This window comes from Coenobita brevimanus, chromosome 19, assembly GCF_032717465.1.
Source record: "Coenobita brevimanus isolate Jiangsu-jjx chromosome 19, ASM3271746v2, whole genome shotgun sequence".
NCBI classification, from domain to species: domain Eukaryota; kingdom Metazoa; phylum Arthropoda; class Malacostraca; order Decapoda; family Coenobitidae; genus Coenobita; species Coenobita brevimanus.
In genome coordinates this window covers 3,383,441-3,455,529 of record NC_136972.1, presented here as the reverse complement: position 1 = coordinate 3,455,529, position 72,089 = coordinate 3,383,441, and the positions used below count along the sequence as shown (strand labels likewise).

The following is a 72,089-nucleotide window of genomic DNA, read 5'->3' as shown; positions in this document are numbered from 1 at the left end:
TGGTATACCCCTGCCACATCACAGAGGCGTACCCAGAAAGTTCACAAGGGGGTGGGGGGGCGGGAGAAAGATGTCTATAGATTCTTGAAAAGATGGTGGGAGGTGAGCGAAGCGAGCCTCTGCAGCTGGGGGGTCCAGGGGGGGGGGGCGCTGTGAGTCCCCTAGGGAAATTTTTGAAAATTGCCTCCTTTTAGGGGCTTTCTGAGGCCTAGGAAGGTATTTATTGGGATATTTAGATGATTACTCATTACAGTGAAAATGGCGAAAAATATAGCAAGAAAATTATTTTGTCTGAAATAGAAGATTTGTAATGATCCTTATGGAATAAAAGAACAATAATGCATCTGGAAGTCTCATCATCTCTCCCTCTCTCTCTCTCTCTTTCTCTTCTCTGTCTGTCTGTCTGTCTGTCTGTCTCTCTCTCTCTCTCTCTCTCTCTCTCTCTCTCTCTCTCTCTTTATTTATTTATTTTTATTTATTTTATTTATTTTTATTTATTTTTATTTACACATTTATTTGTTTTTAAATGTTTACAATTTTTTTTTTTTGCCCAATACGATTTCAAGACCGTCAAAAGGGAGCACCAGCCTCCTCCCCTCCCCCCCCTTCGCTACGCCTCTGCCAGATCATTATGGATCCACCCCCCTACCCGCACCTCAGACCAAATGCAAGACAATATCCCGTTGGCACCGCGTCACCATTTACTCACTCACCATCACGTGCAACCACACTTCCTTCCTCAACAGACATCCCTCTCGCATCTTACGCTCTCTTCACACTGTTCATCCATTCTATTCCTCTCAGCCTTATACCCCTCACATCCGATCCAGTTATCTTTTCCACCAATCGCTCATTATCCATTCTCTCCATATGCCCAAACCATCGCAACACCCTCTGCTCAACCCGTCCAGCCATCTCCCGCACAAATCCAGTTCTCCTTCACACTTCAACATTTATGACTCGGTCCATATGCGTCACTCCACACGTACTCCTCAGACACCTCATCTCCATTACATTCAAACTTTTCTTCTCTGCTACACCCATATTCCATGTTTCAGCCACATATAACGCAGTCGGTACCATTACACCCTCATACAGCCTTCTCTCTACATCCATTCTAAGCGAACGACATCTAAACACTTTTTTCATTCCTCCCAGTACCTTTCCTAATTCATTCACTCTAAACTTCACCTCAACATCTATTCTTCCATCCACAGCAACATGTGACCCTAAATACCTAAAACACTCTACCTCCTCATGCAGCTTACCATTCAAAACTATATTCATCCTCCTACCATCTACCAACCTCGTACACTTCATCAGTTTACTCTTATTCTCATCTATTCTCAATTTCCTCGTTTTACACACCCTTCCAAAATCCTCTCTCTCTCTCTCTCTCTCTCTCTCTCTCTCTCTCTCTCTCTCTCTCTCTCTCTCTCTCTCTCGATCTATTTGTCCAGCTATCTATCTATCCATCTATATATATGTATACAGATAGATAGATATAGAGTAGATATAGATATAGAATAGATATAGGTGTATATCTATCTATCTATCATCCAATCCTACATTGCCCCATGAGGAGCGTAGGAGCCCGGGGCTAGGCAGTTGGTCCCGACATTTAAGATGAGAGCGACCAGCCTCACTCATCCCTGAGTGGCATTACATGAGCAATCAACCCTAACCATCCCTTGGATATAAATCTTCATCAGCTCAATCCAACTGGAGCGCAATAATTACCCATTAAACCACCAGGTGCCAAAATTTGGTTATATGGTTACCACCCAGCGTAGTAAATGGTTTCATGGTGTACAGGAAACCATTTGGCTTGTCATTCAGTGTAGAGTCACCCACAGGCAGAAGGAAGAGGAAAGAATGAAGGAATGAAAGACAGAAGAGGGAGTGTAAAGTTACCCATAGGCAGAAGGACAAGGAAAGAATGAACGAAAGGAAGACAGAAGGAAAGAGGGATGCAGGAGAGGAAAGAGTAGACACCCGAGAGCAGCTCTATATCGAGTGAGTGGATGGTGAGCGCCCCTACCTACCACATATATATATATATATATATATATATATATATATATATATATATAGATATATATATATATATATATATATATATATATTTTTTGCCAGCCGCCTCAATCCCGTTTGGGGTGGCCACAAACAAATCGCCTCCAAGTCGCCCTGTCCCCCGCAATTTCACTGCCCTGCTCCCAACTCACACACCCCTCTCTCATATACCCCTCCACCCCATCCCTCCATCTCATCCTCGGCCTCCCCCTCCCTCTTCCCCCCTCCACCTCACTCACATACACTCTCTTCGTCAGTCTTTCACCCTCCATCCTCTCCACATGGCCAAACCACCTCAGTGTGTTCCTCATAAGGCTTCCTATCACATCCACATCCACACCACAACGCTCCTTTATATCCTCATTCGTCAGCCTGTCTCTCCACATGACTCCACAGGCTCCTCTTAAATAACTCATTTCCACTGCTCTCACTCTTGACTTGTGTCCTTCCAACAATGACCTAGCTTCACTTCCGTACGTTAGAGCTGGTATCACAATACTGTCATGCAGTAACATTTTCACTTCCATGCTCACTTCCCTGTTTCTTATGACTGCTTTCAAAGAACCAGCAACCTTTCTTCCCTGCTGTACCCTTTCAAGCACTTCACCCTCCAAACCTCCATCCTTACTCATCACACTAGCCAAGTACTTAAACGTACTCACATTTTCCAATTCCTCACCATCCAACCTCGCTGTACATTCACTGACTTCACCTCTCTCAAAGACCATCACTTTACTCTTCCCTACATTCACCTTTAGATTCCGTTTCTTACACACTCTCTCAAACTCATCCACCAAGCCTTGCAGCTCCCCTTCGTCTTCACTCAACAACACAGTATCATCTGCAAACAACAGTACAGGGAGTTTCCAAACACTACCCTCTCTCACCAGGGCCACTCCAACATCCACTACCCTACCTTGTACCTCTTTTATTACCCCATCCATGTACAGATTGAACAACCATGGAGACATGACACATCCCTGTTTCAAACCAACTTTCAAAGAGAAAAATTCACTTAGTTCACCATCCACACGCACTGCAGCCTTCGCAGCATCGTACATACTCTTCACAGCATTCAACAACTTCCCATCTACTCCATATATTCTTAACACTTTCCACAATCCTTGTCTATCCACCCTGTCATATGCTTTCTCCAAATCCATGAAAGCAGCATACAACTTCTTTCTCTTCTCTAGAAACTTTTCCACTAAAGATCTAAGAATGAATATCTGATCTACACAACCTCTTCCCTTCTTAAAGCCTCCCTGTTCTTCTCCAACTAATTTCTCTGTTCTTTCTCTAACTCCGTCTATAAGTATCCTACCATACACTTTTCCTATTATACTAAGAAGGCAAATGCCCCTATGATTACCACACACTTCTTTTTCCCCTTTTCCTTTGTACAAGGGAATAATTATACCTGACTTCCAATCCTCCGGGACTCTACCTTCCTCCCAGGCCAATCTGCACATCTTCCACATCCATTCTACTACTATCTCTCCCCCATGCTTCAGCATTTCACCACACACTCCATCAATTCCTGGGGCTTTCCCCAATTTAACTTTCTTCATTCCTTCCACAACTTCTATCCTACTGATTTCTTCCTGTCTTCTCACCTCTCTCCCAGCCATTCCCCAGCCACATATACTCGCATTACTTCCATCCTCTACGTTCAACAATTCCTTAAAGTGTTCTCTCCATCTGCTCACTTTTTCTCCCTTCTCCACTAGTAATCTACCATTTTTATCTTTCACTCTCCTGCTAACTTCACTTCCACCCTGTCTTACTCTTTTCACCTCTCTCCAGAACATTTTCTTACAGTCCCTCCACTTTACACTCAAATTCCTTCCAAATTCCTCATCCACTCTCTTCTTACTCTCTCTTACTAATCTTTTCACCTCTCTCTTTCTTTCCACATATAACTCTCTCTTCCGCCTCTCAACTTCTTCCACGCCCCTATTTCTCATCCATTCATTGTATGCTTTCTTCTTTTGTGCCACAGCCTGTCTCACCTCTTCAGTCCACCACTCTGTTCCTTGCACTCTCCTCCGTCTTCTCTTCCTTCCACACACCACATCCCATGCTGCACATATTTCTTCTGTAAATATCTTAAACACACCTTCCACGTCTCCCATCTGCTCCAATTCATATTTGCCCAATCTTTCCTCCACTTTTCTCTTATACTCTGCCTTTTTCTCATCTTCTTGTAACCTTTCCACTATCCCTTGCAACTACTCCTTCCTCTCGTCTTTCCCTTCTTCTATTCCTCCATCTTACTTGCATTCTAATTCTGGCCACCACCAAGTAGTGGTCAGAAAGTCCACTCCCCCAACCTCTCTCTCTCTCTCTCTCTCTCTCTCTCTCTCTCTCTCTCTCTATATATATATATATATATATATATATATTTATATATTTATATATATATACATATATATATATATATATATATATATATATATATATATATATATATATATATATATATATATTTGTGTGTGTGTGTGTGTGTGTGTGTGTGTGTGTGTATCATCAACCATTGCAAGTTCACTGCTGAACAGAGGCCTCCCGCATCCTTTTCCACGAATTCCTTGACTGCAAATCTCTGCCATGTTTTGCCTGCAAACTACTCCGTCTCATCTGTCCACCTCCTGTCTGGCCTTCTTCTGCTACGCTTACAGCTTCTTGAAGCCCAGTCAGGCAAGCATCTCCTTCATCGGTTAACCCTTATTCTTGCTACATGACCTGCCCACCTCCATTTCTGCTCTTTTATAACATCTATTGTATATTTGACTTCTGTGTGCTCTCTCACCCAAGTTGATCTTTTCCTGTCGCTTAAAGATATTCCCAACAATAACCTTTCCCTTGCTCTTTGAGAACAGATTAGTTGATTTTCCATCGATTTTGTCGGTTTCCAGGTCACATCCGAACTTCATGTCTGGGATTATACATTCGTTATATACCGTACTTTTCTTTTCATACATATTGGCAAGCTACTTTTCATAATGTCTCAATGTTTGCCGAAAGCTTTCCATTCAACTGTAATGTGTCATTTTATTTAGCTATCTTGGTCTTTCGTTACTTTTAGTACTGTATTTACCCCAAGTTATTATACTCCTCGACTTCATCAGGAATTTCTTTGCTTATTCTGATGACGCTCTTTGGTGTATTTGGATTAAATATTACTTTAGTTTACACTGGTACATCTTTAGCCCTACTTTGAGACTTTCACTATTCAAGCCATATACCATTTCTTGCAATGTCTCTGCTGTTTCTGAGATCATGACAATGTCATCTGCAAACCTCAAATGGTTTAGCTTTTCTCCATCTATATCTACTTTGTTCTCTCGGTCTAACTTTCTGAAAATACTTTCTGGGAATGCTGTAAATATTTTTGGTGAAATTGTATCTCCCTGACGCAAGCCCATCCCAGTTTTAGTTTTTCCCTAGCTTTTATGCAATTCAACAGTAGCAATTCCCTCTTTATAAAAGGTTTCAAACAGTTTTACAAAGTCCTCGTTCACTTCTAGTTCCCGGAAAAAAAATATGATTGCTATGTGCTCCACAGAGTTGATAGCCTTTTCATAATCAACAAAACATGAGCGCCATGGTTTATTAAATTCTGTATTTTTTCTCAATTAGCTGATTCATACTGTGTAGATGATCAGTAGTCGAATACCCACTTCGGCATCCTGCCTGTTCCCGAGGTATGTTTTCTTCCAAATTTATTGTTATTCTTTTCGTGGGGACTTTAATGAAGAGTTTATAAATGACTAGTAATAAGCCAGTCGGTTGATAGTTACTGAGATCATTTGAGTCTGCTTTTCTGTAATGCAAATTAACTATTGCATTATACCATGTTTAGGATTTTTCTTCTTCTTTATATACTGAGTAAATAAGTGGCCGAGCTTGTTTGTACTTCTACTCCTGGCTCCGACAGCAAATCTGGTACAATTCCATTTTCTCCTAGGACCTTCTCTCTTTCCATACTTCTAAGAGAAATGTCTACTTGTGGTGTTACCTCAGGTACTTCGCTTGTGTTAGCTGCAAAATTAGCGATTGATACTATTGTTTTTGACGGTTACAGTTCTTTGTAAAATTCTTCGACTCTCTTCACCATCCTACCTCTGCATGTAATTGCTTCACCGTTTTTGTCGTTCAGTGATATACAGTAATTTGTTGCTTTCATAGTGTCTTTTTACTTCGGCCGTGTTTCAGACTTCTCCATTTTGATGGTTTCGTTGGTCAGATATATGTTTCTGTTTCTTTCTTCTTCTCTCTGTCTCTTGTTGATAACCTTATTTAATTCCACTCTTTCTATTTCATCTCTCTTTGCTTTTACTTTAATTTCATTTCTTCTCTTCATGGGCTCGTGGGTCTTTTCTGATGACTTGTTGGCTTTGTTTGTATTTGCTTTCCCTACTAATTCCAATGATTCTAGTAACATTTTTGTTCGTCTATTTTACTGTATATATATGTAAATATATATATATATATATATATATATATATATATATATATATATATATATATATATATATATATATATATATATATATATATATATATATACATGTATATATATTTATACACAAGGTGCTTCCCAAAAGTTCCAGTAATTTGAATATTGTAGGAAAATTAGTTACCTTACCTCCTAGTTCTCACTGTCGCCTTTGAAGTGGTCCCCTCAGGCATATATACAATGGTCCCAGTGTTTATTCAGTGAGTCCATGCATCCCTGGAAGGCTTCAGGCATGATGGTCTTGAGCACCTCCTGTGATTCTGTCTGGATCTCCTCAGTCGAATCAAACTGATGCCCTTTCAGTCGTAATTTCAGCTTGAGAAACAGGAAAAAGTCGCAGGGGGCAAGGTCAGGTGAACAGGGTGGGTCGGGGATGACGACCATGTTAGTGGAAGCCAGGAACTGCTGGACAACAATTGATGTGTGAGCGAGGGCGTTGTCATGATGCAGGACCCAGTCCTTATTCTTCCACTGTTCTGGACGTTTGCGATGGATGTTCTTCCTCAGACTCTGCAAAACTTCAAAATAAAACTTTCCGCAGACAGATTGGCCAGGTGGGACGAATTCCTTGTGAACAATCCCTTGGATATCGAAGAAAACTATCAACATCGACTTCACATTCTTGCGAACTTGATGCGCTTTTTTTGGCCTTGGTGAATTGGGAGACTTCCATTGCGATGACTGCTGCTTTGTCTCCAGGTCATAACCACAAACATGATTCATCACCAGTTATGACCTTGGAGATGATGCTGGCGTCATCCCTGACTTGATTCTTGAGCTCCCTACAAACTGCAACGCGGTGTGCCTTCTGCTCGTCACTCAGCAGTCTTGGCACAAATATGGCAGCGATGCGTCTAAAGCCCAACATATCAGACAAAATGCATTGCACATTTCCATACGACAGGCCAGCGATATCACAAACATCATGGACAGTTCGTCTACGATCTGCAAGGATAGCCTGACAAATATATCCGACAATTTATGGTGTTGCTGCCGTTAACGGTCGTCCAGAACAGTCATCTTCGACGGACGTTCATCCTTCCTTGAACTGCATATACCAGAAAAATTTTCTGCTTTGGGACATGGCATTGTCACCAAAGGCTTGCTGAAGCAACTGGTGAGTTTCAGCAGCCGTCTTGTCGATCTTGAAGCAGAACTTGATGCAGATTCTTTGTTCCATGAGGTCCGCCACTGCAAAACTCTCAAACCACCTACACACCATATTACAATAGTAAAAATAGCTCAACAACACGTTCACTCACAGACACGTCCAGGGCCACACTGATGCACAAGGGGTGGTGCTGACTACCACTAGCGGCAAAAGGCAAAACTGCAAACGGTTGGCTCCCCTGTTCAAATTACTGGAATTTTAGGGTAGCACCTCATGTATATATATATATATATATATATATATATATATATATATATATATATATATATATATATATATATATATATATATATATATACATCATCATCAGCCATTACAAGTCCACTGCTGAACAAAGGCCTCCCCCAACCTTCTCCATGAATTCCTTGATTGAGCCAATCTTTGCCACGTTTTCCCTGCAAATTTCTCTATCTCATCTGTCCACCTCCTGTCTGGCCATTTTCTGCTTGGCTTACAATCTCTTGGTGTCCAGTCAGTCAGCCTCTTGCTCCATCGGTTATCCCTTATTCTTGCTACATGGCCGGCCCCCATCCGTTTCTGTTCTTTTGTAACTTCTATGATATCTTTGTCTTTAGTCTGCTCTTTCACCCAAGGTGATCTTTTCGTGTCTCTTAAAGATATTCCCAACACTGACCTTTCCCTTGCTATCTAAGAACAGATTAGATTATTTTCCATTGATTTTGTCAGTTTCCAGGTCTCACACCCACACTTCATAGCTGGAATTATACACTCGTTATATACTTATTGTTTCATACAAACTGGCAAGCTACTTTTCAAAATGTTTCGATGTTTACCAAAAGCTTTCCATCCAACTGTAATGCGTCTTTTTATTTCTCCATCATGATTTGTTAATTTTAGTATTTGCCCCAAGTAATTGTACTCCTCGACTTCTTCAAGAATTTCTTCTCTTATTCTGATCACGCTCTTTGGTGTATGTGGATTAAACATTAGTTTTACTCCGGTTCACCTTTACCCCTACTTTCAGAGTTTCTCTGTTCAGGTTATTTAAATTTCTTGCAATGTCTCTGCTGTTTCCGAGATTAGGACAATGTCATCTGCAAATCTTAAATGGTACAGCTTTTCTCCATCTATGTTCACTCCTTTGTTTTCCCAGTCTATTTTTCTGAAAATGCTTTCTAGGCATGCTGTAAATAATTTTGGTGAAATTGTATCTCCCTGTAACACGCCATTCTCAGTCTTAATTTCTTCCAAGTCTTTATGTATTTTAACTGCAGCAGTTCTCATTTTGTATATGTTTTCGAGCAGTTATACAATGTTTTCATTCACTCCTTGTTTCTGCAGTGAATTTCTAATTGCAATGTGCTCCACTGAGTCGAATGCCTTTTCGTAATCAACAAAACCTAAGCACAGTGGTTTATTATATTCAGCAGTTTTCTCAATTAGCTGATTCATTGTGTGCAGATGATCAGTAGTGGAATATCCGTTTCGGAATCCTGCCTGTTCAGGAGGTTGGTTTTCCTCCAAATTTGTTGTTATTCTGTTCGTAAGTACTTTAATGAAGAGTTTGTAAATGACTGATAATATGCTAATGGATCGATAGTTACTAAGATCTTTTGAGTTGTCATTTTTGTAAAGTAAAACTATTATTGCATTACATCATGTTTTGGGAATTTTCTTCTTTTCCACAAATTGAGTAAATAAGTGAGCAAGCCTGGTTTGTACTTCTTCTGCATCCAACAGTAAATCTGCTATTATTCCATCTTCTTCCGGAGCTTTCCCTCTTTTCATATTATTAAGAGAAATATTTACTTCGTCTGGTGGTACATCAGGTATTTCACCTGTGTCAACTGAAATGTTAGCTATTGGTACTACGGTCTTTGATGCATACAGTTCTTTGTAAAATTCTTCAACTCTCCTCACCGTCTTATCTCTGCATTTAATGATTTCACCGTTTTTGTCTTTCAGTGATGTCATTTGTTGCTTTCCTAGTGCCATTTTACTTCGTAAGTGTTTCAGACTTTCTCCTTTTTTGATGGTTTCCTTGATCTGATCCATGTTTCTCTTTCTTGTTTCGCCTTTTTGTCTCTTGTTGATAAGCTTATTAAATTCCGCTCGTTCTATTTCATTTTTCTTTGTTTTTACTTTCCTTTCCTTTCTTTTTTTTCATAAGTTCGAGTGTCTTTTCTGAATACTTCTTGGCTTTGGTTGTATTATGTTTTCCTACTACCTCCGCTGATTCTCTTAGTACTTTTGATAGTCTGTCATTCAGCTCATCAATGTCACATTCAGCATTACGAGTACTTAGAGCCTCAAATCTGTTCCTTATTCCCAACTGAAAGGCTGCTTTGTTTTCGTTTACTTGTAATGGGTATATCTTTTTATTTTTAATCATCTTTCTTTCACCTCTGAAACTGCATCTGGTGGTGCAACCCACCATTCTATGGTCACTTCCGATATTTACTTTGTTGATAACTGTGACATTTGTGATCGTGTTATTCTTATCTACTATAATGAAGTTGATTTCATTCTTTGTTTCTCCATTTGGGCTTCTCCAGGTCCACTTTCTCCCTGTTCTTTTGTAATAAAATGTGTTCATTATTCTCATGTTATACATTTCAGCAAAACCTACCACCATGTCTCCTTTCATTCTTTCCCCACTCCAAATCTTCCCATACAAGCTTCTCCTTTTTTTAATTTCCTAACTTTTCCATTGAAATCTGCCAGGAGTATAGTATTTGTGGTCTTTTCTTCTTTCATAAACTGGGAGATGTTGTCATAGAATGATTCTATTTCTTGATCTGAGCTTTGAGAAGTTTTTTTTTTATTTTTTAATGCGAGGAAGAAGGAACCAAAGGCCATGAGCCCGCAGTAACAGTTCCCTCCAAGAGAAAAACAAAATACAATAGAGAGCCAAATTCAAGATCCGATCATTTTGAGATGCCTGGACACACTGCATTTGAAAGACTGGAGATCATAGGCAGCAGGAAATACAGACAGAGGGAGACAGTTCCAGAGCTGACCTGTTGCATTAATGAAAGACTGGGAGTAACGGCTAACTCTTGCATTAGAGAGTTGGACAGAAAAGGGATGAGAGTTTGCTGCCAGACGGGTGCTACGCGCCAGTCGTAAAGGTGGAGGAATGCAAGCAGACAGTTCAGAGGAGCAGTGACCATTAAAGTAGCGATAGAAAAGAGATAAAGATGCAACAGTGCGGCGAAGAGACAGAGGTTGAAGGGAGTCAGTAAGAGGAGGAGAGTTAATGAGACGAAAAGCCTTTGACTCCACCCTATTGAGAAGAGCTGTATGTGGGGAGCCTCCCCACACATGAGAGTTGTACTCCACACAGGGGCAGATAAAACCCCTGTATAGAGTCAACAATTGTGCAGGGGTAAAGAAAGAGCGGAGTCGGCTTAGCACACCCAATCTCTTGGAAGTAGATTTTATAAGAGATATAATATGATCTTTCCAAGATAAGTCCCGAGTAAATGAAACTCCAAGCACGTTCAAGGATGATGCAGGATTAAGCTGAATATTATTAAACATTAGTGGGTATACCTGTGGAAGATTTTGTCGGGTTGATAGGTGTAAGAACTGAGTCTTAGATGTATTAAAAACAACCATATTATTTTTACCCCAGTCAGAGATACGAGCCAAGTCAGAGATTAGGTGTGCCATAGCCTCATCCCTAGTTTGTTGAAGTAACTGTTGAGATGGGCGTTGCGGGAACCGAATGGAAAGGTGAAGGGTGCAGTCATCAGCATATGAGTGGATAGGGTTAGATGTACAGCTTAGAAGATCATTGATGAGTAAAAGGAAGAGAGTTGGTGATAGGACAGAGCCCTGAGGAACACCACTGTTGATAAATCTAGGAGAAGAACGATGGCCGTCTACAACAGCGGCTATAGAACGACCAGAAAGGAAGCTAGCGATGAAGGCACAGATAGAAGGATAGAAACCGTAGGAGGGCAGTTTGGAAATTAAAGATTTATGCCAGACTCGATCGAAAGCCTTTGAGATGTCAAGTGCAATGGCAAAGCTTTCGCCAAAGTCCCGAAAGGAGGATGACCAGGAGTCTGAAAGGTAGGTGATAAGATCGCCAGTGGAGCGTCCCTGACGGAACACATACTGACGATCAGAAAGAAGTTTATGATAGGAAAGATGCATTAAAATTTTTCTATTGAGAATTGACTCGAAAACTTTTGAAATACAGGACGTTAAAGCAATTGGACGATAGTTGGAGGGTTGGGAGTGGTCACCCTTCTTTGGGACTGGCTGAATGAGAGCAAACTTCCAGCATATATTTGTATTACTTTCAGGGTATATTTTTTGCATGTGGCATTTTATGACCGGATGCCCTTCCTGATGTCTCTACCAATGACCCTTGGGTGCATTCGATCCTCCGACCCTTTGGTCAGAGCGGAGCGCTCTAACCCACTGAGCCACTTGCTTTATACAATATATATATATATATATATATATATATATATATATATATATATATATATATATATATATATATATATATATATATAATATTATAAAGTTAAGAAAGATGTTTCCATGTTATAAGTATGTTCTGTCACCAAGGTTGCCAGGTCGTGCCATAAATGGCATTTTTTGCCAGAAATCTCGTGTTTTCCGAAAAACTGCCATTTTTTATGGCACATAATAACTGATGTAACAAAAATGCCATAATTTGTAGCCGGTTTGCCATTTTGTGCCAGAAATTGCCAGTGATATCCAAATTTATCTTGGGAGAATAAGAAATTAAAATTAAGAATAAAAAATTCTCCACTGCCATTATTTACGTTTTTAGATTATATAGGTATGTACTCGCCACTGAGACAGAGCTGCGACTATTGGTGGAGCGTGTGACACGTCCGGCTGTACTGTAGATGTGAGGCTCAGCATACGTGAACAATGCCTGTTGCAAAGATTTTCTCGTTCCACAAGAGATGCTGAGAAATTTCAATAATAGTATGTATGAGAGTCAACATGAGGAATGGGATAGCAGTGAAGCTGAAGAAGCATTCCAAATATTGACTGAATGTTTTCAGAAACAGGTGTCTAGGTGTGTGTCTGAGCTGCAGTAAAACATGTGAAATGTATGGTTAATTTTCAGTTCTATTATCATTGTTGTAAATTTAAAAAAGACTGCCTTTCTTTTTCTTGAATAAAGTATATCAAATATATGGTTCATTTTCAGTTTCATATGTTAATTTTGTAATTGCCATAAAGACTGCCATTTTTCAAAACTAGTTTGCCAGAAAATGCCATAAATCACACTCATAGATGCCACATGAGCACTGCAACACCTGGCAACCCTGTCTGTCACGATTCTACCTTTTTTCGTGTGTTTAAGCTGTGTGAGCTCACTTGTTTGTTAATTTTGCTGATCATTTTTCATGATTTCCTTTCGTTCCGCTGTCCCCTGTTCATTTTGTTTCTATGTTCTATATTTTTAAATTTTATGTGTGTATATATTACTCTGCGTATCACGGTATGTGTGATCGTTGCATTATGATTGCCTCTTGTTGTGTCAGCCTCGCTGCGTTATGCCATGTTGTGTAAGTTTGCCCCAGTGCACAAACTCTGCCCTCCCCTATATAGGCAGCCGCCTTTATTCTCACACACACGCACACAGTCATACACTCGCCGTACTCTATCTAGTGGTTTCCCCCACTCTATCCCCCGCAGTACGTCCCCAGAGAAGCTTTCTCTATAAGGTACTTTCTGACATCCTGATATACCCCTCTCGTTATAACATTTGCAGTGTGTGTTGCATACGCATGTTCTCTGGCTCTTTTCCCGTGGTTATGTCGTGCATTATAGCCACTGTTGAAGTGTATTTCTACCTATGATAGGCCCCCTTTTTAACTGATTACCCGGTGTATTTCCCAATTGATTGTATTTACCCCTATTAACCCCAGTGTTATGCAGTGCCTTCCCTGAGTTTACCCCAAGTGTAGATGGATTTTCCCCCATTTTTGCCTCCTTAAGTTGAGGGGCCCTTACCCATGATTACCCGGTACAGTTCCTCATTTCCCATGAATTCCCCAGAGGTGTGTCATTCCCAGAGCGCTTTCCCCAAGTTTCTCCCCAGTGTATTACATACTTTTCCCCATTTTTTCTCTAGAGTATGATTCGGTGTTTTGTTCTAAGTATCATTTTTGTGAAAGGAATCATTATAGTTTATTGCTGGAGTGAAATGAAAGTTTAATCAGTTATCACCCTCCATGCTGTAAGCTTTGTGAACCTATTTAGCGTATGAGTGGAAAATAATTTCATTACATGTATTAGTTTTCTTTCTTATCTTTCCATTTATCCCACCTTTTCAGTCATAAAACGCACACTGTTATCTCTTGGCCTCCCTTTTCAGTCTCTGTCCTGACATTGTTAACACCATTAAGAGAGTAGACTGTATCACCAGTCCAGCAGGGCAGTACTCCCATGGAAAGCTGATGACAGGGAGAGCTGGAGCTCCCTTACATCAGCCCTTGGGACTAGCTTCTTACCATTTTCCTTTGCTGAACTTTTTCAGAGTTTCAGTAACACAGAGAGTAGGCCAGCATACTCCAGGGTTTAAAATAAATGTGCAGTGATGAAATAATGTGCAGTCATCAATCTGATTTGTGCAGTGATCAAGCAGATTTTGTGTAGTGATGAAATTATGTGCAGTCAAAAATACTTGTTTGGGTAAATGGAAATCGTTTGGCAATATGGCCTGCTCAAAATTTTTATAGTAGTCTCGCAAGAAATTTGCGAAGAGATAGCACCAAGTTAAATATATTCTTTAGCTCTTTTATTTACTTGGCCAATTTTTGTTTATTATACAAATTCCTACATGTATTAGGCTCCATTTATTTTCATAATCAAGTTTTGGAGATGTATAAGAATAATGATTTGTTTTTAAAGGATCTTAGTTAAGTATATTTTACATATTTACATTTAATCTTATTACTAAATATATTTGGTACACGAAATCAAAATTATAATTCCCGAAAATGCCCCAGAGGGGTTCGGGGAAGGGTATTGTTTTCACTCGGTTTGTCTGTTTGTTTGTTTGTCTGTCTGTTTGTTAACAACTTTACACGAAAACTACTGGTGCGATTTTGAAAATGAAAAAACGTTCAGGATGATGGGCATGACATTTTGATCACCTCATTAATTTTTTGGCCAAATTGGGCCAGGGCCCAGGCTGTAGGCCCAAAATTGTAAAAAAAAAAAAAAAAAAAAAAAAAAAAAGTACAAAAAATCGCTTTTTCGCCGTAACTCCTTTCAAATTCGTCCTATCGACGTGAAACCAAAACCTGCAGGTGCATCTTTCAAATCAGCATCCTATAACATGCCTCATTACATCAGGGGGTCAGTGTAAGGTGGGTTGAGCCTAAAATTTCAATTGGGCACAAAATCGTCAATATTCACCCGATTTACTCGAAATTTGATATGTGACACCTTTGACTAGATATCCTGTTGTGTTTTTACGTCAGCATTAAAATGACTGCAGGGGACGGGTTTGCTGCATCTTGGCACCGCTTGTTGTTTTTCCTTATTTTATGCTCTACTAAAACTAATGTCAATATATCTTAATATAAATCTAGTAGTGTGTAAGTGTGGAATTCTAAGCGTCTTCATGGCCTACGTGCTAATTTTCATTTGTTCAACAGGCATCGCTTTCAGTAATATGCTGGTGATAGGTCTGGCAGCAAGTACTGGCTTGCCTCTCTCCTCTGCAGCCTCATTTAGAGGGCTGGAAGAGTAGGAGCAACATCTATGTTCTACTTGACCAAATAAACACCTGTTAATTTGCGTCGGGGTTTGGAATCACATGTATTGCGACTGAGAGTTATACACACACACACACACACACACACACACACACACACACACACACACACACACACACACACACACACACACACACACACACACACACACACACACACACAAACACACACACACACACACACACACACACACACACACACACACACACACACACACACACACACATATACAGTTGGAATCTCGCGCAAAATTATCTGGCGAGTTGTCGAGACTCATACCGTCCTTCGTCACAATGCTGATAATAATAATAATAATAATAATAATAATAATAATAATAAATAATAATGATAATAATAATAAATAATAAATAATAATAATAATGATAATAATAATAATAATAATAATAATAATAAATAATAATAATAATAATAATAAATGGTAAAATTATTATTATTATTATTATTATTATTATTATTATTATTATTATCAATAAAAAAATTGATCAACAACAATAATCACAACTGGGAAGCACTAAGAAAACGCATACCTCCGCCAATGCCATTGCCATGAAAAAGGATCTGGATCCGAATCCGTGGATATAGGATCTGGATTCGGATCTGGATCCGCCCAAAATTTAATTCATTCTTTCTTGGTCCATGGTCCACCTTTCCACAAAAATTAATTGAAATTCATTGCGAACACTTGGAGATATTGTGCAGGATGTTCCAGATCCGGATCCCGATCCGCCCCAAAATATAATAAATTTTTCCTTGGCCCATGGCCCCTCCTTCCACAAAATTTCATCAAAATCCGTTCATAACTTGTTGAGCAATCCCTGATCCGTGGATAAAGGATCCGAATCCGGATTCGTGGATGTTGGATGCGGATCCGCCACAAAACTCCATCGATTTTTTCTTTGTCCATAGACCACCGTTTCACAAAACTTCACTAAAATCTGTTCATAACTTTTGGAGAAATCCTGCTAACAGACAGACAAAAAATATAACAAACAAACAAACCAACGTGGGCAAAAACAAAACCTCCTTGGTGGAAGAAACAACAACAACAACAACTAGAGGCCCACCAAGGTGGGAATCACACCAGCCTCGACCCGACACATATCTAGCGCGGCTCGAAATATGACCTTGGCCTTGACCTTCTTTCACCAATTTCGAACTCGTACGAGATTTTCATCTCTACTGCTCACCTGAGAAATTTCGTTACGATATTTTGAGTGCTTGCGAAGTTGTCGTGGTAACAGACACACAGACCTTGACCTACTTTCGGCAATTTCGAACTCGTGATCAATTCTTTTTCCTACTACAGACCTGTAAGATTTTGTGATGATATCTTGAGCGATTGCGAAGTTATCGTGCTAACAGACACAGACAGACAAACTGAAAACAATACCAGCTTTGCTATAGCATCTGGTAACAACGACAACAACAACAACAATAATAATAATAATAATAATAATTAGCAAGCCCTCAGAGAGAGCATATTTCCGCCAATGCCATTGCCATCAAAAAAGATCCGGATCCGAATCCGAGGGTATACGATCCGGGTCTGGATTCTGATCTGCCCCAGATTTAATCAGTTCTCTCTTGGTCCATGGCCCACCATTCCATAAATGTTCATTGAAATTCATTGAGAACTTTTGGAGGAATTTTGCGGGATACTCCTGATCTGGATCCACCCGTAGATATAATAATTTCTTCCATGCCCTTGGCCCACCCTTCCACAAAATTTCATCAAAATCTGTTCATAAAGTTTCGAGTATTCGTGGATCCGGATCTGTGGATATAGGATCCGAATTCGGATCCAGATCTGACTCAAAATTTAATAATTTTTTTCTTGGTCCATGGCCCACAATTTCACAAAATTTCATTGAAATTCATTAAGAGCTTTTGAAGATATTGTGCGGGATACTCGGGATCCGGATACGGATCCGGCCCAAAGTTGAATCGTTTCTTCCTTGGACCATGCTCAATCCTTCCACAAATTTTTATCAAAATCCATTAATAACTTTTTGAGTAATCCTGCTGTCTTTCTTTCCATCACTCTTTCATCTTCCCTTTGCCTATGGGTGACTCTACACTGAGTGACAAGCCAACTGGTTTCCTGCACACCAGGAAACCATTTACTACGCTGGGTGGTAACCATATAACCAAATTATGGCGTCTAGTGGTTTAGTGGTTAATGAAGGCGCTCCAATCTGATTGAGCCTGTGTAGGTTTTTATCCAAGGGATGGCTGGGGTTTATTGCTCACGTAATGCCACTCAGGGATGAGTGAGGCTGGTCACTCTCATGTCAAATATCAGACCCAACTTGCCTAACCCCGGGCCCCTACGCTCCTCATGGGGCGGCTTAGGATTGGATGATGGATGGATGGATAATAATAATAATAATAATAATAATAATAATAATAATAATAATTATTATTATTATTATTATTATTATTATTATAAATAATAATAATAATAATAATAATAATAACAATAATCCATCCATCCATCCATCATCCAATCCTACGTTGCCCCATGAGGAGCGTAGGAGCCCAGGGCTAGGCAAGCTGGTCCTGACATTTAAGATGAGAAAGAAAATAATAATAATAATAATAATAATAATGAGAGTATGGCTTAAGATCAGACCTGTTTACTGTTCAGGTGTTATCAAAGGAGATAGTGTAAGTGTACGAAATGTCAGTTTTCCTTAAGACTGTCGCCTGCACAACTCGGTGTTACATTCTCTTCCGAGGTAGTGTGCTGGGTGAAGAGAACGATGGAAATAAACAAGCTTTAACCAGTTGTCTGATCGACCTGAAAATCATACTGAACTCTGGAGTGGTCGTAAACCTTCCATAGCGATTAATTGTGTACAGTACATTAGAGTCGTGTCCATACTCTCTTACATGCTATCTATCTATCTACCTATCTATTGCCAGACGCCTCAATCCCGTTTGGGGTGGCCACAAACAAATCGCCTCCAAGTCGCCCTGTCCCCCGCCATTTCACTGCCCTGCTCCCAACTCACACCCCCCTCTCTCATATACCTCTCCACGCCATCCCTCCATCTCATCCTTGGCCTCCCCCTCCCTCTTCCCCCCCTCCACCTCACTCACATACACCCTCTTCGTCTGTCTTTCACCCTCCATCCTCTCCACATGGCCAAACCACCTCAGTGTATTCCTCATAACGCTTCCTATCACATCCACATCAACACCACAACGCTCCTTTATATCCTCATTCGTCAGCCTGTCTCCCCATGTGACTCCACAGGCTCCTCTTAAATAACTCATTTCCACTGCTCAATAAGTATCCTGCTATACACTTTTCCTATTATACTAAGAAGACAAATGCCCCTATGATTACCACACACTTCTTTTTCCCCTTTTCTTTTGTACAAGGGAATAATTATACCTGACTTCCAATCCTCCGGGACTCTACCTTCCTCCCAGGCCAATCTGCACATCTTCCACATCCATTCTACTACTATCTCTCCCCCATGCTTCAGCATTTCATCACACACTCCATCAATTCCTGGGGCTTTCTCCGATTTAACTTTCTTCATTGCTTCCACAACTTCTATCCTACTGATTTCTTCCTGTCTTCTCACCTCTCTCCTTCTCCCAGCCATTCCCCAGCCACTTATACTCGCATTACTTCCATCCTCTACGTTCAACAATTCCTTAAAGTGTTCTCTCCATCTGCTCACTTTTTCTCCCTTCTCCACTAGTAATCTACCATTTTTATCTTTCACTCCCGTGCTAACTTAACTTACACCCTATCTTACTCTCTTCACCTCTTTCCAGAACATTTTCTTACAGTCCCTCCACTTTACACTCAAAGTCCTTCCAAATTCCTCATCCACTCTCTTCTTACTCTCTCTTACTAATCTTTTCACCTCTCTTTCTTTCTATATATAACTCTCTCTTCCGCCTCTCAGCTTCTTCCACGCCCCTATTTCTCATCCATTCATTGTATGCTTTCTTCTTTTGTGCCACAGCCTGTTTCACCTCTTCAGTCCACCACGCTGTTCCTTGCACCCCCCTCCGTCTTCTCTTCCTTCCACACACCACATCACATGCTGCACATATTTCTTCTGTAAATATCCTACACACACCTTCCACGTCTCCCATCTGCTCCAATTCATATTTGCCCAATCGTTCCTCCACTTCTCTCTTATACTCTGCCTTTTTCTCATCCTCTTGTAACCTTTCTACTCTCCTTGCAACTACTCCTTCCTCTCGTCTTTCCCTTCTTCTATTCCTCCATCTTACTTGAATTTTAATTCTGGCCACCACCAAGTAGTGGTCAGAAAGTCCACTCCCCCAACCTCTATAAACTCTTGCGTCCATTACACATCTTTGCATCCTTTCATCCACACACAAATAATCAATCATTGCCTTCCTTTCATTCAGTTCACCACCCACACTTCTCATCACTCGCCATGTAAACCTGTGGATCATTTTATGCCTGAAGAGGGTATTGGCTATCACCAACCCCCTCCCAGCACAAATGTCCACTAATGCACTCCCATTCTCATCTATCTCAGGAGGCACACCCCATTCACCAACTATTCCATCCACCTTCACATTCCCATGCTACACCTACAAAATATGTCGCCATTTTAAATATATAACCAACATAAAAGAAAATGATATAATAAAGCTAAGGAAGAGAACCTTTATACGCCACCTAGAAATAGAGCCTCCACTTGGCTAGCTAGAATTGCTGTCACTGCTCCACTGGTTCCATTGCGTATTGCAGTGAGAGAGAGAGAGAGAGAGAGAGAGAGAGAGACAGACAGACAGACAGACAGACAGACAGACAGACAGACAGACAGACAAACAGACAGAGACAGAGACAGAGAGACAGACAGACAGACAGAGACAGAGACAGACAGATAGACAGACAGACAGACAGACAGACAGAACTTACCATGCACTGGGATGGGCGATGGAGAGGAGAAGGGAGGCGAAGGTAGGCAGTGTGCTGTAAATAGAAGATTCTTCGGAAGAGGCCCCAGGTCCATAGGGTAAAGCAGAGACGTAGTGATGGTGGCATTGTTCTGATGATGAGCTGTGCTGCTGTCCTGATAATGATCTTCAGTTGCTGTGCCGAGTAGCTGGGGTGCCATGGTGAGTTTTTCAACTGTGCAGCCTTGGAGAATATGCCTGGTCCAGTTAGTGAAGGGGTTCGTTTTAAAACTGACGTTGTACGGGTAGACACATAAAATTACAGACGCTGCAAACAAACACAGGAATACTTGTCTCTTACTAGGCCACGTTATGTTCAGCATCGTGACACTTTCAGCCTCCAGTGACTCACTCTCAACTATATACAACCGTCTGTCGTTCAATTAAATAGAAATCCAGAGTTGTTGCGATGAGGAAGGGCTTGATAGTGACAGCAAATACTCCTTATGGCTCCCAAGACTCACTATCAGCTGAATGCAATCGTCTGGCTTTAGCTGGAACAGAGTAAGAGTGTATCATTACGGACATTATTAACACTCCTGTGACTCTCTCAGCTGCATAAAATTGCCTAGCATTAGCTGGAATAGAATACCAGAACTGTTTCGACCATGAAAGGCTTAATGGTGTGAAGAAATTAATATTATTCTAGTTTAATTCACTGTGTATTTAACGTTTTTGCAGGCAGTTGCTTAGATGTGATACCAGAGTATAGAACTACACCTCATGACATTGAATCTATCTATCCATTCATATATATCTACCTGTCTATAGGCAAACGCTTTAATCATCGAGGGAGTGGCCACAACCAAGTCATCCCAGTTCGCTCTGTCGTCCGCTATCAGGCTTCCTCCCATCAACTCACACCATCTTCATTCATATGCTTCACCCAATTCATCAACTTCTTTCTAGGCCTCACCTTTCTCTAGCACTCCTTCATCTTCTAAAATTTCCACCCAAAAATTTTTGACACAGGAAGTATCTGGTAGATCATACGAAGCTCTTAATTATGCTGATGTTTATGGGTGCAAGGTAGAGTTACGATTCCGGGGTCCATAGTAGTCAATGAACGAGTGTGACGCTCATTTCATTGGGCCTTCTGCAGGGTAGTTCTCCCTCTGTCATGTTGTCCCCTTTTCTTGCTTTCCCCTTCTTGGGTTGGAGATGTCGAGTTGATGATAATGATGATGGTGATAATGATGATGATTGGATTAATTTAGTTTGGGACAAGACAGAGGCTCCGAGTTTCTGACCTCGAGATGACTGATTACCAGAGAGAAGCGCCGATCCATCCCCAGCGGCACTAGAAACAGGGTGACCCACGTATTACGCATCCGTATGCTCGTCTATTGCGTGGATGGTCCTGTCAGTTTTAACCTGCGTCTGCCCTCCATCATCTTTTTTCATTTACCACAGTCCTTTTCATTATTCATAATCTTTGCCACACTCTTTCAACAGACTATATGTCTGATGAATAATTTCCTGAAAGCCGCCAAAATGACACTGGTCTTTAAACCAGCAGAATGAGCCGTCCTCGCAACACAAGCTAGAAGGATGCAACAGATAGACCACGCCATGTTGTCTCCAGCAACACAGCATATTTTATGAGTGTTGCATGAAATGTGTGAGTAGCTTTAAGAAGGTGTTCTTGAGACATCTTTTAATACCCAGCACATTATCAACATGGTTCCAACTCTCAGTCCTTATGGAGATGCAGTTACTGATGATTATATGGGAAAATCACGAATATTCCTTTTCGTCCTTAACCTCATCAGTAAATATAACTCGGTAATGGCTGAGAACTGGACCTATGTCAACATAGCATTTAGTTTCCAAAACTACCACAGGAATATCTTACTGAATCTTCTCACACACATCCGGGTATAGCAGACCAACCGTTACCTTGACCGAGAGTATACTAAATGATAATTGTTTATGGGCAGCTGATGACATCACGCTGGTAACAGATGCTCAGCCCATAGATGTTCCTCCTACTAAGATTTATCAATCCATAACCAGAGGGGTTCTGCCTCCCAGACCCTGCGACCCTTGTAATTCACCTCACACCGTGCACACTCAAGGGTCTGGGGAGGCAAAACGCCCTCAGTTAGGGCCGCGAGTTTCTAGTGAACAGAGCGTCCGTGGGTGGAGTGTCCATGACGTCAACAGCCACGCATGTGCAGTTGTTATTTGGTACACTTCTGGTTCAAGTAATTTCTTTTCCTGTAGAACGAGGAACACTGTATATGAGAGAGTATAGGGCAAGGACGGCCACAATAATTTCATGGGCTTAATTCCTTTATTATTTTTTTTTTATTCTTCCTCCATCCTGCTCAAATTATTCAGCCTGGGAGAGATTTTTCGATCTGAAGGTTTATACGTAACCTTCATGACGACTTTAAGTGGAAGAGATATTTCCTACGTAAAACACAATGGCCTAAATGTAACCAGAATATATATATATATATATATATATATATATATATATATATATATATAAATAATACAATGGGTCATCGGTGTGAAGGAGTTAAAATGGTTAGAAAGATGAAGCGTATTTTCTCATTTCTTCTTGCTGCCTCTAAAGGATTTATTGGACTCGCGGGTTTTATTGATGATGTATTTTTCTTCCCCTAGAAAATCTCTTCTCAGCATAACAGAAACTTCTAATATAACACGAATAAACAAACACAAAAGTACTACATACATGAGGGACCACATAGGACCCTGCTAATGTGAAACACCGTATCAGGTTTCGCCAAGGCGAAGCACTTTGAGTGTGAAAGTCAACAGGAAGCTATAATGGAGCGTCTCATGAGGCTTCACTAGAACGAAACTCGTTGTGTGTGAAAGTCCATATGGAACTGAAGCGAAGCACGATACTGAGCTTTGTTAGAGTGAATTGCCTTGCATGTGAAAATTCATTACGTACCTGACCCGAGCAGCTCCTATTATCCATTTCAGACCCTATGAGGCATCGTTTTTCGCAAATATGTTCTAAACAAACAGTTGGATCAATATGACATTTTGGCACAGCTTGTTTGACACCGTCCCCTAATTTATGGCACTACAGTGCATTGCCAAGTATGTTTCATTAAGGAGTTTACTCTTGGCTTTGAAGACGAAGCTGGCGAGACCCGAGTAGACATTCGGACAGGGGAAGACGGGAGTGGAGGGAGAGGTTGTGGAGTGATACAAGTCACAACTACGTCACGTTAAACCTTCCCCTGTCCGAATGTCTACTCGGCTCTTGCCAGCTTCGCCTTCAAAGCCAAGAGTAAACTCCTTAATGAAACATATTTGGCAATGCACTGTAATGCCATAAATTAGGAGACGGTGTCAAACAAGCTGTGCCAAAATGTCAAATTGATCCAACTGTTTGTTTAGAGCATATTTACGAAAAACGATGCCTCATGGAGTCTGAAATGGATAGTAGTTATGCTCCTGCATCTAACAATCCATCACAGGAGTGAAGGGTTTACTTTTGGATTATAACCCACCCGGTTGAGTGTAACATCACTGTTTATATGTTCCTGTTATATTTACTCCACTTGGAAAAAAAAATTTCCAACATTCCATCTTGGAAGCTAAACCATAATAACAGAGTAACACCAGAATATGGTGACAATCACGAGGAAATGCAATGCAAGGAAGATAGAGTCGAAAAGTTGTCTTTTTCAGCCAATGACCCTTGCGGAATTATAATAATAAATGGAATTTTTAAAAATCTGGACTCAAAGTAAAAGAGCTATGGTATTAGATGGTTAACTTAGTGTACACTAAACGGTGTAAATAGTTGGATATTTCTTGAATATAATGCAAGACCATGTTGCCACACTACGGCCCGAAAGATGAAGTCTCATAAGATCTTTGCTGTGCACACTCGGATCAAAAATGATCTTTACACTAACGCCATTGAATATCTGCAACCTTATACATCGATATTGTCAAATAATCATGTATCTTATTGGCACCTGCATATGTCCGTATCTTGCTCTGGCATACCAGTCACACGGACGAGTATTTCAGTATATCAAATACACTTCGTTCACTCACGTACGTAGATGGCACCAGTGTAAAGAGCATTTCTGACCCGAATGTACATCGGATTGTTTATTATGCGAATCCTTTGCAATCTCAGGGTTTGCTGCCACTGTTACACTGTGTGATCTTTCACGAAGAGTTATTAAACTGCCAATCATTCCCTTAAAACATAAATGATTAACTTAAATTTTTTGTCGTTTTTCCTTACTTACCCTGCATACTTACCTTCCTATCTACCATACCCCCCTTCCTACCTCCTTACCAACCTAGATACCTCCCACTATACCTATTAACGCTCCTAATTACCTCCCTACCTATCTCCTTGTCAACCATCCTTCCTGCCTGCCTACCCGTCTGTCTACCTGCCTCTCAGCCTACCAGCCTCCTTACTTACTTTTCCCTCCCTCCCTGCCTACCTACCAGCCTGCCTGCCTGCTTACCTACCTTCCTGACCAGCTCTTTAACTTCCAGCTGCCTCCCAGCCTCCCTACTTACCTACCTGCTTAACTACCTACATACTTCCCTGCCCACCTAATTACCTACTTCCCCGTCTGTCTCATTACCTACAACCCTGCATGCCCGCACCACCTTATGAGGTAGGGGTATAGGCACCTATTCATTCATTTATGTATTTATTTTTTTGCCATTGGTTAGTTTCTGGTGGGTTGTATGAAATTGTGATGGAGTAAAATACCACATTTTGAACTCCTTTTCCAAGCATAGTGTTGCTATGCCTGTCCTCTTGTACATACAGAGTTTTTATGTTATTATGACTTCGAGTTTTTTCTGTGTTGACCATTCCGACGACAGCACAGCGTCAGGTGGATAAAATTCATTTGACACCTCAGTCGTCCAAATCGATCCTTAACTGTAATCGCTAAAGCGAGGACGAACGAAAGAGCCATTGGAGAGAACACCCTCATCCCGTCCCAACACACAGAGCCATCAACTTCGTCTTCGGGAAAATGACGGTGAAGCAGCTCTGTACTGTGATGTCATGGGTAAAGTATTTGTCTGAAAAAAAAAAAAAAGTTAAATCCACCAACACACTGACCTAGCAAACCATAGGCCTTACTATATTTAACACAGGAGGCATCGTAGCCTATCTTCCTTAGCTAATTATTTTGTGAATATACCTTAACATTCTCAATTATGATATTTGTTTTAATATGCACATATTTGCATTGATTACATGCTTGGGAATATCCAGGTATCCTATGACAAATCAGTAGCTAAGGAAGAGGGCCACTTGGAATACGGCCATTAATGTCAGGCTAACACATTATGGCCCGTCATTTTATCGGTCAAATTAGCTCCCTAGTACTTTTTGTATCAGTTCTTATAACTTCGTATATATGTGTATGTATGTACAGTATATATGTATGTATGTATGGACGCAAAACAATAGTAATGTGTGATACAAAATAAAATGGTAAGGAATCGGTGTTGGAAAGCTCCTAAGCCAACAGAAACACGACCGTTTATCTTATCTGCAACTAATTTATCTGCTGTCAGTCACGAGGAGCTTCGTCACCTCACCACCAGGCAGGCACAGTGCATGTATTATCACCTGCCTTGGTCCTGGTTAATCGTTATCTTATCAGTAATTTTAAACGTTCTTATCTCAACATCCCTCACTCCTTTATTGCCTTATCAAGAGCGTATGTACCCGAAGCTAGGCTGTTTAGTCCCGACAGTCGCTGCCCTTGAACTGCGTTAATGTGAGCAATAAACCGCAGGCACACCTCGAATATATACTATCACACATTATATAATCATAATCAGAAATTGTATTCACTGGAATCAGTTTTTTTTTTCCCTTTAGAAATCGTAATCGTAATCCAATTCATTTTCTCAAAAGCCAAAGTAATCGTAATCGTAATCAATTCCATTGCAAAAGTAATCGTAGGCTAATCGTGATTTCACAGTAATTATTGCCATCATTGAAGCTCAGGTTTATGCTCTCGAAATGATATAGTAAACTGGAAGAAATTGATAAAAAAAAATTTTTGTACTATTGTGTGACGACAGTAAAGATTATATAAAAAGTACCCAAGAAAAGTGTATCATCAAAGTGTTGCATTGTGGACGAGGAACTGATCGGGTTCATTTGCGCTGCTGGCCCGGCAGCTTTTCATCGAGATACTGTTGGTTTAGCAATAAAGCGTTTTTTTACTGTACACTGTAACAATGAATCTAGCTTTAGCCTTGAGGCTTGGGCATTATTGTGAAGATATTCAAGGAAATTCAGCTTTAATTTCGGTTGTAGAAAACTTTGCGATTTATGAGTGTAATTCTCCCGACCCAAGTGAACACGAATGCTTGGAGGGTGGGGGAGGGGGCTGGGGGGAAACTCAGACTCTTTATTTCTATAACGTTTCGAACAACATAGAGACTGTGAGGATGGGTTCTGTGTAGCCCGACACGTCAACGAAGTAGAGAATTTAAGCTCTTTCCGGCTTTCCCTCTCATCCATTTTAATCCGTTGGTCAAAGTCAACTGTCATACCCCGTGGATATACTGACAGCCGAATGAAGGAGGTCAGCTGGCTAGAGTGTGTCACGATGTCTGTAGTTTGGACCTGTTTTCAGAGTCTGAAATGGAGCTATCTTTTCTAACCAAAGACTGACTAGGTCAGACTCGCAAAAATTAGTGTGTAAAACATAATAAAAAAAAAAATCTATTTATGGCAATAGATACAAGGCAGATTACACAACAAATGTATATCTGTAAGTGGTAATTTCTTAGCTCTTTGTGTACCATTTTTACTTAGATGCCTATCGACAGATATTTGCATTTTGTCTGAGCAGTGTTTTTGTGAAATGTTCTAAATTTTTATGCAAGGAAGAAGGAGCTAAATGCTAGAAGCCCACAAGATTGTTCCCTCCAAGGAAGAACATAAGAGCCAATTAAAATGGCAAGAAAATATGAATTTAAAAAATGAGACGATATATCATTCAAATGTGGGGTTCTGTTTTAAGTGTGACATGAGTAATTATATGTGTGATCGTGCCAATATATTTTGGAATGGGAGGAGTGGCTGCCTGGAGCTTGCAAGACTTGACCGTCAGGGATGGAGGCAGATGGTGAGTAAGGCTATGCCCATGCACGACATTTGCTACATTGACAGACATATCTTGTGCTAACGTTTAGGTTTTTGTTATAGCTAACATTCGTTGTCACATTTCATGGAATAAACCTCTGCTTGTTAAGGTGCTTATATAGGTTTTTCCTCATATAATGTAAATAGTAATTGCAATTGATTCCAAACCTTTGGAATCGTAATAGTTATTGATTACAATTTTTTGTTGGTGTATGCGTAACAGTAGTCAGAATCAGTCTTCCTAAGTACTGGTAATGGTAATCATAGTTTTCCTTAGTAATCATAACTGTCATTGATTCGATGGGTGATGGAATCATAGCAGTTCTGATCCCTACAGAACACATCCGGCTGGAGCATCTTACCCCACTAGACGACCATGCTTTTATATTTCATCTAATACACACGAACATGTTCGTCGCGTGTATATAATATTAGATTCTGTTGCCTTGGCTAGGTTTTATCACTGTGTTTTATGTGTTTATACTGTATATAAGAGAAAATTCAGCAAATGTAACTGGTATCAGTTACTCTTCCCTTAGCATATAAAGTTGAAATTTTTTCATTACATTAACCTGCCCCATCCCGACGTTTTTGGACCTTTTTTTTTTTTTTTTTTTTTTTTTCTCAAACAACCGCTTTTGGTGAGAAACATCGAAAATTCATAGAAAAATCGCTCACTTGAGGTTTATAATACCCGATTTAGGTACGAGTACTTCTTTACCTGACTGAGTTTTCTAACAGGCTGGCACCAAAGAAAACGAGTTCTATGGGAGGGTAACTATTTTATCCACTCATAAACAGTATTTATTTACTTGGTACGAATTTATATGTAGTACAAGAGTATATTGGTGTTCAAACAGTAAAATAGGCATTCTAAGCATTGTTTCACTCACTAACTCATCACCATTCATGACCTTTTTTTTCTCACATTACTTGATCATCATTTCTGACTGTTTCTTCCTCTAATGCTATGTAAACTTTGTCTTCCACATTGTCATCGATTGGGGAATCACTCTGGCTCTGAATGTCTTTATTGGCCAGGTCACTGGTAACAGGTGAATTGCCGAGACAATGGCGTGCAGGAGGGGGGGGAGAGGTTACGTGGTGTAAGGCATTGTTCCTGCTTGGCATCTTGTAGAGGAATAGAGGAAGGTGTCCTGTGTATACGTGCCAAAAATCACTCGCCAAATCACCCGCGAAAATTGAAAATTGTGCAAATTAGGGACCTTGCAATGTTGCCACGTTAATTCACGTCGCCGGGACGGTGCGGGTTAAATCTAATGTATAATATGATATTTATCAAGTGTATATATAATCTCTCCCTTGTCAGCTTTTCTTTCATGTGATTACAATTAATATACTTAATCGCATAGTCACTGACAATACATCATAGATGGATATCCTTCAGATTCCTCCATATCACGATGCTTGTATGAAATAAAACACCAACTAGACAGTAAAAACAAAGAGGAGTCCTTATTTCACCAGACTGACATAGCCTACCTCAGTAATACGGTCCTTCTATTGTTTTTTTTTTTTTTTCTTTTAAGGGGAAGGGGTCGTCTTTCAAGTAGTTTTGTAGGTTTCGTGTTACCGCATTATAGACATTATAAGTTGCATGTTGCACTTGAGTACCCTCTTTTATTACAGACAATAAAATATATCAGAACTATATAAATAATATATATTAGAATCATATGGGTGTAGCAGAGAGGAAAAGTTTGAATGTAATGGAGATGAGGTGTCTGAGGAGTATGTGTGGAGTGACGCACATGGATCGAGTGCGAAATGATGAAGTGCGAAGGAGAACTGGAGTTGTTCGGGAGATGGCTGGTAGAGCTGAGCAGAGGGTGTTGCAATGGTTTGGGCATATGGAGAGAATGGATAATGAGCGATTGGTGAAAAAGATAACTAGATCTGATGTGAGAGGTGTAAGGCTGAGAGGAAGACCACGAATAGGATGGATGGACAGTGTGAAGAGAGCACTGGATGCGAGAGGGATGTCTGTTGAGCAAGGAAGAGTGGCTGTGCATGACAGAAATAAATGGAGAGAAATTGTGAATGAATAAGTGATGACGCAGCCCTGAGGGGATATTCTCCCGCATTTGGTCTGATCAGCTAGTCAGGTCAGGTGCGGATAAGGGGATGGGTCTGTTATGATGTGGCAGGGGTAAACCAGCTCTGCTGTCGGGCCCTGCTGCGGATGTCACTGATTGCATTGAGCAGTTGACCCTTGTGCGGTGTGGTGCGGTGAGGATCTGTCCGTTCTCCCCTTGGGGCTAAGATGCGAATGAACGTGTTTGAATGGATGAGTAAATGACGAGTGTGTCGTCCTGTCTCGGCTACCTCTCATTCCTTGGGGGAAGCAGCCTAGGTATATAGATAGATAGATAGATAAGTTGTAAAATGCAAAATAAATCATTGAAGAAGAGATGCTGAGAAACCTTCCCTCTTTGAAGCAATTATAAGAAACAGCAAAGTTTTTCCCAAGTCTCCAGTTCATCCTAAAACACACACACACACACACACACACACACACACACACACACACTCAGGGAGTCAATCGAGGCAGACGTGCGACATCGGATCTCCGTACCGAACCAACACGGCCAGTGGCATTACCTAAATTAGCATCTTTGTATGAGTCAAGCTCTGTACCAGGTTAGACTAAATGATTTTTCATTATTAAAAGAAAAAATAATAAGTTTAAACAAGACTTGTTCAAACAGAAAAGAGAACCAAGACGAAAAAATGAGCTCAGTCATCTGAGGTTTGTTTAGACTACAGCAGCACGGGGAATGTAAGTACATACCCTGTACTTTTAGTATTGCAAAATGGATACATACTTTAGTAAAGCAAATTTGGAAAAGAAAAGGGATAAAGGCAGAAAGCAAAATGATGATTTCTACCAAGAACTGGTTGAAGTGGAGACTCACAATAGACTGGTTGAACGTGTACACAAACTAAAAATGGCTTTCAAAAATGAAATTGATGAAATAAAGAAGCAGATGCACTTGCAAAAGGAAGAAATAGAAAAACTAGGAAGGGAGGCCAACAAGAAATACACAACCATCAGTGAACTAACAGTGGAATTGAGTACACTTAGGAAGAAAATGAGTGAAATGGCAAGTACAGTAGTCAATCACGAGAGTGTTATGGAAGAGTTCAAAAATGACACAGAGACAATTAGGCAAGTAAGCAGTCTTATAGACCAGAGCAGTGATATTGAGGAGAAGATAACACTGGTTAATGAAGCTGTGCAAAGCTACAAAAATGATGTGGAAACCACATATGCTGAAATGGTGAAAGTAAAGAAAGACTTAGAAACAAGGATGGAGGAAAAAAGCATTAAACAGGAAGTGAAAAGAATAATCCAAAACAATCCAAAGTTAGTCAGAGATTCAGTAGATATAAACAAATCCATAGTAATCGCTGGTATAGAAGAGGAAGAAGTAAAAAACAAGATCACAAGAGACAAAAAGGAGATGGCAAATGTAATGAACTTACTGAAAGAAGTATCAGAGGAAATCTGTAGTAAAGACCTAGAGGAATACAAAAGGTTAGGGAAATACGAGAAAAGCAGGACAAGACCTCTAAAGGTGACTTTCCAGAGTGTAAACACTGTGGAAGAGATACTAAAAAATTCAAAGAATCTTATGGAAAAAGAGGAGTTCAAAAATGTATGGATAAAAAGATGCCTAACACAAGAGGAACTGGAATTACTGAAAGAGAAAAGGGAGGAAGCAAAAACAAAAAATGAGGGAAGATCAGAAGAGGAGAAGAAGAATTTTTTTTTACAAAGTAATAGGATTGCAGGTACGAAAGTGGTACACAAACAGGATGGAATAAAAAGGAGGAAGGTGGTAAAACCATGTCATGACAAGTATATAAACAAGATGATAAAGTTGATGTACTCAAATGTGGATGGAATGGTATCTAAATTATTAGAGATGAATGATTATGTCAGAGAAAATGAACCACAAATAATATCCCTAACTGAAACAAAATTAACACCAAGGATATCCAATGACATACGAAACTTAGAGGAATACAATATATGGAGAAGAGACAGAAAAAAAAAAAAAGGAGGAGAATTAGAATATTAACTAAGAAAAATCTAAAAGTCAATGAAATAAAACTAGATATACCTTCACAAGTAGAACTGATTGCAGTAGAGATCAACACATCTGAAGGGAAAGTAATTGTAGCCAATTTGTACATGCCACCCAGATCAAACACATGGGAAAGAGATGAATATGAGGACCTGGCAGAGAGTACAATTCAGAGTTTAAGATCATTACTACATAAAATGGAAGAGAAATCGGAAAGAATTATACTAACTGGGGATTTTAATACAAATATAAATTGGAATACTCTAGATATAATTAGCCAAGAAAGCTGTTGGGACTAAAAGCTCCTGGATCTCGTGCAAGAGTTTTTCCTAACGCAACATGTGAGGGAAACCACCAGAAAAAGGGGACTTGATGTACCTTCAGTGCTAGATCTAATATTTACTAGGCAAGAAAATGATATTGACAGTATAATATATCACCCTCCACTCGGCAAAAGCGATCATGCAGTACTAAATAATAACTTCAGGATAGCATATGACATAGTTAGCAGCAATGACAGTTACAAAAAGAGCCTAAACTATAAAAAGGGAAATTATCAAGACCTAAAGAAGTATTTCTTAGAAGTTGATTGGGAAAATGAGCTTAGAGGACAAGATTTAAATGCTGTATATAAAAAATTCTGTGAATTTTATGAAATAGGAGTCCAGAAGTACATCCCACAGCACAAAGAAGCAGATAAGAAAACACAGAAATGGTTCAATACAGAATGTAAAAAATCAAAAGAAAGAAGAGATTTGTTGTGGAGTAGATACAGAAGACACAATAGTGAAAGGGTGTATAGTAATTACAAACAGGCAAGAAACGATTATACAAGAATAAAGAGGGAAGCCCAAAAACAGTTTGAGAAGGATATAATAAATAAAAGTAGTGATCAACCAAAGATGTTTTACAGCTACATCAGAAGCAAAACCAAAGTAAAAGATATAATACAATCCATTACGGACGAGGGAATCACTTATACACAAGAGAAAGATATTTGTGAAGCACTAAATAAGAATTTCCAATTAGTTTTTTCAGAAGAAAAAAATTTTGAGAGGGACTATGTGGAACATGCATGTCCACACATACTACCAGATATACAAATAGCAGAAAAAGTAATACAGGAGGAGTTAAGTTGATTAGACAGAGGAAAAGCAAGTGGTCCTGATGAAATTTCATGTTGGGTTCTACGAGAATGTGCAAAGGAGTTAAGTAAACCATTATTTTTAATTTTCAAGAAATCTTTGAGTCAAGGTAAACTACCTGATATTTGGAAGAAAGCAAATATTGTCCCCTTATTCAAGAAAGGGAATAGACAAAATCCACTCAACTACCGACCAGTATCACTGACCAGTGTTGTAAGCAAGGTATTAGAAAAGCTTATAAGAAAAGCTTGGGTAACTCATCTAGAAGAACACAGTATGATAACAGAAAGACAGTTTGGTTTCAGAAAAGGAAAATCATGTGTTACTAATCTGTTGAGCTACTATGACAGAGTAACAGACATATTACAGGAAAGAGAAGGATCGGTGGACAGTATCTATTTAGATTTCAAGAAAGCTTTTGACATAGTACCACACCAAAGACTTTTATGGAAACTGTACCATCAAGGAGGAATTCGAGGCAAACTGTTTTGTTGGATGCAAGACTTTCTCATAAAAAGAGAAATGAGAACAGTACTAAGAGGAAACTACTCATCATGGAAAGAAGTGACTAGTGGAGTACCACAGGGTTCAGTGCTGGCACCAATCATGTTCTTAGTGTATATAAATGATATAAACAGTAACACTGGAAATGAGAGCTATCTGAATATGTTTGCAGATGATGCAAAAATACAAAGGAGAATTACTAACACAGACCCTTGTAAAGAGCTACAAGAAGAATTAAATAAACTTCATGAATGGAGTAGTACATGGCAAATGGAATTCAGTGTGGACAAGTGTCATGTAATCAAGTTTGGTAAAAGTGGAACAAGACCTGATTGGGATTATAAGTTAGGAAATAAAACCCTATACCCATCAGAAAGAGGGAAAGACCTAGGTGTGATTATCAATAACAGACTATCTCCGGCTGACCACATCAGCGAGAAGGTACGGAACATGTATACACTGCTTGCAAATATGAGAATAGCATTCACGTACATAAATGAAGACATGCTAAGAAGGATAATAACATCATTCATTAGACCAACCCTGGAATATGCATCAGTAGTCTGGAGTCCTCATCTCAAAAAACACATAGACAAGATTGAAAAAGTTCAAAGGGCCGCTACAAGATGGATACCAACCTTAAGGGACCTAAGCTACGAAGAAAGATTAAATAAACTGAATCTACCAACACTACAGGAGAGAAGGAAAAGAGGTGACATGATAATGCTATATAAGTGCATATCAGGGAAGGAGAAAATAGACATAAATGATTACTTAACATATGGAGAAGCATCAGCAAGAGGACACTGCAAAAAACTGCACAAGAAGAGAGGTGATAAAGACGTAAGGAAATTCAGTTTCCCAAACAGAGCAATTGATCAATGGAATGCACTACGGAATGAAATAGTGTGTGCCAAAATAATTCACAAATTTAAGGATATGTACGATAAATATGGTTTAAGACACCGGACAGTACGAGCTTGACTCATTCCTGTAAAGATACAATTAGGTAAGAACAATTAGGTAAGAACACACACACACACACACACACACACACACACACACACACACACACACAGATCTGTTTGAGGTGAGGAAAATGGTCGTAGATTGCACCTGTTATCTGCAAGAAGATCAATGAATGCAGAATAAAAATCTTCGCGTGTGCCCTTTTCCTTCAGTTTTACAAGATTTGTTACAAAATATATTTGAGAATGCTACCCCAGGCTGGCCAGTTGTGATCATCACTGGAGCAGACTGTTGTGACGACCGTGTGGAAGATATCAATCTCATCTGGAGACATGACCTGAAAGCCATTTTGTATATACAGGGTAATAGTATTTTGCTTCCATATGACAAGGCTCAGTGAATTACCAGAAAGATGTATTTCGACGAAACATGGAAGCATGATAGGTGTCATAGGCCTCGTAGCAGCTTTTTCTTAATGATTTATTTGCAGTCAACACCCGACATTCTCTTTCGTGTTTTTTAAATAAAGGTTATTCGCTTAATCATTTGGGACGAATGAATGGACACCCATGACTGGCCAACACAACACGGTAAAAGTGGGATGGTATGGTTGGTGGGAGTGATAGGATAGGAGTAATAGTGATCATGAGCAACGGGTCGAGCGCTCACCGCACCTGAAATACCAACCAAGGAACAGAGGTCGTTACCATTCCGTATCCACTGTTCACGGCGCTTCTCATACCTTGTTGTAAGGCAGTGACTGTCAGAGGTACATTGCAGTGTATTTAATATAAGGATGTAATAAAAAATAATAATTTAAATTCCGAATGAACTGTGTGAAGCACCGGGGAACACCATAGTCAAACTGATCGAAAACACCTCACTGCCCGCTGCCACGCCAACAGTCGCTTACCTCTGTCACCTCTGAATAACTGGGTTTGTCGAGATGCGTCTTTTCGCAACACCAGCATACTTTTCACGTTTTTCTGTTCACTCGTTGTCATCGGTCATTATTCTGAATTACCAGAACATTTTCATCTAGCAATGTGCATCCGTATTAACCGTACCGGTATACTGAATAACATTACGAGGAGCTGCACATTTCCCAATATTACCTAGAATTGTATCAGCCAATCAGCAGCAACCTCCAGAATGCTTTTGGGCTCCTCGTGACTGGCTTAACTGAATGGGGTTTAGTTGTACTATCGACATACATTACATTAGTAACACAGAAGCTGAAATACAGGTATAATGTTCAGAATAAAACACTAGGGAAAAACTGGAACAATATTATCACCAATGTCATCATCATCACCATCATCATCTAATCCTGTGTTGCCCCATGAGAGGCGTAGGAGCCCTGGGCTAGCAAGTTGGTTCTGACATTTAAGATGAGAGTGACCAGCTTCACTCATCCCTGAGTGGCATTACATGAGCAATAAATCCCAACCACCCTTTGTATATAAACCTGCACAGGCTCAACCCGATTGGAGCGCCTTAATTACCCACCAAACCACCAGGTGCCATAATTTGATTATATGGTTACCACCCAGCATAGTAAATGGTTTCCTGCTGTACAGGAAACCATTTGTCTTGTCACTCAGTGTAGAGTCACCCATAGGCAGAAGAAGAGGAATGACGGAAAGAAAGACAGAAGAGAGGGTGTAAAGTCACCAGTAAGCAGAGGGAAGAGGAAAGAATGAAGGAAGTAAAGACAGAAGTGGAAGGAAGGAGGGAAGGAAGAGAGGAAAGGGCAGTCACCTGAGGCATCACTACAACAAGTGAGTGGATGCTGAGCACCCGCACGTACCGAATCACCAAAGTCATTTTTACAATTACAACCCATAATATTTGGTCCTTTGCACCGTGATATGAACATACAGTAACAAAGAAAAGTCTTGAGATGTGTTGCACTCGCCATTCATTAGTTAATGAGGAAACAACCTTTGTTCTAGACTTACGTTCACTGAGGCAAAGAAGTTCATGGCTCACCACATGCTGTACTGGGTATTATTGGAAAGGTTCGCCTTCACTAGGTAGCACCACTAAAACTTGGTAGTTCCACGGTCTGTTTATGGAAACGCCCATCAACTCCCTACCTGTCGCCCGAATGAAAATTGGAGGACTGCAGCAGGGCAAATTCAGTCTACCATCAAACAAAATCATATCCAGATAAGCACCACCACAACAATGCAGTCAAGGCTTATTGTCTCATCAACTCTCTCTCTCTCTCTCTCTCTCTCTGCAATTATGGGCACTCTTTTCCACGTAACTGTTTGCTTAAGTTCCTACCCTATCAACGCGGTCATGCAGCATCCATGTAGCTACACACTCTTAACTCATTTCTGTTAACCCTGTACTTCAAAGGCTGTTTCTTTCGTGTATGCATTTGACCAACTCTGAAACCATCTTCTTCGATCTGTCTTTCCCACTATCTGTCACCTGCACTCATTTAACCCTTAGGTTGCGGAGGTGTTTTTGTATACGTCGTCCGTGGTGCGACAAGCACAGGAAGTAGAATGTTTTCGCTAGCTGTTTTGACCTATTCATACTTAAACAATCTATCTATCTATCTATCTATAGCCCGACGCCCTAATCCCGCAAAGGGTGGCCGCAGACAAAACGCCTCCAAGTCACTCTGTCACCCACCATTTGACTCCCCTCCCCCCAAATCATCCCCCCCTCCCTCATATACCTCTCAACTCCATCCCTCCACCTCATCCTCGGTCTACCCCTCCCTCTCCCTCCCTCCACCTCACCTACATACACCCTCTTAGTCAGTCTTTCATGCTCCATTCTCTCCACATGTCCAAACCACGTCAGTGTATTTCTCCTAATCTTTTCAACCACATCCACATCTACCCCACAACGTTCCTTCACTTCTTCATTCGTCAACCTGTCCCTCCACGTCACTCCACATGCTCCTCTCAAGTAACTCATTTCCACTGCTCTCACTCTTGACTTGTTCCCCTCTTGCAAGGTCCACGCCTCGCTTCCATACGTCAGGGTAGGGATCACAATACTATCATGCAGTGACTTCTTAACTTCCATACTCACCTCCCTATTTCTCATCACTGCTTTCAGTGTACCAACAACCTTTCTTCCCTGTTGTACCCTTTCACGTACTTCATCCCCCAAAGTTCCATCCTTACTCATCACACTACCCAAGTACTTGAATGCACTCACTTTCTCCATATCCTCACCATCCAACCTCACTGCACACTCTGTGACTTCATTCCTCTCAAACACCATAACTTTACTTTTGTTTACATTAACTTTCAGCTTCCTCCTCCTACACACTGTCCCAAATTCATTCACCAAACCTTGCAACTCCCATTCATCTTCACTCAACAATACTGTATCATCAGCAAACAGCAACACCGGAAGCTTCCAAATCTCACCCTCATTCATTAGAGCCACCCCCACATCCACTGCCCTACCTTGCACCTCCTTTACAACCCCATCCATATATATATTAAACAGCCATGGAGACATCACACACCCCTGTTTCAGTCCCACATTGAGATCAAAGAACTCACTCAGCTCACCATCCACTCGCACCGTAGCCCTAGCTCCCTCGTACATACTCTTCACAGCACTCAACAATTTCCCCTCCACTCCATATATTCTTAATACCTTCCACATACCTTGCCTATCTATTCTGTCATAAGCTTTCTCAAAGTCCATGAAGGCAGCATACACTTTCCTTCCCTTCTCTAGATACTTCTCCACTAAACATCTTAGAACAAATATCTGATCTACACACCCTTTTCCCTTCCTAAATCCCCCTTGTTCTTCTCCAAGTAGCTCCTCTGTCATATGCCTAACCCTATCAATGAGTATTCTACCATATATTTTACCAGTCACACTAAGAAGGCAAATACCCCTATGGTTACCACATACTTCTCTCTCTCCTTTTCCTTTGTACAGAGGAACAATTATACCTGATTTCCAGTCCTCTGGAACCCTTCCCTCTTCCCAAGCCAATCTACACAACTTCCATATCCACTCCACAACAATCTCACCCCCATACCTAAGCATTTCACCACACACTCCATCAATTCCTGGGGCCTTTCCCAGCTTAATCTTCTTCATCGCTTCCACTACTTCCGACCTACTGATCTCTTCCTCCCTCCTCTCATCTCTTCTTCTCCCAGCCATTCCCCAACCACTTATACTCACACTGCTCTCACTCTCTACATTCAACAAATCCTCAAAGTGCTCCTTCCATCTCCTCAATTTCTCTCTCTTCTCCACCAACAATCTATTATTCCTATCTTTCACTCCCCTACTATTTCCCCTTTCACACTGCCTTACTTTCTTTACCTCCTTCTAAAACAATTTCTTACTCTCCCTCCATTTCACACTCAGATTCCTCCCAAACTCTTCATCCACTTTCTTCTTACTCTCCTTCACTAGTCTCTTAACCTCCCTTCTCCTGCTCACATGTACCTCTCTCTTCTCTCTCTCATATTCTTCCCTACCTCTACACGCCAACCATTCACCATATGCCTTCTTCTTTTGTTCCACAGCTCGTTTCACCTCATCATTCCACCATGCTGTCCCTTGCACACCCTTACATCTCCTCCTCACTCGACAAACCGCCTCACACGCCGCGCTTATCTCTTCCGTGAATATCTTACATACGTCTTCCACCCCTTCCATCTGCTCTAGCTCATACCTTCCCAATCTTTCTTCCACTATGCTCTTATACTCTGTCCTTTTCTCACTCTCTTGCAATTTCTCCACTCTTCTCACAGGAGCTGCTTCCTCCTGTCTTCCCCTTCGTCTCCTCAACCACTTTCTTTGCAGCTCTACCTTGGCCATCACTAAGTGATGGTCCGAGACTCCATTCCCCCACCCTCTCCACACCCTTGCATCCAACACTTGTCTTCTCATTCGCTCATCCACACACACGTAGTCTATCATTGCCTTTCGTTCAACAAGTTCACCATCCATCCTCCTCATTACTCTCCATGTATACCGGTGGATCATCTTATGACGAAAGTAGGTGTTAGCTATTGCCAACCCCTTACCAGCACAGATGTCCACCAAAGCACTACCATTCCCATCTACTTCAGCTGGCACACCCCACTGACCAACCACTCCATCCACTCGTACATTCCCAACTTTGCCATTCATGTCTCCAATCAACAGCACTCTTTCGCTCCTCTCAAACTTATCCATACATGCTTCTACTCTCGCCCAAAACTCATCTTTCACTCTTGCCACTCGATCCTCTGTTGGAGCATACACACATACAATCGCCCATGCTTGTATACCTGCTTTCATCCTCACCCATACAATCCTTGCACCCACTGTTCCATACTCTCTTATATTCTCCTTCCACTTCTTGCTTATCATCAGACATACTCCCCCTCTTGCCCTCTCATTCTCACTGACTCCCACACATATACCTACACCGTATTCCCATTCTCTCATCCTTTCACCTTTCCATTTAGTTTTAGTCAATCCACATATATCCAATTTTGCATCCTCAAGCACCTGGACAATCTCTCTCTCTTTCACTTCATCATTCACTCCTCTCACATTCCACGTTCCTACCCTCAGAATGTCCTTTGTCCGTTCCTTAGTCGTCAACGTATGGTCCGTCCGGGTCTTTCTACAAGCCGTAGAAACAAACTGGACGTCCGGAGATCCACAAACGGATGGAGAGCGATTTTTTGTTGGGGGAGGAGGGGGAGGCAGCAAGTGCAAGGCGCCCAGGCAGTCACGAGGCAGTGTTACAAGTGGCCACCACACCACGGGGAGGAAAGAAGTTTGGCGGATGACTTCCGTGCTTGATAACACCAAATTCTAGTTATTCACTAATTCTCAGTAATAGAGAAACTTGATGCACTGCATTGTGGCTATGGATACAACCTACAGGAGCAAAATCACAAGTGCTGCATTTATCACTAAACATGCCACATAGGAGAAATTGTAATCATGGTGACGTCGTATGTGCTTATTTTTCTAACATTTATTACTAGTTGGGCGCCCCCTCTGCAGGGTAGGGCAGGGAAAGGCAAAGCATGGCAGGGTAAGCTAGAATAGGGTATGGAAAAGTAAGGCATGGCAGCACTACACTTACAGCTAAAAAAGGCCTCTCAAATGTAATTATAATCGAGATGACACAACCTCATTTTCCTCATTTTTTTTTTATTTTCTCACCAATACATCAGTTATTATTATCACTTTGTACTACAATGTCACTTATAACGTAGGCTGAAATACAGTAGCATAAATATGAGGTAAAGAATGTAACACCTGTCAGCACTAAAACAGTCATTTATTAATTTGTATTCCTACTAACTGTTATGAATGTAGCTCATTTTCTTTTTTTATCAGTACGTCTCTTTGGTCATATACCTATAGCAAACCAGAATAGCTCCGTAGCGAGCATCGCTTTCACTTTCGCTAGTGTGTAGCGTACTGCTATGTTACTCTCCATTGTCTCCAACAGGGTCTTTGCACATATTTACGTAATGGCCTACAACGTTTGCGTGTCCTTTGGGTGAGGAAAGGCAGAGTAGGGTGGGGAAATTCAAGGGATAGCAGGAAAGGGAATGTTAGGGTAAGGAAAGATAAAGTATGATAGGGAAAGGCAGGGTATATTAGCGAGATGCAGAGGAGGGTCAGGTAGGGAAAGGTTGGGTAGAATAGGGAAATGCAGGGTAGGGTAAGGGTAGAGTGGATGTGGTAGGAAATGACGAGGCATAGCAGAAGAAGGCAGGTTAGGGTCGGGAAATGCAAGGCAGGGTACGGAGAGGCAGGGTCATGCAATCTAAGCTTAGCACTTTTCTCCTCACTCCAGCTTTCTCTCCTTTGGCAGTGCTTTCAGACTTGTCTTCAGGCGATATGTTACGCCACTCAGGTGACTGGATTTGCTTCCTGCTCAGCTGCGCTATGGTGGAAGGGAAATTTTTTGAGAGAAATAGGTAACTATCCCCATTCTATGAAGGCCAGAGGCAGACTGACTGGTGGTATACCTCCTGTAACCTGGGAAGGATCCACCTGACCCACTGAGCAAGTATAATCAAAAGTTAGGCGAGAATAATAGCGAGCGAAATAATGAAAAAAAAAAAAAAATCCTCCATCTTTGGGAAGGTACCGTACAATGGGGCAATTGAGAACAAAAATAGGCAATTTTTGATATGCCAAGGTAAATGACAAACATTTATCTGCACGAATTTACGAGTATATTTGAGAAGGCATTATATGCTAGTTATTTGTGTACTTATCTACCCATTCAAATTTATCGTATTGCATGCAGAAAATAAATTTTGACATTTAAAAAGACGTGTTCACTGACATCTACAGTACCTTGGTGCATTTGAGAACAGTGATAATGGGGCAATTGAAAACATGTAACTTGATGCTGTAAATGCATACGAGTATAATGGTATCCTACTGAATGAGTTTCCTCTCAAAGATGTCATTGAACAAAAAGCAGCCGTGAAGCATACTCCTTCTGGTTACAATAATGCCCTACCGGATGAGCTTTCCTGCAAAGACATTGCTGAACAGAAGGACTGTTTTGCACTTCTCTTCGGCCTCAGCTGCATCACAATGTCCTCTTCACTGACGGCCAACAAATCTGAATTAGGTTCTTTAAGTGCTACTGCTCTAGTAAAGTCTTGGTCATATGGAACATCAGCCTTCCTGCAGCCTAATAGGATACCTTCCACTTGGTACCCTCTTTTGACAAGACTCTACCAACATAATGTACCGGTGCCTGCTTCAATGGTGCAAACTTAGCAAGGCTATAGACCCTTTGTAGAACTGGCTTCATCCTCCATGGATACTGGCTCAGACAACACTGGGTTTCGATCAGAAGTGACTCTCTGTTCAGTGTCACTCTCATCTGAAGAAGATGAGTCAGGAAACCGGGGTGGTCGATTCACTCTTGTGCCTGTGGCTCAAGTGCCTAATGATCCACTTTCTTCCAGAACTTGAAGTGATAGATGATGTCCTAATCACATAGCACATATAATGGATGTTCTCAATTGTACCACCTGGTGTTCTCAGTTGCCCCCCTCTGGTGACTTATTAACCATCTGAAAACTAATATATTTACCTGCTGCGTGAAAGTTGCTCAGCACCGCAGAAGGAGTCTGGAACCCAGTATCAGATGCAGTTTTGTCCTCTAAGTAGTTACTTCACAAGAAACCTTAATAAGTAGTACTGCAAAATATCAATAAAAACAAAAAACACATAATTCAATACAGTATAATTGTACTTACAAGTTTTAGGGTGAGCTGGATTATGCAGTGGGAGAAATGCCCAGGAGCTATAAAGTGATCATAATGGGCGATATGAATGGAAGAGTAGGCACTGGTCCTGAGGATAACATAATGGATAGTAATGGAGTACCAGGAGAAAATGATAATGGGATGCGACTGAAGGATATGCGTCAGGAAAGGAGGTTGTGCACTTGTAACTCGTATTTCAAACACAAAGATGCACATAAATATACATGGTATAGAGGGAACGGGGATCGTGTTGAGAGAAGCCTGATTAATTACGTGCTCATAGAGAAGTCGATGCTGGGAATTGTTGCTGATATCAAGGCCGTAAGAGGACGATGTGGAGGTCTGTGAGATCATATGACTTTGGTATGCAAGATCAAGCTGAGAGGAGTGAGGTGGACCAGGAGAGAGAGAAGCAATCAGGAAGAAAGACTGAAAGTCGAAAGAAATGGCAGATGAATACAGGACCAAAGTAGGGGAGGAGTTCGAATGAGTGAATTCGAATTAATTGGGTCTGGACAGCTGCAGAATGCGTAAAAGGATTGCTGCGTTAGGAATGTTGAAGCGGTGAATGGTGTGGTAAGAGTAACAAAAAAAAAAAAAAAAAGGTACAGCATGGTGGGATGAAGAGGTTAAGAGAGCAGTGGAGGAAAGGAGGAGGAAGTGGCTAAAGTGGTTACAGGACAGAGGTTCAATTGAAATATGAACTGAATATACTGAGAGCAAGATGCATGTAAAGAGACTATTGAAGAGGAAAAAGGAGGTAAATGAAGATCTAGGAAGAAAAATGAATGAAAACTACTCTGAATATAGGAAGTTATTCTGGAAAGAGGTGCGGAAATGTAGAAGTGACAGCGGAAAGAAATGGGAAAGTGTGAAGAATGTAGGTGGGAGATTATTAACCCATGGGGATGAAGTAAGGACCAGAAACCCATGACGATGAAATAAGGACCAGAAACCCATGACGATGAAGTAAGGACCAGATGCAAAGAATATTTTGAAAGCATGATGAATGGGAATAGAAAGAGCAGAGCCACTGTATACGTGATTGGTTTTGGGGGTGTGCAGAGAAGGAATGCAGTGCCAGGAAACGTGATGCTCGCACATGTGAAAAGCGCTGTGAAGCGGCTGAAAAATGGGAAAGCAGCTGGAGTTGATAAGGTGTATCCAGAGATGATTAAGTGTAGTGGAGAGAACGGAATGAAGTGCTTGTTGGAGATATGTAAGAAGGTATGGATGAGTGAAAGTGTGCCAGCAGAGTGGAAAAAGGCTGTGACTGTACCCCTGTACAAAAATAAAGGTGGCCGAAGCGAGTGCAGGAATTATCGTGGAATAAGGTTATTGGATGCGGTGGGGAAGGTATTTGGAAGAATTATTATAGAGAAAGTAAGAGAGATATCAGAAATCCTAATGAGTGATAAACAGGGTGGCTTTAGGAGTGGCAGAGGATGTGTGGATCAAATATTTGCAGTGAGACAGATAATGAAGAAGGCTTGTGAGGAGGACTATAATGTGTTTATGGCATTCATGGATCTGGAAAAAGCATACGACAAAGTAGACAGAGAAGGATTGTGGAAGGTTTTGCGGATGTACGGTGTAGATGGTAAGCTGCTAGGTGCTGTCAAGAGTTTTTATGATTGTAGTGAAGCATGTGCTAGGGTAAATGGGGATCTAAGTGAATGGTTCACGACCAGTGTGGGAGTGAGACAAGGTTGTGTGATGTCCCCATGGTTGTTCCATATATATACAGTATATGGATGGGGTGATGAGAGAAGTAAAAACACGAGTTTTGGAGAGGGGGATGGCGTTGGTAATGAATGGTGATGGATGAAATATCACAAATTTGTTGTATGCTGATGATGCAGTACTACATGTAAATACCGAACAATAACTTGGCAGACTAGTGCAGAGTTTTGCTGATGTCTGTGAGCATCGTGCCTTGAGAGTAAATGTAGAAAAGAGTAAAGTGATGGTTTTACTGAGAGAAGAGATGACTCCCAGTGTAATGTTACAGTGAATGGTGAGAGGCTGGAATTGGTAAGAGAGCTCAAATACCTGTGTACTGCGATTGGAAAGAGACGAAGATGTGCAAAAGAAATTGAGAGTAGAGAGAAACAAGGAAGGAGTGTAGCTGGTGCAATGAAGGCCTTGATAGAAACAGAGGCTTGAGTGTTGCAGCTGCACGAGGCTTACATGGAGGAGTGTTAGTGCCACCTTTAACATATGGATGTGAGACTATGGTGCGGCATGAAAATAAAAAGTCAAGAGTGAGAGCAGTGGAGATGGGACTGCTGAGGAATGACTGTGGAGTGCAGAGAGTGGATAGGATACGAAATAATGTGAACTGTGAAAGATGTAGAGTGAGGAGGTCTGTAGACATCAGAATCGAAGAGCGTGTACTGAGATGGTATGGTCATGTGGAAAAAAATGGATAACAATAGAGCGGTGAAAAGGGTATATCTGAGCGAATTAGAAGGAGGGAGGAGGTGGAGGGATATGGTGGATGAGTGTGTGAGAAGAGAGGTTTGGAAGTCGATGAGGCTAGGGGACTGACAAGAGATCGAGCTGGGTGGATGAATATTGTGGGGAGAAGCGCATGATCAGGGATTTGGCACCTCATTTTAACATGACAGAGTCCGGACTGACTCTGTTAGATACGTTTATGAGAAGCTACAGAATGTGATGAATGTTTTTGGCGTATCAGATAGAGTGAGGATTCCAGGGGCTTGAATGGTGAGTGAATGGAAGAGTGGCCCATTGGATTGGGCAAATCTGGGCTGTCTGGATGTTGCTACTCCTCACCCTGCTCTAGGGTGGGAAAGGAGGTCCGGATGATGATGATGATGATGATGATGTACTTACATTTCACGAAATGAAGATGAGGTGTTAATGCAAGTATACACACCACTGGTGCAATACGGTCAAAGGATATAATAATATCAAGAGCTTTTATTTACACCTTTGAAAATGTAAAATTTAGTCCCATAAGCCAAATGGTTACCACACATTTGACCATCAAAGATAAAAAAAAAAGTTACACCTCGCATCTGAGCATAAATAGAAAATACATATTTTTCAACATATAACCTTACAGAAATAACTACAAGCAATATAAATTATGTAGCCAGACATGAAACAAGTCAAGGAACGTCTATCTATATACCTAGGCTGCTTCCCCCATGGAACGGGACGTACATAAAAAAAAAGGCCAAAAAAATGAAAATGACTTGTCACTCTGAACAAAGGGGGGATAGGGAGGTGGAAGGGGTGTTGGGGGTCTCAGGCGGAAGTGAACCGACACACACACAACCAGTAGGCTACAGTCCATAGGGTGGGAGGGGGCACAGAGGGCAGGATCCAATGGGGCAGAGGGAGGTGGAGAGATGGCTTGGGATGGAGTCCCTCCCCACACCCAGGGAGGAGGCTGGATCATGCCTTCCACCACCAATCTCTTAATTTCCATTGGCTAGATACCATTTACGTTATAAAAGAGGCAAGATTGACGCTTTGTAACCTTTCTACGATCATCGGACATAGGACTTCATGAACCTAGTTCAGAAACCAACGATCGTCAGACAAAAGACTTTAGGGGTTAATCATACGTACACTAACACTAAAGGAGAGCAAAAGACAAACGGCCACTCCTGACTGATTAAAGAGATGCACTGACTGCATGAGTGCCATGAGTGGTTTGAAGGATACAGCAGGTCAGTGTCAAGAACTCTCAGACCTTCGTTCCCTTCCCAAAATTGTTCAATTTTTTACACATCACGCCGCACTGATGTCACCAACCACGTTTTGGTAGAGTTGTCTGCAGCAGGTGGCCAGTTAAGAATTAAGCAACATGATAAAGGTGAGAGAAAAATACTTTCCAGTACATTTACATCACAGACAACATGAAAAATATATAACACGTAATAGGCATCCACACTGAAAGTGTGGAACATGTTCGAGCGAGCGAGCGAGCAAGTCAGGCAGTGTTGAATATTGTCTCATGTGACTTATTATTTTCCTCTATTTTCCTGACCTGAAAATACTAAAAAGAACTTATTAGATTACACCAAAAATATTCCCTTACACTTCCTAAAACTAATACTCCTCTTGTATTAATTTTATGTCTAGTGCTTGGGACATAGCAGGTTAATAATGACTTTGCTTTTGGCTCACTCACAAAAATTACTTTCACCAAATCTCTCCGTGCGCTCCAATTCGAATCCGAAATTCAGAGTTTCTTTTCTTCGATCAGGGTATTGTATTAGTCTGACTCGGATTCAAAAAAAAAAAAAAAAAAAAAAAAAAAGGTATTATTTGTTTTGAATAGGCAAAATCTGGTTGCTCTCATCCAACAAACATAAAATGTATGGGCCAGTATTGCCCCAATGCTGGCACTCCGACCTTTAATATGTTGGACCAATGATGTAAACTCTGGCTTCCTATATTGGTCCGATTTACATCAGTTACCCGTTTGCATCCCGGGATGTATTGGTACAATACATGATTCGTAATGGGCCAATGATGAAAGCTTTAATTGTGCCTTAATCGGGTGTAAGTAATTGGGCCAATTTACAAGTAAATGTGTTTGGATAGCTCGAAATTAACAGATCTTGTAATTGACTTTTTCTTCCCTTGAGGGAATAGCACTGTAAACTTTTAGCCTTAAAATGTTTCTTAAAAAAAACAAAAAAAACAATCAGGATTCAAACCTTCGTCCTCTGAACGCCTACCGTACGGTCCACACATCTAACAGCTGATTTAGTGACTGGAGTCTCTTAACCAAGTTACATGCATCTATGAATACACAATACGTTGCCAGCTCAGTATCTCCTTATATCCTGAATTACTGCCAAGTGATGGATTGTCTGAAATGAAACAAATAAAATTAACTGCTTGGTGTGGGGCTCGAACCCGTGCCTCCAACACACCAGATATGTGCATCTGACCACTGAGCCACGGACGACCTCCACACCCAATTGTGCAATTCTGACCATTTTATAGACCCAGTTGTATATATTTTGTGTGTGTACCAATGCCCCTTTAATATTAATATTATCAATTATGATCTAGTAAGCCGAAAACAAGTTCAGTTCCACAAAAACATTACCAACAATAAGTCTTTTGTTTCATTACAAGGCAGTTGTCTGTGGAAAACTCCCATCTCTGTCGAAATTTCTATGTTATATAGAATATATTTCAATTCTCCAATATATGAAAATGATCTATGATGGATGATATATAATTATATCACTCAGTTGTTAGCTGCTTGATTGGCATGATCAGCAATACATAGATTGTACCAACATTTTATTACCATTCTTGACCTAGTTTTCGAGAGAAAAAAAAAAAGTTATATTTATATATGCGTTCAATATATGTTTTACATCAATAGGCCCATTATATATATATATATATATATATATATATATATATATATATATATATATATATATATATATATATATATATATATATATATATATATATATATATATATATATATATATATATATATATATATATATATATATATAAAACCATTACTGCCAAGAATCGGTCCGATGTATGGTAGCCTTTTCAGCCCAGTGTCGAAAAACAAGTTTTAATTATATAACGGACCATCACAAGTTTTACATCAATCGGCCCGATATAAACAGAATATTATGGCCAGGAACTAGTCCAGTGCATGGTTGCCGTTTTCCCTTAGTCCCGATATATGCCAGTGCTGGCCTGTCATTTCAATGTTTGCTGGGCAGCAATCATCAGAAAATACTGCTGAACTACTCATGCAACCATAGATTGTTACTTCTTCCACTTTCTGCGCAGCCAGCTATTACGCGAATCGGCCTTATAAAAAATTGCTTCCTCGATTTACGGAAAAACTGTTGGGAATTACGGGTTGTCCATGAAATGAAAATAATTGAGGATTTTTTATGCGATTTCCAAATTGGTGTCTATCTTTCTTGTAACTTCAAAGTTGGCTGAGATATCCAAAAAAGTTCGCTACTGTATTACAGAATTTTCTTGCCAACCCCTGTCCTCATTTCTTGCTGATGTGACAAATCTTTCACTCGGGTACATATGTCGGGGGTCCAGACTGTTACTAAATATAGTGTTCAAGCAAGCGAATAAAAATCTCTAATAAAAAAATCCGGGGTATCTCTAAATACAAATAATTTCTCCAAACTGGGAATTTTTTATGGACTCCCTTTTCTTTCTTTCCAGATTGAACCATAAGAAATCCAAAAAGCGCACCTATTCTGATGCCTTTCTTCACCATGGCTTTGTAAATTTACATTCTGGAGAAGACCAGCATGAATGTGTGGTATGTTACAAAGCATTGACGAATGAGAGCCTCAAGCCATCAAAGCTCTCAGTTCCCTTCCAAAAGTGCCATCCAACTCTACAAAGCAAAGATGAGGTCTTTTTCCAGAGCCAGGTTGTAGTGTAGGACTATATATTATATTTACAAATCATAATAGATAGATAGATAAATAGATAGATAGAAGCAGGGAGTCAGATGATGAGAGGTGTTGTGTCTGCGAGAATCGAGCAGTGCTAAACATGATTACACACTCTGACGCGAGGAATGCTTGATAGGCACACGACAGCGTCTAGTGGCCATATACACACATACACACATGCTCACACACAGGCTGCGGGAACTTTCCATCCACGAGGAACACACGTGACACACCCCTGCTACACCAGAATTTAGGAAAGAGAGCTCAGATGGAGATTAGCCACAGAAGAGGCAAGAGAGAAGTAGACAGGCCTCAGAGGAGACAGGTGACGGGAGAAGGGCTTGGCAATTTGAGAGAGAGAGACAGATAGCGAGACAGGGAGGTAGCTACCCGGGACTTATACTCGTCCGTGTGAGAGACTTGTTAATATTTCCAAGACAAATAAAAATAGTCCCGTACTATTCTTTACCTCTCATGTCACTACATGACAGTAGCACTAACAGGGATCCAGTTTGGTTCTTTGAGATCGAAGCCCAAAAGCTTCAGGCTACAGTTAGAGTATCCTATTTAGCTTCATAAAAAGTTGTCCAGTAGCAGAAATGCCACATCTTCCCAGAGAATCTGATCATGCCTTGTACACATGAGATGGTAAGTAAGATCTGTGGGAAGGACCAGGCAAAGAAGCTGAGTGCCATATCCATTTCAAACAACACGGTCTGTTGACGAGTCAACAACATGGCATCAGATGTGCATAACGGAGATAAAGGTCATATGGCAAATTATCACTGCAGTTTGATGAATCATGCGATGTCACCATTTGTGCTGTTCTTGGGTTTGCCCATAACATCCACCAGATCCAGATCAAAGAAGAGCTCCTTTTGTGTGAGAATCTGCTTGTGACCACGAAGGGAGAGGATGTCTTCAATAACATCAACAGATTCATTGTCAAGAATGGACTGGATTGGAACTGTGTCCAATGGATAGGGAGGGATATATACAAGTAACTTAAAGTAGTATATGCACAACGAACTACATATACTCAGTTGTATTAACTACAAATATGTAGCTGTAGCTAGTATTTTTATATGATTCAAATAAGAAGCATTTTACCATTCGTACCAAAACTAAAACCACATAATGCAGAGGATGAGTATGAAAGAATTACCCTATATATATAGATAGATACATAGATAGATAGATACATAGATAGATAGATAAATAGATATAGATAGATAGATAGGTAGATAGATAGAATATAGATAGATAGGTAGATAGATAGATAGATATAGATAGACAGATATAGATAGATACCTAGATAGATAGATATAGATAGATAGATAGATAATAGATAGATAGATAGATAGATAGATAGATATATTCCATTCCCGGACTCTCGACAGGGCGCCAACAGTGTTGGGTGGTCACCGCAGATTACCGTGCCTCATACAAGCTGTGAGTCCAGAAATCGCCGTGGATCATAGTATCATTCATTGGTACTTGCTTGAATGGAAAAGCCTGTCTGCTAGTCTGAAGTTAGTGTTTGATGACGTGTTGAATGTCATCAATTTCATGAAGTCAAGGGAGGTGAACTGCCGCATGTTCAAGGAGCTGTGCAAGAAAATAGGAGAGCAGTATCAGGTTCTGCTCTACCACGTTGATGTTCACTGGTTGTCACGAGGCAACGTTGTACGTTTAGTCAAGCTTCAAAATGCTATTAAGGAAACTCTAGAACAAAAAGAACATCTTTTTGCTGCCACTTTTGCTGATAAGGAGTGGCTTACCTGACTGTGTTACTTGACTGATATATTTGCAAATCTAAAGTTGGAATCTGCAACGCCAGGGCCGAAATACGATGGTAATCAATGCTCATCATGCTGTGACTACATATCTGACTAAACTGAGACTCTGCTTGCAGCACGTGGAGATAGGAGTGATTGCTCAGTTCCTGACCTTAGATCAGTTTTTTAAGAATACTCACGATGGAGTTCTTCTCTAGACCAGCAAAGGGGAGATCAGTGACTTTTTGAAGGGACTGGAGATAAACCTGAATCACTAGTTTCCTGAGAGTGACCGAGACACCGCTAGTCTTCAGTGGATCATTCACCCTTTCACTGTACCTGATAAGGCCATTCATGATGATTATTTCCTTGCCAAGTGGGAGTGGATCACCATACGAGCCAAAGAAACCTTGAAAATAGAATTCGAAAACCAAGATTCAGAGTCTTTTTGGATTTCACGATTACCTGACTCTCCAAATCTGCCCAAGAAAGCACTCAAGTTGTTGATATTCTTCTCAATGACATACCTCTGTGAGAAGTTCTCATCTGTAATGGGGATGAAACAAATAAAAGGACTCGCCTGGATGTGAGAAACGATGCCAGGCTAGCACTCTCAACCACGAAGCCAAGAATTCCCCAACTAGTTGCTAAGATGCAACTCCCCCCATCCTACCGACTGACTGTGATTGTGTTCTGGATGATAAATATATATAATGTTTAAAGGCAAAAAGTTAAAAAAAAAAATAGGCTCCCAATTTAAGCTATGGATATGAGTATTTACACCGTTTTGTGAATGGGGGTAACAGGCTCGATGTGCCATGTTTAATCGGGTAACGAGCCAAAAAATATTAGGAACCACTAGACTAGAGCATTCTCAGAGAGATCAACTGTGATAGGGAAGATACTACGAAGAAATGCAGGGCAAAGACGAAGGGACTGTGCAACTAACGAATACGAATGTAAGACATCAGATGAACACAGGCATCGCATATAAATTATGATCGTGAGACGGAAGAAAGAATTCAGAGTACACAGATGCAATGTAAAGAGAACCACTGGAAGGCAGAGGAAAGGGAATTTTTAACCACTGGAAGGCAGAGGAAAGGGAATTTTTAACCACTGGAAGACAGAAGAAAGGGAATTTTTAACCACTGGAAGACAGAAGAAAGGGAATTTTTAACCACTGGAAGACAGAAGAAAGGGAATTTTTAACCACTGGAAGGCAGAGGAAGGAGAAATCTTAACCGCTGGCAAGCAGAGGAAAGGGAATTTCTTAACCACTGGAAGGCAGAGGAAAGGGAATTTTTAACCACTGGAAGGCAGAGGAAAGGGAATTTTTAACCACTGGAAGACAAAGGAAAGGGAATTTTTAACCACTGAAAGGCAGAGGAAAGGGAATTTCTTAACCACTGGAAGGCAGAGGAAAGGGAATTTTTAACCACTGGAAGGCAGAGGAAAGGGAATTTTTAACCACTGGAAGACAAAGGAAAGGGAATTTTTAACCACTGGAAGGCAGAGAAATGAGAATTTTTTTACCACTGGAAGGCAGAGAAAAGGAAATTTTTAGCCACTGGAAGACAAAGCAAAGGAAATTTTTGGAAGAGATCAGAGGTGACTGAAGAACGAACGGCAATCTGTACCATGATGGTTGTGGAAAGGAAGGTAGCTTCTAGTATGGTATAGTACAATTTGCAGCTTCAGGAAGGGAAAATAGGATCAAGACTGAAATTTGTGTGAGTCCATTCCAAGACTAAACAGAGATATTCTGACATTGGAACAAGGTCTAGGGTAAAATGACCACTTACAGCATCTACTAATATGTTTAACAAAATCCTCAACTTGCCATATTAATGAGAGGAGAGATAGAGACAATGAGTCAAAATGGCAGATGATATACAAGATTTCCTTGACAACTTTATCATTGAGCTTCACTTAGACATCTGAAAACTTGTTCAATATTACCTAGCAAAATACGATGAACACTCAGCAGCCTATACTGTGCCTATAATTCTGAAACAAATTTTTCCAGTTATTCATGATATGCTGACAAATCACTGAATGTTGCTAAGCTGAAAACACCACCAAGAACCTTACCACCAAGATTAAAGAGACCTCATCTCACATGTGAACATGATCTTCCAACAGGTGAACTATGTGGCAGTGAAGCATTTGAAATACAGTAAATCCCCAATAATCTGTTGTCGCAATATCTGGCTTAACGCAATATCTGACACTTTATGCACAGTTTTGTTAACCCGTAGATTGCGCAATTACCTTTTTTTTTTATCCCACCCCATGGTGCGCAAAAATAAAAAAATAATGTTTTTTTTTTAGTTTTTGTTTATTATAAACTTGAAGATAAACATCCAGGGCATCATCTGGTGGAAAAAAAAATCTCTCTCTCTCTCTCTCTCTCTATCTTTGTGTAGGGCCATGTGTAAATTTACATGGGGGATTGGTGAAAGAATGATTAAAACAACAACAAAAATTGATTTTGTTTATCATAAACTTGAAGATAAATATCCAGGCCATCATCTAGTGAAAAGAAATCTCTCTCTCTCTCTCTCTCTCTCTCTCTCTCTCTCTCTCTCCGTCTTTGTGTAGTATCATGCATAAGTTTGAGTAGGGGAGGAGTAGTTAGCTGTGATGCACGGCCAGCACAGCCTGAGCTGTGGCTCACAACACGACGCTACCCAGCCCGAGCTGTGGCTCGCAACACAACACTACCCAGCCTGAGCTGTGGCTCGCAATCCACGGGTTAAAGGAACATCCGGCAAAATTTTGCAATATCTTGCTCAAATGCGGACAGCGATCGGCCCAGACATGGGATCCAGTCAGCACATGAGCAGACCCTGCACTGCACAGACATGCACAAAGCATTGCGGGAGTGGCCCACCCACTCCTACCATTACTCTCTCAGTCTTTCCCGTGGATGCCATACAGTGAGGATGTATCTGTGCACACTGCTTTTGTGGCCTAAGCAGTGGTTAAACCCTAATGCTCTCACTTAGTCTTTGGCCTCCCATGCCTCTCTCGTTGCTCTAGTGTTGTGACTAACTTTGTGGCCCCTCAGTGCTCTGACTACTGTAAAGTGTGGATGTATCCGTGCATAATTATCTACCCTCCCAACACTAGATGAGTACAGTATGATTATGATTATTTTTTGTACTGAATTATTGTCCTATATGAACTGTATTAATAATGTAATGTATTATATGCTTAAGTTTCATCTTTTACTAAGGGTAATATTGTAGGAAAGCTTTTATGATACAGGATCGAGACAGTAACTCATTATCCGGCTTAGTTTTGAAAGGATAGCTGATTGTGGGTACTATGCAATATCCAGCATTCTATATTATCCGGCATGGGAGTTGGCTGAATTTCGCCAGACAATTGAGAGATTACGGTACCAAATAACTTGAACTTTTCAGTTCAGACAAGTATCCACTAAAGTGGCTCATACATTGGTATCAAGAAAAATTCGTTGACATGATTGTTGACCAAGGAAGTGAGTAGGAATCAAGTGATGGACAGTTAACAAACAAATTTTGGAAGATGGAAGTTGCTGGGTGAATGTCATCAAGCTCTGCAGATCATATCGGAGGTAGATGAAGAAGATGACGTCCTCCTATAACATTACTTCCCCCTGGGTCTTTACCAATGCCACTGGGTGGAGGACCCCATCGCTATCCTCATCACCCAGAGATGAACCAATCACCGTAAGTGTTAACAAGGCCATCCACATTCTGCACAAAATCTTACCTAAAAGCACAAGAGACAGTGGGACAAGTTGCTGAACTGCTTTAACTCACCTTTAAAAGATTCTACAAGATTTATTAGTCCGGAAATAAAATACTCTGAGGGTGAACAGCAGAAACTTTTGCACTGAATGTTTCTCACTCGCCCATTAATGTTACAGCAGAATGTGCATTACCATATGATGATAACTGAAATGCAGGGAATATAGGGGAGAGTAGATACGTCCACACGCATATCTGATAGTAACAAGAGTAGAATCGCTCTGGCACCTTGGGCAAGGCTTTTTTGTCTCAATAGGCTTAAATTGAGCACTTCTGCTAAAGTTGTCGTCAGACGGCGCCACCACAGGTGTCAGCTGATGGCTAAATTGGATTCTCCATGTCAGATTACTTTATGTGGTACCACTTTTATGCCTCCAAAGGCCTCCTTTTAACAAAACCGCCAATAGTCGAAGAAGAAAAAGAAGAAGAACGTTGGCCAATCATTGACCTGCTGGCTATTGCTGCAGGTAAAAATTGTGCAGTCAAAGATGATACAACAGGTGGCTGGATTAGGAACGTCCTCAAGGTGAAGATGCGCTGGACTGGTAACAGATTCACACGCTCTCTCATTCATACGTGGCTGGGGATGAATCACCACCGGTCCTCGCGGTGAGCAGGCGGGAGCACGACACTAGGGCTGGAGGCGAGGTGAGGCAGCTGGCGAACCGCCAGGCAGGATGATGTGGCAGGCTGGGTTACTGAAGGGAAGCAATGTAGCAAGCAAGATCGACATCACACCTATGTCACTTCACACATCATAAGCAAAGGCCACTTTGGGTGAGACAGGCTGGCAGGGTAACTTCAATAAACTTGGAGTTGTAGATTTTTTTTTCCTTTTATTGACAGAACAGAGGAAGGAAAAACAAATGAAAAAATAAATAATCCCTATACCAAGTTACTGGAGTCCTCCATTCATAAAAAACAGTATCTGTAAGTTTTTTTTTTTTTTTTTTTTTTAATGTGTCCGACTCTGGGCATAGGCTTCACAGCCTGCTATCAAGGCCCAGCAGTCCTCCTACATACCATACACCTCTGCATGTCACCACTTCGGCGCTAACACCCACCGTCTATATTGAATACATGCGAGGGCTATCTCATACAGGACTGGTGTATTGGTATTAGCGGGGATATTTTTACGACATGTCGGCGAGTCTTCTGGTAGATCAGTAAAGCCTCATTTAATGAAATTCAAATCCTTAAACCGTTCCCTGCTCCAGCGGGGATTTGAACCTGGGTCCGTTAGGACTTCAGGCCACCTCTCTACCGACTGAGCCACCACCTGGACTTGAACAGCTGTAGATTGAAGTTTTGGGGGAAACAACTGGGGAAGCGAGTTCCAGAGAGATACAGTTCGGGGAATAGAAGAATTCTGATAGGCAGAAGTTCTCCAATATGGCTGTGTGACAATTCAGTCATGAGCGCTACCAGATGCCCTTGTAGCACGAGGAAAGGCATGGAGAGGTGGCACCATGGACACAACTTCGTCTGAGCATTTCCCATAAAAGTATCAGTAAAATAATGCAAGGGAGGCAACATTCCTTCTTACTTGTGGGGGAGGTATTTTATTTATAATTGCAGGGTTATTAATAATTCCAACAACTTTATTCTGAATTTTGTCTAGTTGTTTTCGTGCAACCTCTCCACATCCATTCCACAAGGGTGAGCAAAATTCAAGCTGAGAGTCCACATGACTCTTATAAATTATAGCTACCTGCTCATTAGTGAAGATTTAATAAACCTGTCAGATCGCAGGAAGAGTGTGGGTTCTTGGTCACTGTCACCAATAATATAACAGTCCTGAGACATGTGTGTGTGTGGGGGGGGGGGAAGGGGCAGGAGTTGAGTGACAGCACATGAACTCAGAAACTCAGGTTGAGAAACTCCTCCATGATGCCTTTACAATTTAATGGAGATTGTAGGTACACCACAGTTGAATTTGTCCCACTCCCTGCGTATCTTTTCGCCTTCTGTCTGTCTCCTTGCTGCACTCAGAGGGAAAGGAGGCAGCTGGTTGTTCACGTAATCATCACGTTTTGCTGAGCTTGCAATTACTCTGATATGATCACAACAGTCACTCGGAGCTTTCCTGCACTTTCTTGCAATTATATCATACAGTACTATACTGTACAGCAAGACATATATTTCACCATACGGCTAACTGTAGACCAAAGGGTATACAGGTAACATTTATATCTCTCTGTCTGGCTTCTCTCTTCTTCTACATTATAATTAATTTTCCAACCCCGTGCCGTTCTTGAAAAACCTTACAGGTATTTATATTACTATTTCCTTTAACCACGTCCCCTTTTCCTCTCCCTCCGTTTCTCATTCCTTCCCCCGCCCCGTCCTTTCACTTACACTCCTCTTCTCTCGTCTCCCATTCCCCCACCTCTTCCTTATTTCTCATTCCTTGTTCTCTCTCCTTTTCCTGCCCTGTTTCCACTACTCACCACCACCAAACCAACCTCTTACATTTCACTCACTTCGTCATTTTTCTCTTCCCCTCCTCCATGTCCCTCTCGCTCTCTCATTCTTTCATCGTTCCTCGCATATCCCTCATTCTTCCTCGTTCTCTCTCCCCTTTCACCTCCTCCTCTCCCTTTCTTATTATCCCCCTTCTCACCTCTCGTTTCTACCTCTTATCTCTTCCTTCCCTCAATCCGGTTAGTCTCCACTCTTCATCTCTCTCTCTCTCTCTCTCTCCCCACCAAAGTCTGCTGTCATTATCGTTGAGAGTATGACATGAACTGCAATGATCCGCTACTCTAAAAGTCGGATTGACTCAAATGGTTCTGTTGGTTTATGCATGAGCCTTGACAAATTTTGGTTCCTCCTTCGTTCCCCTTATCTCCCCCTCATCTCTCTTACCGCTCCCTCCCTCGCCTTCTCCCCCCTTCAGCTATTCTCCCTTCTTCTCTCACGTCTACCTTCTTGCCTTTCTTCTCTCTCATCCCCTCCTACCCTCTCCCTCCCTTTTCCCTTTGCCTCCCCTCCTCCAATGCTGTTTTTTCTCCCTTATCTTTCCCTCCCCTCTCTACCCCCTGTCCCATTACCGGGATGTAAAGAAGCAAAGGGGATTCTACCTGGTGTCATACGGCCGCATTCCTAAACATTTATCTCCGTTGACGAGGCATGGGAAGCAAATCCTTAGCTAAATTGGTGTTCTTTAAAAACTGCTTCCCTTGCTGGGTCGCTCAGAGGGAAAGATTTTTCCTTCGAGTAGCAGGTAAGATTGGAACTTGAAGGATTTATTTGGCCCGTCTCTTGAAAAATTCCTTCGCAAATTTTGTGCATTCTACTCTGGTTTATTGTCTCATATATTTATAACAAATATATTAAAGGAAGTTACTGCTCAGTTTTATTAATGCTGCTCACAACGATATACTAATGTTTAAGCGCTGTATCTCTTCAAAAGTGTTTCCCATGTCAGCTGAGATGCTTAGCAGACATACACAGATCAGATGGCGTACTGGCGCGTGGTTAATTAGAGCCCTCACAAACTCCTGAAAGTTGCCAGTGTTCGCAGGATCACTACTGTAAATAGCGTGGGGTCACTACCTGCTCAGAGCTGGTGTATCTTCCTTTATAAAAATTCCTATCGGGATTATAATTCATGCATAAAATATTATACCAGTATTATATCCATCTTAAATATTTTACTGGTGCGCTAAATGAGATTTACGCTGAAGAGTTCTTCATAGAGTTTACTAAAAGACATGAAAGCTTAGTGTGTGTGTTTGCATTCGGCACTTTCTTACTAAATGTTATGGATCTCACTTGTTCGAAAAACTTATCATACAGTTTCCAAGGATCATAATCTTTCATTTGGCAAATCATGGCATGATTCTATCCATTATACACCTAATAATAGTAAGAATTGTACAGTCGAAATGTTAGGGGGCCGGGATCAGCAAACCGAAGTTTTAAAGGCATGGTATTCCTCTTGCTTTGGGAAAACGTCTCAATTCTACTGCAGTCCACATTTCCACATTTATTTTAGCTGTGCAGCGGACCATGGCACTATAATATCTGGATTCATCAACTGATTTCAAAAGGCGCGGGCGTCAGGTGTGGCGTATCAGCGCCGCCCTGGGCCCCTGGTGGCAGGCACACAAACTACATGGTGCTACCCGTGAGAAAGCCCCTTCAGGGGTGCGTTTCAACATGCCTTAGAGCCACAGAGCCACAGAGTTCCTGGGGTAGTGGCATAGCCTTGAAACCACCAAATATTTGGAGCGTGAAATCGTTTACTCTATGTACCCTTCTGTTAGAATACAATAAGTGGAATAATATCTTAAAAATTATGTAAATTTATTAATTATTGCTAACAATACCAAGTTACATGAATATCTGCCCGCAACATATAATTCTACATGTATATATCCGAAATACTTTGGAAATATTTAACCACTACATGAGCCGTATCGAAGAACCATAACAAAGCCTGCCTTCGTCACAGCTACAGTGAAGACAATCCAGTCGTCTGTAATTTCCTCAGCTTTTGGAGACAAAATGGACCCTGCAGTGCAACAAACAGTTCAGATGATGCGGGTGTTAATTGAGATGATCATGGCGGCAGCACATTCTGCTCGCCTCTTGATTGAGGGACTGGAATATGAGCAAGATCCCCCAGCGTATGTTGAGAATTACATGGAGGTGGTCCAAGAATACTCTGATATTCAGTTTGCTTCTCACTTCAGGATGCAGCGCACTACCGTTGAGGTTTGTACTTATTATGTAAGGTCAATGTTGCGAATATCCAGGAAGAGATCGACTTGTGTGAGCAAGCAGATTAAAGTCATGGGTAAATATTTCCTTTATTGCCGTTTCCTGTTTTTGTTGTTTTTTTCTTCCATTTGATATATTTTTTAGTTCATTTGAGTGTTTTGAGGCCTCATTTGTTGTGCAAATGAGTATTAACCATAATATGAGTAACATAGTTATCTCCTAACCCTGCGGGAGCTCTTGATTGCCACCTAAGCTAACCTAACCTAACTAAAGTAAGCTAACTTACCCTGATGATCCTTTTTAGTTCATCTGACAAGCTAAGCTACTGTGAGCAAAGCTTTCTCAACTTAAGATATCTCAAGCTAACTTAACCCAAGATCATGGATATTAAAAATATTCGTAAAAAAGTAAAATATTAATTTGCACACAAAAACAAACATACAGGCATACACACATACCGAGGCACCAAGAGAAAGCAGACGCACGCCATCGCTCTATACCTGGCCAACTTGGCCAGAGGCATTACCTAAATAAGTATCTTCATATGAGTCAAGCTCTGTACAAGGTTAGACTAAATGGTGTTCTAATATAAAAAAGAAGAAGTTTTAAGTAAGACTTGGTCAAACAGAAAAGTAAACAAACCAGAAGCGCAAGAATGCGCACAATCAGCTGATCGTTGTTTAGTCTACAATCTGCCCCAGGGAATGTAAGTACTATATGCGCTTTTAGTACTGCAAAATGACCACATACTTTAGTAAAGCAAATTTGGAAAAGAAAAAGGATAAAGGTAGAAAGCAGGATGATTTCTACCAAGAACTGGTTGAAATGGAGACTCACAATAAACTGGTGGAAAGAGTACACGGTTTTTCAAAAGGAGATTGATGAAATTAAGAAACAGATGCACTTGCAAAAGGAAGAAATAGGAAAATTAGGAAAGGAAGTCAACAAAAAAGACATAACCATAGATGAGCTAACAGTTGAAATGAGTACACTTAGGAGAAAAATTAGTGAAATGGCAAGTACAGCAGTCAAACACGAGAGTATTATGGAAGAGTTCAAAAATGATACAGAGACAATTAGGCAAGTAAGCAGTCTGATAGACCAGAGCAGTGATATTGAGAAGATAACACAGGTGAATGAAGCTGTGCAAAGCTACAAAAATGATGTGGAAACCACCTATGTTCAAATAGTGAAAGTAAAGAAAGACTTGGAAACAAGGGTGGAAGAAAAAAGCATTAAAAAGGAAGTGAAAACAATAATCCAAAACAATCCTAAGGTAGTCAGAGATTCAGTAGATATTAACAAATCTATAGTAATCACTGATATAGAAGAGGAAGAAGTAAAAAACAAGATCTCAAGAGACAAAAAGGAGATGGCAAATGTAATGGGCATATTGAAAGAAGTATCAGAGGAAATCTGTAGTAAAGACATAGAGGAACACAAAAGGTTAGGGAAATACGAGAAAAGCAAGTCAAGACCCCTAAAGGTAACCTTCCAGAGTGTAAACACCGTGGAGGAGATACTAAAAAATGCAAAGAATCTTATGGAAAAAGAGGAGTTCAAAAATGTATGGATAAAAAGATGCCTAAAACAAGAGGAATTGGAATTACTGAAAGAGAAGAGGGAGGAAGCAAAAACAAAAAATGGGAGATCAGAGGAGGAGAAGAATACAGTACATTTTTTTTTACAAAGTAATTGGATGGCAGGTACGAAAGTGGTACATAAACAGGAGGGAATAGAAAGGAGGAAGGTAGTAGAACCATATCATGGCAAGTATATAAACAAGATGATTAAGTTGATGAACTCAAATGTGGATGGAATGGTATCTAAATTATTAGAGATGAATGATTATGTCAGAGAAAGTGAACCACATATAATATGCCTAACTGAAACAAAATTAACACCAAGGATATCAAATGACATCCTAAACTTAGAGGAATATAATATATGGAGAAGAGATAGGAACTTAAAAAAAGGAGGAGGAATTATAATATTAACTAAGAAAAATCTAAAAGTCAGAGAAATAGAATTAGATATACCATCACTAGTAGAACTGATTGCAGTAGAGATAAATACATCTGAAGGGAATGTACTTGTAGCCAATTTGTACATGCCACCCAGATCAAACACATAGGAAAGAGTCGAATATGAGGAACTGGCGGAGAATACAATTCAGAGTTTAAGAGCATTACTACATAAAATGGAAGAGAAATCGAAAAGAATTATACTAACTGGAGATTATAATACAAATATAAATTGGAATACTCTAGATATAATAAGCCAAGAAAGCTGTTGAGACCAAAAGCTCCTGGATCTTGTGCAAAAGTTTTTCCTAACGCAACATGTAAGGGAAAGCACCAGAAAAAGAGGACTCGATGTGCCCTCAGTGCTAGATCTCATATTCACTAGGCAAGAAAACGATATTGACAATTTAATATATCACCCTCCATTCGGCAAAAGCGACCATGCAGTACTAAATTGCAATTTCAGGATTGCATATGACATAGATAACAGCAATGAAAGTTACAAAAAGAGACTAAACTATAAAAAGGGAAAGTATCATGACCTAAAGAAGTACTTCTTAGAAATTGCTTTGGAAAGGGAGCTTAGAGGACAAGATTTAAATGCTATATATGAAAAATTCTGTGAACTTTACGAAATAGGAGTCCAGAAGTACATCCCACAGCACAAAGAAACAGAAAAGAAAAAAAAGAAATGGTTCAATACAGGATGTAAAAAATCAAAAGAAAAAAGAGATTTGTTGCGGAATAGATACAGAAGACACAATAGTGAAAGGCCATATAATAATTACAAACAGGCAAGAAACGATTATACAAGAATAAGGAGGGAAGCCCAAAAACAGTTTGAGGAGGATATCATAAATAAAAGTAGTGATCAACCAAAGCTATTTTACAGCTAAATCAGAAGCAAAATCAAAGTAAAAGATAAAATACAATCCATTACGGACGAGGGAATCACGTATACACAAGAGAAGGATATTTGTGAAGCACTAAACAAGAATTTCCAATCAGTTTTTACAGAGGAAAAAATTTTTGAGAGGGATTGTGTGGAGCATGCATGCCCACACATAGTACCAGATATACAAACATCAGAAAAAGAAATACAGGAGGAGCTAAGTAAATTAGACAAAGGAAAAACAAATGGTCCTGATGAAAATTCATGTTGGGTGTTACGTGAATGTGCAAAGGAGTTAAGCAAACCATTATTTTTAATTTTCAAGAAATCCTTGAGTCAAGGTAAACTACTGTACTTGATATTTGGAAGAAAGCAAACATTGTTCCCTTACTCAAGAAATGGAATAGACAAAATCCACTTAACTACCGACCAGTATCACTAACCAGTGTTGTAAGCAAGGTATTAGAAAAGCTTATAAGAAAAGGTTCGGTAAATCACTTAGAAGAACACAGTATGATAACAGAAAGACAGTTTGGTTTCAGAAAAGGAAAATCATGTGTTACTAATCTGTTGAGCTACTATGACAGAGTAACAGACACATTACAGGAAAGAGAAGGATGGGAGGACAGTATCTATTTAGATTTCAAGAAAGCATTTGACACAGTACCACACCAAAGACTTTTATGGAAACTGTACCATCAAGGAGGAATTCGAGGCAAACTGTATTGTTGGATGCAAGATTTTCTCATGAAAAAAAAAAAAAAAAAACGAGAACAGTACTAAGCGGAAATTACTCATCATGGAAAGCAGTGACTAGTGGAGTACCACAGGGCTCAGTGCTGGCACCAATCATGTTTTTAGTGTATATAAATGATATAGACAGTAACACTGGAAATGAAAGCTATCTAAATATGTTTGCAGATGATGCAAAAATACAAATGAGAATTACTAACACAGACTCTTGTAAAGAGCTACAAGAAAAATTAAATAAACATGGCAAATGGAATTCAATGTGGACAAGTGTCATGTAATCAAGTTTGTTAAAAGTGGAAAAAGACCTGATTGGGATTATACATTAGGAAATAAAACCCTACACACATCAGAAAGAGAGAAGGACCTAGGTGTTATTGTCAATAACAGACTATCTCCGGCTGACCACATCAGTGAGAAGGTACGGAACATATATTCACTGCTTGCCAAGAAGAGAACAGCGTTTACATACATAAATGAAGACATGCTAAGAAAGATAATAACATCATTCATCAGACCAACCCTGGAGTATGCATCAGTAGTCTGGAGTCCTCATCTCAAAAAACACATAGACAAGATTCAAAAAGTTCAAAGGGCCGCTACAAGATGGGTGCCAAGCTTAAGGGATCTGAGCTACGAAGAAAGACTAAATAAACTGAATCTACCAACACTACAGGAGAGAAGGAAAAGAGGTGACATGATTATGCTATATAAATGCATATCAGGGAAGGAGAAAATAGACATAAATGATTACTTAACATATGGGGAAGCATCAGCAAAAGGACACTGCAAAAAACTGCATAAAAAGAGAGGTGATAAAGACGTAAGGAAATTTAGTTTCCCAAATAGAGCAATTGATCAGTGGAATGCACTATCGAATGAAATAGTGTGTGCCAAAACAATTCACAAATTTAAGGATATGTACGATAAATATGGCTTAAGACACGGGACAGTACGAGCTTGACTCATTCCTGTAAAGATACAGTTAGGTAAGAACAATTAGGTAAGAACATACGGAATATGTAACACTTTAGTTCAAGCCCCCGGAATTCGGGCTCTGATCATGCACTTCTCACAACATTCATCAGCAAGCTCGATCTCGTGTCAGTCTCCTAGCCTCACTGACTTACAGGATTACTCAAAAACACAAAAAAAATATTTGGACCAAATTTGGTGGGTAAATAGACCATGTCCCAGGGAACAATTGATTAACTTTTAGGACTAATCGTGATCGTATTACATATTCTGGATTGGGTAAACTTTTTGGTGAAACCATAATCAGTGATAAGAAACCCTTACCCATTATGAAGAGTGGTTTGAAATTTACATTCCCTATGTCAGAGAGATCTGCTGCACGGAGTGCTCCTCTCTTAATTTTTATTTATTTATTTATTTTTTTTGGTGCGACAACACTTCAATAAAATGTTGGATCTAAAACCTCTCTCTTTTTAGTACCCTACTTTGGTCCCTGGGGGGAGAGGGTAATGGCCGCCAGTCACAAGAGATTTTATATAGGCTGTGTGTTTGACCAGCAAGAATATGTTGTTTTGCATGGAAGCCTTTGGATGAATTAGTTTGACTGACAGTAATCAGCAGTTGGGGTGAGACTTTGTTATAGCCACTTAAATTGCTTTAATATCTATCAGTAAAAAAAAATGGAGGGAGGTAATAAATGTGCTGGATATGCACATCATAATCTCATTCTAACCCATGAAAATATTGATGTTAAAAACGAAACTGAGGGAGGTAATGAAGGTGTCGAGATGATATGCCAGCATGAGTTTACAGAATGCATATAACCACACTGTTGGACCAGCAGAAAGAGATTTGTCTTTCGTAATCCCTTTTCCAGTTTTCACTTTATGCAGTTCCAGCTATAATTGTAAGAAATCAACATGTTGCTTATTCAGTGGAAACTACAGTATAGCTCATTTCCTTCAACCTTTGGTACAAACTTAGTAATCAAACCACACAATAAAGTAGCTGTATTTCCTAACCATTATTGTGTTTACCCTACAGTTAGTCGCAGTAACCCAATTCTTTTATAACTCCACAGTGCAGTGCAACTCTGTGGTTGCTAACCATTATTTACCCCAAAGCATTTGCAAATTTCAGAGCCTCTATTCTCCTTCCAGTAACTTTTATTCTGAAGCTGTATTTCTGTGTCCCATTATTGGTACTGTAAATTCCTTAGACACCTCCTCTCTGCCTTAAGATACAAACTTACCTGTCTCTCCAAGCAATGTACTGCAGCTATATTTTTCCCAGGAAGTAGTGTGTTTACCCCCCCCAAGTAATTTTTTTTTCCCAGAACCTCACCTCTCCCTTTCATAAGTAGTTTACTAAGTCGCATATTTTCCATGTTAATGGTCTAGTTTCTCTTTGTTTCTGGGGATGGGGGGAGCAACACTTCAGTGTAAAAAAAAATCTTAGTACTGTACTTATCACCTCCAACTTTGCACTCCATACATGCTAAGGTTGAAAGAAAAAGAATTTTCTGGGGGGCTATTACTGTTTATTAGGAGACTGCTGCTGTGACATCTGCCACCTGACCCAGGTATCGAACGTATCAGCCACCCGACTGATGGCATTGGCCTGAATCTTCAGTGTTTCTAAAAGCTCACTGGCGTACGATGGCAGAAGCTGCCTTCTCCTCCTCTTTGGACGATATCGTTGCGCATCCTCATCATCGCTAGTGGGTTGTGAGGATGCTGGTGTTGAAGACAGAGACCTCCCAGCTGAAGTTGCCGGTGAAGATATTGGTGTAGCCTACATGTTACGGGTGTGTCTGAAGGAGAAAAGTTAAATGAATAACAGACAGTACTTAAGAACTTTCATAGCAATGGCTGTATGTATTGTTTCCAATACAAAACTGTGGAAGAGTTTTGTTATCTGGGAGACACGTTATGTTCTGGAGGTGGGGCTGGAGCTAGCTGTGTGGCTAGGCTGAGAAGTGACTGGAAGAAGTTCAGAGCTAACACAGGGAGCTTCCCAAGATTCAGTTGTAACGATTTCTGGACTCCCAGGACACCCTAGGATTTTCTTCTGGCAGCCACAGAACATTTCTATCAGCTGAGGACAACCTGCAAGTGATATCACATATCATTATTATCAACAGATCGGCATTCCACAACCTCACAGTAGTCACAACAAAAACCTAAAAAAATCTGACCTTAGTTGAGTGCATTATCATCTTGTAGTATCATGAATGCCTTTACATAAAAGATGATCCAAACCACAGGTTCCTAATCTAACCAGATCTGATGCAGTTGTACCTTTCATACACATGGTTTGGCACAAGCATACACAAATTTTGCCACATACCACTGATCACAGACTGACACAGCATAGGTGGCTTTATGGCAGGATCACTTCCGAAGATCTCATCTAGTAAGACGAAGTATTTCCATGGGTCAGTACCGCTCCCCGTTCTATTCATTTTTTTTTTACTCGATATTTGCAAGTACAACATATGTATTAATATTAAGAACAATAGAAATGTTCCAGTACCTTCTTTGGCAGGTCTTGTTCATGATCTAAAGGCTTTTCACTACCTTCTCACCAAATCCTCACCTGACAAACCACCAAGGGACACTATTTGACTATGTCCAGAGATATGACCACAACTCATACAAATCTATCTATCTATAGCCCGACGCCCTAATCCCGCAAAGGGTGGCAGCAGACAAAACGTCTCCAAGTCACTCTGTCACCCACCATTTGACTACCTTCCCCCAAACTCACCCCCCCCTCCCTCATATACCTCTCAACTCCCTCCCTCCACCTCATCCTCTGTCTACCCCTCCCTCTCCCTCCCTCCACCTCACCTACATACACCCTCTTAGTCAGTCTTTCATTCTCCATTCTCTCCACATGTCCAAACCACCTCAGTGTATTTCTCCTAATCTTTTCATACAAATCACATTGTTTAAAACCAATAAATACTGGAATTCATCTTTTTTTCAAGGACCTCCACATCTTGTCACTGTCCTCTCCTCTGTAACGGTATCCCTGTCCCTGCAGCACCTGTGCAATTGCTCGCCACACCTTTGTTTTTGTGGGGCAGTGAAGTCCCCTTTCATTGGCTCTGTATGTTTCAATTAACAGCAGCACAGCCTCATGTGGCCACACAGTGCCTGTAGAGGAAAGGACAATCAGGGATGGAAACTACCAGAAATAAGACCACGGCCAAGAAAACACTATGATGCTCTTAGCAGGAAAGGACATGTACAAGATGTTGGATAAGACTTTAGAAAACAAACCTTTGTAAAATTTGAGCATTTTCTTTGCCAAGAGAAGCATTTTTTTTTTTTTATTCTGAAACATTGTTGTGCACAGACGGTCCATCCTGCTCTGCCTGATCTGGGAAGGCCGCAGGCACTGAAAGTGGGAGAAGAGAGTCGGCCATGCAATGAACTGGACACAATATCATTATTTCACGGCAACTATTGCTTATAAGAAGAATTGTGGCTTTCAAAGTTTGGTGGTCAGGTTTGGTTAGGTCATCTGTACGTAGTAAAGTCAAGTATGGTAGATTTTGTTTTTAGTCGACCGAACACTGACAACAAAGCCCAACCTATCCTTTCAAGAAATAGGATTTGGTATAAATATCAACCAGGACTTGAAATTGCATAACCAATTTATATTTTTTTCATGATCACCGGACCGAAACAACACTGGAAAAAATAAAATCAGTACAGCGAGGTACAGGATATCCGAATAATTACCGAGTATACCAACATGATGTATAAATTACATGTACCACAGGAAGAAGGGTGAAATTGTCACGTTTTATTGTATCAGGGAAAAATATCTAGTTCATGCCAACGTTAAGAACTGTGGTGTATCGTTTGAGTCATTATCCAAAAGAAGCAACCAAATGCAGTACTATAATGTTTTTCTAGAGGCTTACCACTGTTGTGCACAGATGCTCCAGCTGCTCTGTCTCATATTCAGGGACAACCTCTGGCTCTGCTATTGAGACATAAGAGTCAGTCATGCAGTTTAATAGAAATAATATCAGTATGTCCCAAAAAACAAATAAGGCTATTTAAATCTAAGTATACAAGCAGTATCGATACAATGACACCCCGTGGGCAAATGTCACATTTTTCACGTGGAAAAGATGCGGACTAGAGATGTCTAAAAGATGTGGATATCTGATCTTGTTTGATAGTTCGTTTCACGAGAATTTAAACACGTCTAATAGACGTGTTGAAATTCACGAGTAATACACAGTAATATGTGGTGGAATAAATCACATGCATGCAAATTAGAAAGACCCTATAGAAGCCAAATGGATAAAAAAAAATATACATTCACTCCTTAACTCCAACAAGTTCTTCCTATGCTGAATAAAAGTAATAATTTAGCCAGTATAAATTGTCAAATTCATCAATCATCAAAAGATTGTTAGCTTATAAGTCGATTAACTCATACAGACTATAATCAGTTCATCTTGGGAAGAACTTGTGGGATCTATGGATTGAACGTAAATTATTTTTATCCGTTTGATTTCTAGAGAGCTTTCCTAATTTAAGTCGTATAAACCTGTCTAATTATAGATAAAATAAACAGTCAAGATGCATCATAATCATCAACGGGTTAATTTTCAATAATGTGCAAACTATATAAATGTCCTGCAAGATTCATATACTGCATACAGTACTGTAACTACATCAGTATACTGTAGTTAAGGTATAGTTAATGGTGAACGGAACCCATGAAACTTGTTGTGACTATAAGGTGCAATACATTAATAGTCTGCACAAGATTGGACACTAATGAATATAGGTACGTTTTAAATTAATATACAGAGTAGTTGTTTAATTTATATATTGTGTATTACAGAAAAATCATTCACATTGATATCTTAAAGAGTTGATGAGGTGAAAAGCCTTGGATTCCACCTTCTGCAGAAGCGCTCAATGTGATAAAAAGAAAGTAATTAATCAGAGAAATTATTTGAGGCAACTCATTAGGGAAAAAATAAAATGCCATAGGGGAACTTAACGGTATACTAAAGGTTAACAGGGGATCAGATAGGACGTTATGGCTAGTAGACAACCAACAACCATCAGCACATTCAGCAGCATGTTCGTTTCAGTAGCCAGATCCATGCTCCTCTAACAGTACAAAAGAAAATATAAAGACTACAAATAATTAATCAGAAACTCTGGGAGCACTGTGAAAAACAAAACGCTACTTAGGTGCTACCACCAAGGATAGTAATGTACAGTGTAGGTTCTGTTTGATAAATGGAGAAGCTGTCCACCATCCTCTTAAGGACAGTGCTGGCTGCGTGATATGTGCGGTTCTATACGGTTCTATACATGTAGGAAAATTACAGTGTTAGATTAGCTGAAAGAATAAAACATAGATATTAGTTTCAAGACAACAATAAGTACAGTAAATTAGGGATTTTTTTTTTTTTTTTTAGTTCATAGTACCGTGGGCTCACAAAGTACGCAAGTTCACAGTACGCGAATCGCATAGTATGCGAGTGACCAAAATAATAACCAAAAAACCTTCACTGCGAGAGTTTAGCCCACAATCCGCGAGGTAGAGGCAAGGAATGGCCCAAAACCACTATTTTCCCTAACTAAGCGACCCCCCTCCCTGCACAACGGGCCCATTGCGACTTCAGAGGCTCTTAGGGAAGGTGCTCAAGAGGAGTCTACAGTAGCATCTCGCCAATAACGACTTCGATAATAATGTTTTTGGCAATAACGGTAAGTTAGAAGAGAAACCCAGTTTCTTTAATCTAAGTCTATTAATACCAAGTCGGTTCACTTCCTTCTAAAACGGCTCCAAGCTCGCGCAGGGGGCGAAGCATCGGAGTGATATCGACTGGCTCTGGCACGAAACACCAGCTCAGTTGACTCCTAACCATGATGGAGGATGGATGTTTGCACCACTACTCAGATCATAACCTATTTTTCAGTTCGGTGAAGTGAGGGAAGGGACTGAATGTGTGATGGAAGGTGTAGAGGTGTGAAGGAAGCACTTTTTCCCCTGCTTCGTTTTCCCTTGTTATAAATGTTTAATTTGAATCTGTGGTTTTATACATTTTCTGTTACTTAAGCCAACTGACGTCACACACAAGCCACACCTCCCTGCACCCTGATGGAAAGTGAACCGACTTGGTATTAGTAGACTTAGTCTTTAGTAATGTTTGGACTCGATGAATGATAGTTATTTCGCGAATGCCAAGTTATTATACAGCAAATACGTCCATAACAAAATAAGGAATGAAGCAGACAAACAAGAAGAGATGAAGGAAATTGCCAAAAATGTGAGCAGTAGCAAGGAGATGGAGGAACCTCCCTTCACCACTCTCTTGACTCGCCCGCCACCGTCCCGGAACCTCCCCTCACCACCTCTCTTGACTCGCCCACCACCGTCCCTTCCACCTCCACTGCCCCCCCCCCCCGACTCACCAGCCGCCTCCACCTCCACAGTCCCACCTGCTTCACTTGGCATACCTGCAACCCCTACCATAATGACTTGTTACATTCTGGAAGAAATATAACATTCAAAAGGCCATAAATTTCTTCATCAAAGCCTGGAATAATACAACACTGGCAACTGTTAAACATGCGCGGTATGGGGGGTGGTGCAGCGGGGGCACTCTAAATGTGCTCCCGTTCCTCGGAACCCCTGTTATTTACGTCCATCAGGCATGTTGTCTACTGTTGTTAAGGTGACTGACCATATTTTTGTTATTGTAGCTATATCTGCAGTATATGTCTGAAAAATTTTCCCTTTATTATGTCTCTAAGGGTCAAAAAATGACAAGGTATGACGGGGTACCGCCCATATGTAATTTTTCTCATAAGATTATGTATTCACAGTGCGCAATTTCAAAGTGCGCGAGGACAAGGACTGCCCATCCACTCTTGTACTGTGCAAGCCCACTGTATTTTATTATTTTTTTTTTTTTTTTCAGTATTGGTAAGAAATAACCCTTTTTTGCATGATATACGGAACAATTTCCACCGCAAACAAATCCTAGGGCCTGTAATTGGGTGAAGTCAGATTCGAAATAATATCCTTAAACTGGCACTAAATATATATATATATATATATATATATATATATATATACAAATTTAATTTTTTCTCTGGAGGGAGGATTTACCCATATTTTGACTTTAATTGACAATACTTTCAACCACATATGATCACATACATACCCAAACCTGTCCTAACTTCCATTAAGGGGTTGAAGTCAAATACGAGTTGAAAACTGTAAAATCGAACAAATTATTTACCTTTTAGTATTAACCTGCCAACGGCCATACCACGTTGAGTACACCGCTTCCCGTCCGATCAGCGAAGTTAAGCAACGCTGGGTCTGGTTAGTACTTGGATGGGTGACCGCCTGGGAACACCAGATGCTGTTGGCATCCCTACGTGTCAAGTGGGGTTGGTGGAGGATTAGTGCCCCTCCCTGTAAAACAATTAATTCTAAGCCGTTGGCCACCCCGTTTGGGATACATGGCGTCTGGCAATGAATGAATGAATGAATAGTATTAACCTAATCTAATCTAACCTAACCTAACCTAGCCTAATCCCTGTGTGTGGTTGAAATAAAAAGGGAAATAAAACTGAATGAAGTGCTTTTTAACCTATTAACTGTGGCATTAGGTTTCATGGTCAATCCCCTCATGCACAAAAAAATGGGATTTTTTTTTTTTTCCTCAAAAATCATTTTTGCTCTTATAAATGAAAGAGTGCATGGAAAAGAATAGGAAACCAAATATGAGTTCATTATTTACCTTAGTTTGGCTGTGGTACGCTATTTGTGGACATTTGGGTGGAAAATGTAGCGTGCATTAAAAAAAAAAAAAAAAGCTTGATCATATGATGTACATAGCAGTCGCATGCTATTCTTCATATGATGTATGTAGCAGCTATCGGGTTAATTAAACTAACCTGACCTACCAAATCAGACCTAATCCAACAAAATTTAACCTCCAACCTAACTTACATTAACTGCAAAAGCATCTTACCTAACCTAACCTGGCCTAATCGCTGTATG

General features: G+C 40.5%; 2 protein-coding genes and 1 non-coding gene across 3 annotated transcripts in view; 2 read left to right on the top strand and 1 right to left on the bottom strand.

Moving 5' to 3' along the window:
- LOC145391611 (galactoside alpha-(1,2)-fucosyltransferase 1-like) overlaps positions 1-7,460 on the bottom strand; it is a 14,834-nt gene extending 7,374 nt beyond the window's left edge. The window contains exon 1 of the mRNA XM_080266154.1: positions 7,329-7,460. Within this exon, the coding sequence (XP_080122280.1) occupies positions 7,329-7,460 (132 nt within the window). The remainder of the gene's footprint in view (positions 1-7,328) is intronic.
- A 42,242-nt stretch (positions 7,461-49,702) lies between these two features.
- LOC145391610 (protein FAM200C-like) lies at positions 49,703-50,860 on the top strand. Its single transcript, XM_080266153.1, has 3 exons — positions 49,703-49,723; positions 49,867-50,067; positions 50,474-50,860. The coding sequence occupies exons 1-3, from the start codon at positions 49,703-49,705 to the stop codon at positions 50,858-50,860; spliced, it is 609 nt and encodes a 202-aa protein (XP_080122279.1).
- A 20,475-nt stretch (positions 50,861-71,335) lies between these two features.
- Positions 71,336-71,454, top strand: LOC145391773 (5S ribosomal RNA). Its single transcript, XR_013895902.1, has one exon. It is a non-coding gene; the product is annotated as a 5S ribosomal RNA (ribosomal RNA).
- The last annotated feature ends 635 nt before the right edge of the window (positions 71,455-72,089 follow it).

What these genes read in the sequence shown, in the direction of transcription:
- LOC145391610 (XM_080266153.1), top strand. Translation starts at nt 49,703, where the DNA reads ATGCCTTGTACACATGAGATG. An exon ending in TGCCTTGTACACATGAGATG is followed by an intron (nt 49,724 to 49,866) that starts GTAAGTAAGATC and finishes TTATCACTGCAG; the next exon opens with TTTGATGAATCATGCGATGT. An exon ending in TCCAATGGATAGGGAGGGAT is followed by an intron (nt 50,068 to 50,473) that starts ATATACAAGTAA and finishes CGGACTCTCGAC; the next exon opens with AGGGCGCCAACAGTGTTGGG.